The following is a 60,948-nucleotide window of genomic DNA, read 5'->3' as shown; positions in this document are numbered from 1 at the left end:
TATTTGTAATAAAATAAATCTGGACTAACTGTGTCACTGACACCAGAATTTGGCCCCAAAGTGATAAATCTGGAAGATATGTACTCAGACTGCTGCTACTTATTTTCTGCTCTGTTGGTCCCTTTCTCTTCTACCAATATACACTATAAACACACACTCTCTTTCTGGCTTGTTCTCCTCTCACTGCTGCTTCTGCAGCTGTCAGATCCTCTGTTTGCAAATTAACAGCAGGTCACCATTCCAGCTGGATCCTGTTTTTCCACATCCTCAGCCCACTTTGATGACCAAGCGAAGATCTGCTTATGTGAACATTCAAGGAGCAAAGATGGGCAAAGGTGAGCCCAGGCAGCTGGCTGAAGACAGGATCCCATTTCGTTACTTGCCCCGAGACCTTCCAACACCTTTGTGCAACTGAGCATACCAGCAGCTGCATCATCAAAAGAGGTTCCAGAAATTATAACAGAGCTCAACATGTAAAAAAAAAAATATCTTTATTTTGGTTAAAATATGTATATTTTCATAGAACATCTATAATACCACATCCAAAGAGTTAGGTGTTTGTTTTTTTTAAATCAACAATATTCTCTTCATAAGATATAACCATGACATATACTACAAACCCCTGATATAATAGGATTTCCTTCAGTTTCTTTGCTTATAGCTTGCTGCTTATACAAAAAAATCACTGATCACTTTTTGCCTATACTGGAGAAGCTTAGGCTGCTGAGCACATCTCACATCTCTGCCATTTTGGTCCCTTCGCCATCCCCTTGCCACCTGAGTTTCTGGTAGAGCAGTACAAGCAGGGATTCAGTAACCCTTGCCCCACACACTTTGAACATTAGAGATCCTGTACACAAATCACACACATCTTACTTGGCTGTCGTTAAGGTATGAACATAGGTCATAGAGGCTAAACTAATGCTGGGAGGAAGAGAGCTCTTCCTCTCTCAGCATCCATCTTGCTGTTTTGTGGGTGCTAGTGTCTTCTGGGGGTGGAAGCAGGGTGTGTGTTTATGCACATGTGTGTGTGGATCTGTGTGGATATGTGTAGGTGCATGTAGACATGAGCCGCAATGGGAAGAATAGGGAAGATGCCATTAAACACCAAAGGTTATTCCAGTTCTGCTCAGCCCTCGAGGAGGTTTGAAACAACAGAGGAGGTACACGGAACACCACTTACTTCTCTTATGCTCTTCTTAGGAGTGAGGGTGAATAGACAAGGGACAGTATACTGAGCAAAAGAGAGGCCCTGCACCTGTGTGAAAGCATGTTTGGGGTGTAGGAACTCAATGGCATCATTTGATGTGTAGTTTAAGCTTGCCATTGGGGTGGCTTTATTTCAAACAGGTCCTGGCCAAGTTTTTAACCTTTTCTCTCACTCTCTAGATAAAGGAGGCTCATTATTTCATTTTGATATGCCTTCATAATATTTTTCTTCTTTTTGATAAAGCAAGTTAGTCTAATTATACAGCAGACTTGTTGATAATGTAATGTGACTGTTCTGAGTATTGGGGATTCCTCTCCCAGCCCTGTCGAATTCGCGTGAGAGGTTTATCTAGACAAGGAAATATCAGCACAAATTTGACAACCAGCACCATGCATGGAATAATGAGGGAGAGCATATAGGCACTCGGAAGATACCATCTGTACGATGATGGGCTCAGGAACCGTTTTCCACCGTAAACCAGTGTGTGTGCAGTGCACAAAATCAGTGTCAGATATCCCAGTTTGGACTAGGAGAGAACAAAGGGAAAAAAAGAAAGAAGTGGAGGTTAAAAAAGTGAATTGATCCAGAACAAATGCAATTTACAGGGCACAGTAAGCTTTGTGAAATATGTGAGCTTTGGGACTAATTGGGGACTGCTGAAATGAAACTGTTTTATATAACATGAAGACTCTTTTTTTTAAATAATGATTTATTCAAATGGATTTAGGTGAAATACATTTCTTTGGGTTTTTTTTTTTCTGCATCAACAATCCTGATAATTTTTGCTACCTCATACATCCTGCCTGGTGGATGTCGTATTTGTGAAAATACAGACAGAACACTGCAATTCAGTGGAGAGATCCAAGCTTTTATATGCTCTAGTGCTAATCCATCCAGAAACACCATACTGTGCAAGTTTCTGGCCTTGATAAAACATTCATTGATAGCAATTTCTCTTTCCCTTGCCTCCCTTCCCCTGCCAGCCCAGCTCCTGCAGAGGCATGGCAGCTTGCACCGAGCTTCCTCCAAACGGGGGGCTGAGATTATAGTGTTATCAAGGGCAGCCTGTTTATAGGCACATCAGTTTTTAAAGTCTGCAGAAACTGCTTGGCATTGAGAGGATCTGACTTGTAAAGTAATTTTTCAGACCCATTTTATCTGAATTATCTTATGAACCAACAAAATTAGCCCAATAAATGGCTAAAATATTTTGCGACTTAGTATAATTGTGGAATTTGATAATTCCACCATGTCAGCTTTCTGTTTGTCATTTAGGAGCTCACGTCTTCCCAATTTTCTATTGTTAATGCAGTAATCCCAGTTGTACCGTAAACAGCCGTCAGAGCAGCTGTGGTTCCTTACAGGTGAGCCGTATAGCTGTGCAGACTTTTTTCCCACTGTGTGGTGGTGGATAGTGCACACATCACATTTGGAGATACTAATGGAGGAAAGCGTTAGGTCTCTAGTAAACCTGCCTGTGGTCATAGTTGAATAAGGAAGAAGGTGTTTTTAGAATAAGTCTTTTTCTTACCTGTACAAATCGAAATTCTCTCCAGTTGACATTGTTGCTGACTGAAGGCAAGGAAGTTATTCCCAGAAGAACAAACAAAAAAAATCCTAAAATCCCCAAAGCCACGTAGGAGTCACTAAGCCAGGCATTAGTGGTGTCGAGTGGTTCTGTTTTATTGTTCAGGACCTGAAGAAAAGACGAGCAGGTATATCTTAGTAACAGCAGTTTTAGGATCACTATGCAGAAAAAAATATCCTTTGAATTAACTAGGAAATAAATCTTATATATTAACTCCCTGAAAATCATCAGATATTTACTTTGAATGCCTTCTTAAAAAGCAAAAGGGGCATTATATTACATACAGGTTCCGTGTACCTGTAATTGTGGTGTGTGTTTTACACTTCTGTAGGCCTGCTTTTGAGGACGTTGTATGATCCTCTGTTGTTATATAAAGTCAGAAAGTCAAAAATATGTGCCATTTTCAGAGACAAAATATGAGCCCTTATTAAAGTTATATCAAGAAATGGGGAAGTGTGTTTCTTTAAATTACTCTTAATGTTTACATTTCCCCCACTTATTTTATTCATATGTAGACTGTTTTGAAGGAAGACTGAGACCAGAAATCCCCTCAACTCCTCATAATATCAACAAACGTTGGATATACCAGGGGTTAAAAGGAACATAGAAACTAGGAAAAGAAACCTATTGTAAAGAATACTGGATTGTCCACATGAATTTCTGATGCTCAAGATAGAAAGACAGTATTTGTAACAGGTCTGGAAAAAAAGAAGACACAGGGGAAGGAACAAACCTTACCTGGGAGATGATTCGGTTGCTCATTCTCCATCTTACAAAGTAGCGGATTGGGATAACGAGAGTGTACAAAACATGCAGGGAAGCAAATGCCAAGGCTACTAGTCCAAGTTGTTTCCTGCACAGCATCCATTTGTCCAGCCAGTCTGGGAAACGGTGGTATTTGGTACCTCTGTATAACTGAATAATTGCAGCCAGAACACCAGGAAGATAAACCAAGGCTAGAAGGATGAGTGCCAATATAGGGCAGATCCGATTTGGAATGGAAATTGCAATAAAGAATGAAAAGTCTTCATTTTCATAAACGTAAGGATAAATCACGTTGCGAATCAAACAGTAGAAGAAGAAGAATGCAGCTAGGCCAATGGACAAAAGGATGGGAAACTTCCACATTGGAAAGAGCCGCAGAGGGTAATTTTCTATTTCCTGAGCAGCCAAGAGGGATCCCTGATCTAATGGAGTGAGACCCAGTGCACGAACAATGTTCATCACCATTTGTTTAGCTTCCATGTCATCTCCACAGACAAATACCTGCAGCCAAAACCAAACAGAAGCTTTATTTAGACAGACCTTAATGACATTCTCCATTGCCATCTTGCCTAGATATGGATCATGAGCACAAGCTTCCTAAGTACTTGTTGGCTTCCCTGTTGGCTCTGATTGATTTATATAGGCAAAAAGTAGCATATAGATACTTTCTTGGCCAACAAGTCCAAGAACAAGGAATATGAAACTTTAAAATTGTTTCAAGTGTCAAAATTTTGTATTTGAAAAGGACAATGTGTAACACACTTAATACAAGTCTTTACCTAGAAGACTTGATACACTCTTCTGAAGACCTGCAAGCAGTTTGTAAGTACAAGATTTTACAGGACTAAATAGGAGCAAAATTTTCAATGGGAATGAGTAGGAACAATATTTTCAATTGCTGCTGTAGTGGTCCAAAAGTCCTCCAGGGAACTGGGGACAGAGAACTTTAAAACACGATTGTCCTATCAAAAACGTAAATATTACTTATCTTCAAGTCTAGTAAAATAGTGAACAAATCATCTTTTTGTGTGTGTGCAAGACAGTACTCTTTTGGAACTTTAGAAAGGGGGCAATTTCTGTTGTCACTGGTATGATGAAGTCTTGTAGAGCTGAGGCTTGGAAGTCCTTGGGTTTGTAATTTAGCCAAAACCATTTTTCTTACAGCGGAAAGTGGAGCTAGCAATGGTTGAGTAGCTGTCTGATTCTGTTTGCTATAAAAGAGCACTGTCCCTCGCAGTGCCAGAAAACAGAATAATAATAAATGGTTTGCTTTCAGGTAAGCTGCTGTATTGCTTTCAATGACCAGCTCTGTGCCTGCTGGCTTGTGGTTAGGGAGCTGGTTAAAAGCACACACTGTTGTTGTGGTAAAATTCTGTGGTGATGAATTCTCATTTTAAAAACTTTCTGAATTTATTCACCTTCCAGCTCACTTCTGTTGGCTGTATACATTCTATTGCTGCATTATATCCCTTGCCTCCTTGTTTTTTCTCTCCGAATTCTATTTTTGCTTTCATATATTCCTCCTGTCTCTTTTCCGTTTAACTTCACGATCCTGGTGAACAAATGATGTAACCCTCATTTCCTCCTGATTTTCTGTCTCTCTTTGTAGCTCTGCTATCTTTCTTTCCTTGCTTCTCTGGTGTCTCTGGTGTCTCTGGTGTCTCCAAACACCTTCCTGAGTTCAGAGGCAAGTTACTGATATTTCTTGTCATGCTGTATTACAAGCCAAAAGTAAATTTAAGCTTACATTTAATTTTAAATGGTTTATTATAGTGAAAATACCATCTCAATCCTGTCTGATTTGTCTATCCCGTGTGTGTTTTGTCTAGCTATGAAGAAGCTATACAATACTTAACTCTATGCCATAGGAAACCTTGGTTGCTCAGACTTACCTGCCGGCTTGCATCCAGTGTGCCTGACTGCAAGGCCCAGGCTGACACAGTGTTAAAGGCTTTCACAACCTTAGCTCCAGGCACCAGCTGAGCGAGGTACTCTGCATTGGATTCAGGATGCTCGTTTATTTTCAAGTTGTTGCTTACGTCCACCAGGACTTTTCCATGGAGGATTTCTGTTAGTGGTGTAAGGAAGTTGTAATGTTGCCTCTGGATTGCTATAATGATGATAGCGGCTTTCTGTGCTGCCTCTGCGTGGCTCAACACCTCTGCACCCTTGGGAATCAGGCTGGATGTCTGTGTGCTCCGGCTTCCAAACACAACAGGATAGCCAGATTGAATCATTTTATGCCCCAGGGCCCTTCCAAAATCTCCAGTTCCAAATATGCACACTGTCTCTCTTTTGTTAGAGGTGTTAGGAGCCAAAGCCATTATGTTGGAAGAATTTTTATTCATCTGTTTAAAAAAAAAGAAAAGAAAAATAAAAGAAGAAAGTAATAGGAACAAATAAAGCAAGACATCAATCTCTTGGCAATGAAAGTTTAGCGTCCATTCTGGTGATACACATTAGATACCTGAAGGTTTGTTTGCCTCTTAATACGCTTCCTGCACACTCTTTGAAACACACAATCTCAGAAGATTTCTGTACAGTTTTTAAAAAACAGTTCTGATTATTTACCTCTCTGTCTTTTACAGCACCCTCTTTTCCATCCAGTTTATGGATTTTAACATTGAGCTGAACTGTTGCAGTTTTCCTCTCTCAAAGGGAAAGAAAGAGGAAAAGATGCGGGAGCACAAACAGCAAGGGTTGTGCATGTTTTAGAGTGATTTCTGCTTGCTTATGCTATATAGAAGCATTGTAGAGGAGCGTGTTTCTAATCAGATTAGAATCTGGAAGGCCTTTTATAAAATACTTGAATAGGAGATACTATAAAAGGTAACTATAAACCTTTCTGTTGTCTTCAGTATTTCCTTAATATGACTAGTCAGTGCTAGTTTATTTTATTATTGTTCTTCAGTTTCCTGAAGAATGTCTTGTGAAGCATTTGGACAGTGGAATTGGAATATTTCATGTTGAACATAGATTTTTGATATTTATATATTACTCAATAAAATTCCGTTTGAGGTTTTTATCTATCCTCCTTTATCACTGTACCTGGAAGCTTCAAAGTCTTTAATGTATTATCTATGCCATAGCAGTACGTATGCTCTGTACTTGCAGAGTGAGACCCATGATACCAGTGCAGAATCAAAAAGGTCTGCTCCAAAGGTCTTGCAGTAGGTCCACATGCTGTGGTCCTCACTTTACAAAAGGTGAACTCACACTGGAAACCTTAGGCCCTGAGACAAACCTCCAGCAGGAGATCTTGAGACCCTCTTCTCTTGTCCTGGCCAGCAATTTAGTACTGAAAGCAGCCATTCAATTTGCAGGAGCCCTGATTCAAGACTCACTGCATCACAGGTAACTGTCTTAATTAAAGCTGTGGAAATAAGTGATTTCTCAATTTTGGGGGAAAAAAATGCATGAAATAAATAGTTCACTATTATTAGTTAGCTAGTGGCTTTGCTACTGCTGATTATTAACACTTTGCTTGCATTATTCTGTGAAGCACCATTCAGAATAAAAGTGCCATCTGAAAATACTGGGATGATGTTCTTAATTTTCTTTCATGTTTTTCTCTAGCCAGAACAGTTTCTGCTTTTTAAAAACCTGGCACAATTTTGAATTGTTTGGCCAAAAACTTGCATTTGCTTGGTTACTAAAAGAATCAAGCCTGAACTTTCCCTACACTACATTTCTGTGACCTAGAGTTAAGGACCATGAGTCAAGGATGCACACATCTTTTTTGGCCTGTGTTGTCAGGTGTTAGCTTCACCACCAAGGTAGTCAGAGAAATGCTTATCCTGAGACTCATATGTGAAGATTTTGGCTTGAGCAAGCTCTGTATACAGCTAGCCTAGCCCGCAGTTGGCATCAGTGTCTGCTTAGCACTGTTCTTGCAGTGAGCTGTGGGAGCCCTGGGATTTAGACAGCTGCCAACAGTTTGTTTCTGGTCAGTAGGCAAAGGCATCGGCTCAGGCAGAGAAGGGCGTGAGGATCTGTGTGCTCATAGCCTGTATGGCTCGTGCAGGTCCCATGGGAGGCTTTGCAGTGCATCAGTGTGTCAACCCCAGATCTCCTGAAATGCAGGCCTAGCTACCCAGCTGGACTCGGTGTACTTTGTCAAGTAACACACTGAGCCTGAAGGCAGAGCCTCAGAAGAACACATCTGAATGTCTCCTGCATATCTGTGTGCTCTGACAAATGCAAAGTACTTTGGCATATCTAAAAACCATTCCCTGAGGGCTTTATTAATGTCCTATGAGGCTCTAATATGACAGAAGCGATAAAATTCCTTTTTCTGGTATAGTCTGTATTTCAAAAAGAAGAGTTGCATATGTAATGTTAATGAATGGTCCAACTCAGTACCTAGTTAAGACCCAACCTTCCTTTTGTAATTTTTCCTTTTAACAAAGTGGGCTCCTGTCTAAAAGGAAAAATGAAATTTATTTGTAACATGGGATTGTCCAGTTGACAGGGAACTGCTTGAAAGAGCCCAGCGCAGAACCACAAAGACGATTAAGGGAGTGGAAAACCTCCCTTATGAGGAGAGGCTGAAGGAGCTGGGTCTCTTCAGCTTGGAGAAGAGGAGACTGAGGGGTGACCTCATCAGTGTTTACAAATATGTAACGGGTGGGTGTCAGGATGATGGAGCTAGGCTTTTTTCAGTGATGTCCAGTGATAGGACAAGGGGCAGTGGGTGTAAACTGGAGCATAGAAGGTTCCACGTTAACATCAGGAAGAACTTCTTTACTGTGAGAGTGACAGAGCACTGGAACAGGTTGCCCAGGGGGGTTGTGGAGTCTCCCACATTGGAGATATTCAAGGCCCGCGTGGACAAGTTCCTGTGTGATGTACTCTAGGTTACCCTGCTCTGGCAGGGGGGTGGACTAGATGATCTCTTGAGGTCCCTTCCAACCCTTGGGATTCTGTGATTCTGTGAAAATCATAGAATCATAGAATCATAGAATGGTTAGGGTTGGAAAGGACCTTAAGATCATGTCTCTGTTTGCCCTCAAAAAATCATTAAGTTATTGTTGAGTGAGCTATGCAGATCATTCTCCTTTCCAAAGTAAGACTGCAAAAACTCCAAAACTCAAATGGATGTTACCAGGTAATATATTTGGTAGATCAGTTAAAGTTATGTTTTATTTGAGCTCATGAAAGTATTTAATATAGACGTGAATCCAACAGCAAGAAATAAGTCTATAAAGTGCTTCTGTTTCTCACTGATACTGAACATCTCATTTGCTAGTGAGCATTGAACTCATCTTGCCAGAAAAAAGAGGGAGATAAAAAGAAATATTAATGTAAGGAACATTCTTTTTTTTTTTTTTTTTTCCAAAATACAGTTTCAACGAAAGAGAGTTGAAACTGCCTTTAATACTGGAGGTCTAATTTAGCTGAATGCCGCTTTTTAACTTTGCCTGAATGAGGTAAGCTGAATTTACCTTCTCTTTTCAAGAATTACTTCATAGGGATGCCCATGATCTGATACAATGGTACACTTCATATATTAGAAATAAAATGGTCACCAATGAATCTTTGAACAAATTAAATATGTTGTAAAACTGACATAAGTTCAACAGTGCATCTGCTACTTAATCACATGTAAGACAAGGCAAGTTTGCTTTTAAATCCCAGACCTTCTGGACCATGTCTCCTTCCAACAAAGACAGAAATTAACTTAGTTTTCTCCACTGAATCCTTTTTTTCTTTCTTCCAACATGCCTTTGTGCCAGCTGGCTGATGTCAAACTAATGGGAGGTTGTAGGCTTTGTAGCGAACTTCTGGAGGTCACTTCAGGTAGTAGGTTATGAGCACATAGACAGTGCATAGATAAATTCTGGCTTTGCTGTGTGAATTTGAAGAAAATGCAGCCTATGATGGCAGCTGGGTGGGTATAAAGTAAGAACAAGGAAAATGGCCTTGCAGAGACCATGACAGCGATAATGGCAATTCAAGAAGATAGCAATTTTCTATAAGACAAGGTGTTTTATCGTCCTACATCAGTGTGAGAAATGGAAAGCAGAAGTACATTGCAAAGGCCACAGGGCCACCCTGGTGTCTGGGAGCTCAGCCCAAACAGATGATGGCAGTGGGAGTCTGCTCTGTGCCTATGGGTTATGCTGAGCACTCCTAAAGCACTAGAGGAAAACAGAAATGCCAGGAAAGAAACATGTAATTATTATCTGTTTTTTTTGTATATGTAGCAATACACTATCTGATAAAAAGCCATAGAGATTTGTTTCCATGCATTGTATTTTTGCTTATATCCAGACCCCTAACATTAGAGCAACAGTGATGCCTTTTGTTATTTGAAAGATAATCCATTTAAGCTTCTGTAATGTTTAACTGTGTTTTTTCTCTTCTGCATTGTTGCTGTATTATTATACACTGAATTATCCTATTTTAAGGAAAATGGTGGTATTTTCTGAGTTTACTTGGTCAGTAATGCTAAAAAGAGGCACTGAAAATAAAAAGCTAACTGCAAAACTGTTGTTTCTATCCACTACATAAACTGCATACGGGAACTGAATAAAGGTACAGTTCAGCAGTTACATGTAAGTACTTTGGTATGTAGGAATTTGAATGAAGTCAGGCACATTGCATTGTATATGGGAAGAAGGAAGGATTTCCTATCAGAAGCAATCCACAGGTGAAGTATAGTGCCAAAAGTAGAAAGGCAGAGATGGAATTGAGACTTAGGCTGGGGTGGCTAATGACAAGATCAGAAAGGTATGACATGGAATGGCAGATGAGAGGTCAGTGGAGTGATTCCAAAGGCAGAGAGATAAGATGAAAGGAGCTGGAAAGAGCAATTTTATTGTTTACATTTTAAAAAGAAGGAAACCAAATAACTGTGGTAGTGATCTCAAGAGATTATCTAGTCCATCTCCCTCCCTAAGGCAGGATGAAATTTATTTAAATGGTGTGTGATGAATGCTTGTCTAACCTGTTTGTAAAGCCTTCCTATGTTGTGGATGCTGAAGTCTTCCTTACTTACTGCTTTCTCAACTATATTATTAGGCAGATTTTCCTACATGTAATCTGTATTGCATCCTCCACTCTGCTCACAGGTGTCAATTTGCTCCCCTTCTGTTTGCAGCAGCTTTTGTCAGACATGAAAGTGGTTCCTATTTCACCCTTTTCTTCTCTAAAGGAAACAACCCCGGATTTTTGCCTGGTACTCATGCTTCTGAGATTAGAGATATTTCTTATGGCTTTCTTCTGATCTTTCTAGGCTAAACTGGTCCAACTGTTAAAGTTGGGTCTAAAAGTGAATACAATACTCTTGCTGAGGTCATACCAGATAGAAAAGGATTGCTTCATTTGCCTCATAGACAACACATCATCCCACTGTCACATTTGCCTTATTCATAACAGCTGATTCATAGTCAGTTTGTGATGCATTAAAGCTATGAGTACTTTAACAAGTAGTGTGTAGCAACAGGAACCAAAATGTGGAGTGAACAGCATACAATGTTCACTCTTCTCATGTATCAGATATTTCCACCTTGAACTTTGTTCTAGTAGCACAGCCTGAATGCCCACTAGCAGCTGCAGTGCATTGGGATGCAAATAAGGCATGTCTTCTGGCTCAGCTTTCATTGTAAGAATCTAGTCTCATATTCTCCAAGAGGTTTGTGTGGTGTAAAGCAAAGCTTGAAAAGTGGTGATCTGCTTCTATATCTGATCAGAACTGAAATATTAGAGTAAATGCATCTTGTTACTCCCAATCTTTTAATTGGACTGCTCCCACACACTTGCTCCACCCTCAATTTCTCTGTTTCTTTCTGACTCAGAGATGTCTCATGCACTTGTCCCTGTTGAATAGCACCATATTTTTTTCAAACTGTAGCTTCAATCTGTCAAGACAATTTTGATTTCTAAGCCTGTCCTCTAATGTGCTTGCAGCCCTTTTCAACTTTGTCAGATTGTCAGCTTTCATAAGCATAGTGTCTATTCTAGTGTCTATGCCATTTAACAAAATTCTGAAACAGGATTTTTGCCAGGAGAGACCCTCTGTATATCTGCAATAAATGTAGCCTTCCATTTTGACAACGATTAACTGAAAGATTGAAAATGTTTCTTTTGCTAGTTCTGCAGAACCTTACCTTAATTTAGGCTGCATTTTCCTATTACTTTTGAAAATCTTCTCTAACATTTACCATACTACAAACTTCACTCATGTCAAATTGCATAGCATCTGTGATTCACAAGGCCTGTTATCCTGTCATAAAAGGAAATGAGGTTGGTTTGAAATGATTTGTTCTTGATTAATTCATTTGCTTATAACCCGTTTCTTTCTTATCTTCTATTTGCTTTCTCTGTTTGAGAATTGTATTAAATGGATTAGGCCATAATTCTGCACCTCCTCTTTCTTTTACTTTTCAAGATAGCTGTTGTTCTTGCATTTCCAGTCCTTCAAAACTCTACCTCTTCCACACAGTTCTTAAAGATAGTTATTAATGGCTGTGGAAATGCTTCAGTTATGCCCTGAAGAAAATGAAGTAAATTCCATTGCCCTTGCTGATCTCAGGTCATTTAACTCACCTGAACATGGCCCCATCAATTCTCTCCTTGATTTTCCTTTATGTTTTTACAGGAAGCCTCTTGTTATACTAGATGTACCTTACTAATTACATTTCTTGTTGTGCTGTGTCTTTTCAAATCGTATCAACATATTAGTACTATTCTTCCATGCTTGTCCATAGGTTTTGATTTATATATGTTGTTTGAATTTCAGTTCTTTGTTTCTGAAGAACTCACAGCTCCAGCCACATAGCTGCCTTACCGCAGTCCTTGCTCTGCATAGCAGTCTTTGTGTCTCTGCTTTTAACATTTTCTTTAAGCAGCTGCCAAATCTTCTAATTTTCTTATCAAATTGTACTTCTTATGGAACATCACCTTCCCACCTTTAGAATCTAATATACTCTGCTTATTATTCTGCTAGGTGGACAAACCAGTTTTTGAGGACTTTATCTCATCTGGTGGCCTGTGATGGCTCCCAGCTATGACAGAACCTCTGTGTTTTCCTGTCTATTATTTTCCAAAGATTTCTAGAGTCTGTGTTCTTTTATCTTTTGATTCAGACCAAAAGCTTAGAAGATGAAGCAGGATAGAAGGGACTATGAGAAGATAAATGGTCAGATCATTGACAGGAGTTTGTTCCACAGCCATGTAAAATAAAGGTTTATAAGTAGAGTAAGGAGAGAGTTAATGGACAACACAGCTCTGATCCAGGCAGGTTATGGCGTTACCTACTATAGGAACTAGTCTCAAGATTTATAACACTAGTCCATATATCTTTTTTTGTTTTAAGATGATTGATTGTAAAAATTATAATCCCAAAGGTGGTCAGTTATAAAGATGATATGCAGAACAATTATTAAGGGAGTGTACCTTTAAAAAGTGAAGTATCAAAGGCCTTCTTTCAATGTAAATTAAATATTTTGACTGCTATTTCCTTGTAAGTAACAGCAGGATGTTTTGTGTGTTCACTAACTTTTGGTGTTTAACCCTGCTGGTACAGTAGTGAAACTAGGACATCTGGGATAAGTGGTTTCTGTTCAGACCATGCCCTTCTGTAGATCTCATTTTAAGCTGCTGACATGACATCTTACATCTCACCTTAACTCCACTTTTAACACAGAGGATTTGTCTGATTATGTTTTTTTTTTCTTTTGTCCAAATCTCTCATTATCATTACAGCAAGGATTAGCATTTCTCACACAGCATCCACATATTTAAGTCCTTAAGCCTCTGTAAAAGGTCTTTTTCAGCCAAAGCTCTGTATCTCTGGTCAGGAAGTACCTGAAAACATGCAGTTCCTTATGTGGGTTCAAGACCTTGTTTACATAGTTTGAACATGGGACTGAGCACATTGCAACTCACTTCACTCATTTCACCAACACAGATTCAAAGCATGTCTCATACCAAACACTTTGAAAACATATTCTCACCACCACAGATTGAAACTCCAACATGCTGTTTGACGTGACATGATTACACGTCTTAATCCTGCTGGGCAACTGTGAGCTGATCTTGAATTGGCATTTAGGGCGGAACTGGTGAAAATAAACACTTCAGAGGTGTCCTGCAGACCTTCCTCATACTGCTTTGAACAGACTAAAGAGGTTTAATCAGGTTTGCTTCCCGAATGCCTCTATGTGCACCTGATCCTTCCTTACCTGGAAAATCATCCTTCTCAATCATGGGTGGGCTGCACTTGTGGTAACCATGCTGCTTTGACACCATGCTAATGATATGTACTCATGATGGTGGCAGAAAGAACAGTGCCTACAACCAAAAGTGTCAAAGACAGTGTCAAAGACAGTGGAAAAGACCTTTCCCTTTCCTTTTCTCTTTCCCTCTCCCTCTCCCTTTCTTTTTCCCTTTCCTTTTCTCTTTGCCTTTTTTCCCTTTCTGTCTCCCTTTCCCCTTTTGCGTTTTTCCCTTTTCTTTTTTCCTTTTCCCTTCACTTTCCCTTTCCCTTTTTTACATTAAGTCTCTTTTTACATGGTTTCTTTCAAATCCCTGGATACCTGCAGATGGGCATGGTGAGCTTTAACCACATAAATGAATAAAGAAATGAATATTTTTGTTTGGAATTGTACTTTTTTTCAATGGTGATTTTTAGTTTCTCATGCTGTCAAGTTCTCCAGAGTTAAACAGCTTTGTTCAGGAATAGACTTAATTCTCACAATTGTCCTAGCATGTACTGGCAAGTAGAAGTCATCCCCAAATGTCTTTATTTCTTTTTTTGTAAATGAGAATCCTGCTTTGTCTTGTCATCTATGATCAAAAGCTGTGTATTAGACAATACTAATTTTAGCTAATAAGCTAAAATTACATATAGTGCCCTATTAAATATAGCAGAAAAAGAGAACAATTAATACTTAATTTCTTGCACGTATAGTACTGCAGCTTTGGAAGTATTTTTATGAAGTATTTCACAACATGCATAATGTTCAGTAATCCTGGTGTAGCTTGGAAAATAGGTGAAATGTGATTTAAAAAGTCTCCTCAGAAAGACACATACACTACTCTGAGGCAATCTTATTTACTTAAAATTTCATTTTACCATTCCCACAGAGAAAGAATGCACTCTATAACAAATACTGTTTCTTATAAACTGACACTTTTAGAACCAAATCTGCCCTAAATTATAAACTGCATTTTCCATTGCTTGATACACCTAAAACTGAAAGGCATGTAGCTAAACTACTCTCCCATGATTAATCCAGTACTTAAAAAGCATAAAGGAAATAGCAGAATAGCTCCTAACAAATGTATTGCAACAAATTATTCATGAATTTTCTTTCAAGCAAATTAATATCTGCTGTTCTTCTCAGCAGAAAATCCTGGGCTCTGAGTTTTGACAAAGCTGATAAAAAATAATTGTTTGAGACAATAAATCCTCCTACAGAGGACATTGCATTTCCCACATCTTCACTTTTTATCAGGAGAACACTAAAGCTGCCTGGAGACTCTTCAAACAGATGAAGTATAGGGCTAAATAGATGTGCTTAATGTTGTCTAAATCATAGCAAAGTACTGAGAGGGCTGGAAACCTCACCACCTCCAGCTGCTCCCATAAACACATAAGACCCAGCTATAACTTGAGTAATTTCCTCAGTCTTCTCAGGGCTGTTGTACTGCTCTGAGGTATGTAGGTATTAAGTTTTAACCCACCCTAGTAAACTGCAAGGAAAATGAAAATATTTCGTAAAACTCTTGAAGGTGATCAAGGGTGAGAAGGAGCGACAGACCTGCCGACAGCACAGTGGCACTGGACTGGCCCCAGGTGACCCAGGAGATGTCCTGGGACCTTGAAAAACATGTTTTCACATGCCCCACGTGGAGAAGCACCTCCTGGATTCCTGCTGATTCTCCCTCACTGTGAAGCTATTCTTTTGAGCATCTTTTATCTGCCATTGAGAGACATTAACAAATAGCTCTGTCTCACAGAAAAATAACACTAGAAATAATGAAAGCCTGGCTTCCTATGGGTTTGTGTTTCTTGGCTGATTACAAGTGCTGATTGAAGCTTCTTTCCAATCACAGTAGACAACTTCTATAACATTTCTTCTCATGGATTTTCATGTCTTTTAAATATATATAGTCACAGTATAATCCTTCATTTTTCAGGACTCTTCTGGGGGGTCTTCAGCTGCACTTTTTCATGCAAAGGAAGGAAAAAGGAGCCCTCTCTCTTCCTAGTAAATTTGTTTGAAATCATCACTAAAAAAATGATTGAAGAACATATATAAACATACATACACTCATGTACCTCTGCATGATCAGAGGAATCTCACTTCCTACAGAAATCAGGCTAAGGTAATGGACACCCTAAAAAGTTCATGATGCACACACACCCACATGCGTGTCTACCACCAAAACAGAAGCAAACAAGTGAGAAATAGCTCTTCAGTTGTAACCCTGTATCATTGTGTCTACTGAAGGGCACAGAGGATGAGGTAGGGCATGCTATTTGGGATGCCTTTACTGAAAGCCCACCAGTAAGATATATGGAGACTGGAATTAGCTGGCATTACACTAGCAAAAAACCAAAATCAGCCCTTCAGGGTACTAAGAAATGTGAGAGTTCAAAGCCACGTATTTATTATGAGCTCTAGGAGCCTGACTGTTTTCCCATTTACACTAATGGAATTGTTGATTCTCAGTTAGCTTGCTTTCGGACTAGGCTGGCACAAGTGGGAAGAAAATGAAGCCCAGTTGCTTCTTAACACCTGTGATAAAATCAAAGGTGAAGTGGCTGCTGCAATGCAGTGACAATATTCTTGGCTGTGTTATGCTCTTAGAAATCTGAAGAGTGAGAGGGAAAGTATGATGAGAGATTTAAGAAAAACAAGCATGAATATGAAGGTTTCTTGCCAAAACAAATATATGTGAATTTGCAACATGTCTGGAATGGGGCCAAGCAGATTTTACAGATTTTACTCTGTATTCTTGGTTACACAAGCCTAAACACAAAAATGTGTTTAAAGATGTGATTTAACAGTGGATAACTTTATGAGCTCCCTTATTCACTTAATATAAAGTACATTAAATGTATCTACTTGCTTCTTTTGGTTTCCTTTCTTTCTTTTACACAAACTTGAACATTTTCCTCTCCTACTTGACTGCATTTGAGTGGCACCTGCAGAGACATGCCTGCCTTCAGGACAAAATGAATGCTGATAATATAATAAATAAAGAAATCATGCTCCTCACAAAAAAAAAAAAAAAAAAGAAAGAAAAAAAAAAGAAAAAGAGACAATTTTAAATGCTGTTGCATTTTTCAGCAAGAAAAAATTCTTATCAGGCAATTTTAAAAAACTAGTTTTTTCTCAAGATGGAAGAAATTCTCCTTATCACTGAGCCAGTAATTTCAGGGTAGCATCCTATACTGAGAAATGGAAAGACCTAGGGTTTTTTCTTGACACAACTCCTACTTGGTTCATCTCAGAATTTTCAGATGCCCGAGCTGAACATTGTAATGGTAATCCCTAGGCTGGCAAGCAAGACGAGTGTGCACAGCAGTGGGTTACTGCCTCGGCTCCTAGCCCAGGCATTGGTACAAAGGAAACCTCTCTGCCAGAGTACTGCCTGTGAGCTACGGCTCTTGGAGCACAGCACTGCCACCAAATTGCTCACAGTGCAGCACAGGGCAGCCAGCATTATCCTGTGCTATGGTCCACCATGCAGAGGCATAGGAAATTTTACACAAGACCTCTTACAAATCTCTGCTGCCTGAGCCCTCTTATGCAGAGCCTGCCACCTTCAGAGAGAAGTCACCCTGGTTCCTGCCTTCTGCTTTCTCCTGGGTCTTAGGCAAGGCCAGTGATTATCTCTTGTTCCTGCCTCTGTGAAATATGTGGGGTCAAGATATCAGTTACACTTTTTGTTCTGCATGTCAAGACCATGCAGTAGGCAAGAAAGGAGTACGACAGGCCCTATCTATGCAATTGGAAAGAAGGGAATGGTATCTGGGATGTGATATGGAACGGAGACAAATGAAAAGCTTCTGTGTTCTTACTAAACTTAGCTGAAGAGGAAAGAAGAGAATGCTAGGAGGTACGAAACAAAGTGTCATGCTGCTTTTGTAATTGCCTAATTGGACAAAATAACTGCCTCCTGCAGGGTGACCCTCTCTTGCAGCTCCAGCAAGGAAACGCAATACAAAATGAGGAACCGGATTTTCTGAATAAACCTATTGTCTTTATTGCATTACCATTTTATGCTATTGCGATTATTGCATAATTACCCACTTGTTGTGAGTACTCATATCTTTTTACATATTTCTTGCTCTCACAGTCCTTATAGCATAGGACCACCCAGAGAAATCCTTTGTCAAAATTCCTGTGCTCTAATGATGCCAGAAAGTGTTTTGTTCTTTGGCAATTAACTTCACTAAATTTCACAGCACTTAAGGCCTGTTTATCTAGAGGCCTACAGAAACTTGCTCACATAGTTGGTATCACTAATGGATTGACGACAGGCAGCAGTAAAACCCTTTGATCCCAGTCCTCAGGTGCTGTAACTTGTCTGAGGTGGATGGCTGAGCTGCTTCCTCCATTGATCAAGCAGTTTGTAGCAGATTATTATAATTAAGCACCTTTGAAGTGCCAAGTTATATGAAGCTCTGGTGCCATTCACATTGTAGAAGTCAAATGAAATTTATTAATATTCTCATTTTTATGGGGTATCATGCTGGTTATGGAAATGGTTTTTCTACACATTCAGATTTGTCCTGCTGAGGCTGCTCTGCTTGGGAAAATCACGTGGAGGGAAATCATCCAGAGCTGAGAACCTGTCCTCACTCCTGATTTAATCTTAACCTCATGTTTTCTTAAGCAAGTCATGGGATCTGCATCTCCCAGCGGAGCTTTAGACCCAGCCTTGTTGCTGAGCCAGGGTGATCTGTGGCACTTTGCCAGTGCGACACACAAAGCAGCTCAGCCAAGCACGAGAAGAACAGTCCTGAGCCATGTAGCCTGAAACTGTGCCTGAAACTGTGCCTCCACCACCAAAGTCAGAGCATTCCTCCAATAATACCTCCAGGAAAGGGTCATCTCAACAGTTTAGTAAAGAAAATCACTTTTGCCGTTGTGCCTCAGGGTTGTACTCAGTAGACACTATGAGGCTGGGAGGCAGCTTTGTCAACCTCTAATTAATGCTTTTGCTGGCAGCTATTCCCTCTCCTCGTCTGTTTCCAAGAATCATGGATATAACCACTGCTCACCCAGGCTGCCACCCACTGCCTGCCACAGCTCCGCTGGAACACCCTGCCCAAACTGCAGCAGCAGACAGGAGAGAGCCTAGTCATCAGCAGCCCAGAAAATGCTTCATGAGGACGTTTGAGAGCGCACTCATTTCTCACAACCCTGTCCACAACATCAAGTAAGTGAATTTACTATTTCATTGGCTGTGCTCTCACTAAGGGGAATTCATGTTGGAGAAACTTTAGAAATGAAGAAAGCATGTGGGTCTAAACAATGATGTCAAAAAAGGAAAAAACACACCAATTTTTATTCTAGAGCATGCAGGGACAAAACCTCACCGCATGTGAACTGCAATAAGCTTCTTTAAAGGTGATATTCAAATAACTGTCCCTACATTTTCCTTCCCTAGAAACACCTTTCAAAAGCCAAAGTCAATATATATTAAAATCTAAATAGAATAAAAAAGGAAGTAAAAATGCCAACTTCTATAAAATGTCCACAGAAGATGTTTAAAAAGTTTCAGTTCCACTCTGCTAGCACTGTCACTAACAATGGGAGAAATGGTGGGCGCAGATCTTGAGGTTACCAGATAAACAGGCTGTAATAAAACTAGATAGAAAGCAGCGAGGGAGGCCTTAAAATATGCAGTTTTTAACTGCTCTCCTTGCAAATCTCAGTTGCTGTCTGTGCTTTTGAAGGACTGGGTTGGTGGGGAGGAAAAGGTGGTGCTGAGCACCCCATGCCCATGACAGGCATATTGCTGGGGTTTTTGCTTTGGACGAGCTCTTGTCTGGTCCTGTGAGCTTAACTGCTGTTAGCAGTGGATTGTATTGTTTCACCCAAGAGCAGCCGAGACTGCATGTCACCTGCCTGCCCTGCGATGTGAAACATGGCACTGTACGTGATGGGAGACAGCTGAGTCAGCTGCCAAGTGAGCTCCTGCTCTGAAATAAAGCACTAGGGTAGGCAATGCACTTTGTTAGTTGTTTCTCACCTCAAAATAAACCTTTTCTCTGGTTATCATTTCTGCCTGTAACTAAGAGAAGTATTAAAAAAAAAGTGCCATCTGCCCAAAACTGTGCAAATATGAAAAATGCTTAATATGTTTTTATGAGAATATTCTAATATGGACAAAGAAAGTACAGGGATGCTTGATTTCTCAATGACTATTGGAATATTTTGGTATGTAGTTACAGAACTACTTCATGCTACTCTAAGTCATTGCTATGAAAATATTTAGGAGCTTCAGGAAGGCCACATCTAAAAAATAATTTCCAGTAATTGCATCATTTTATAAAGTCTCAACAGTGTTAGAAAAATTGGCTTATAGTCTGAATGACAGTTTGTGTGACAGATTTAGAGGGGATATGAAATTTTCCCATATCAAAGCTGAAAAAGAGTTCTGACAGCTGCAGATTCTCTCAGAATTAATAATGTGGAGCTGTTATAAGACAATATTTAAGAAAAATTAATTTCTTTTTGCAGCATTGAAGCCACTTGCTTATAAAATATTAAAAAGGATTAAAATTCGTGTGCTGCCTGAACAGGAAGAGAAAACATTATATCATAGAGTCATAAAAGAATCATTAATTCCAACTGTTATTAGTGCTAGCTTATAATTTGGGGTAAATCAAGCACCCTCAGAGTATCTGAGCACTTGCTTCTAAAATTCAAGACAGAATCTTGGCTGTGGCTTAGGAAAGAATATCTGCTTTCTAGCTTCATCATTTAAAATCCACTGACCAATCCTTATTTGCAGAAGCTTTCTCCACTTCTTTAACTATTGCAAGCACCTCTGGAAGATTAAATAAACTTGTTATCTGCTATGTAAGCTCTCTGAATACCAATTGACTTATCTGAAGTTCTGGTTTGTCCTAACTTAACAGATACAAATCTTTCCCTATGTCAGCTTTTAATGACTAATATGTTGTATGATGTAAACACAAAACCAGGAGACATGGCCTGGTTTTGTATTTTTCTGTCTAGCAGGGGAAAGGCTGGCATAAAATTTTAGCAGGAAACTTACAAATTTAAGTTCAAGCCCACCTAAACTCCCCCCCAGTTGACAGTTTAGCCATTCTGCTCCCCATTCCCACCTGCAGAGGAGAGACAAACTTGTGTCTTATCTATGTGAAACTCACCTGTGCACTTAACCTGCTGCAGCCACCTAGGCAAGGCAGTGATTTCACAGCTGGTGAGATGCTGCTTCTGCTGGAGCAAGAGACCTCAGGAGCTGCAGACAGGTCCTATCACTGGGAGCAGAGTGTAGGAACCCCAGCAGCCTGGCCAGCATTTATGCAGTGGAAGTCAGGATGAGTGCACAGGGGAGGGTGAAATGAGGAGATGTTGCAAGCCTTGTCTGGCTGTGTGGGTTGAAAAAACTTCCCGTCAAAGTCTCAGGGAAAGTCCCAGCCCTTGTATTTACAGCTGAAGTGAAGCTGTGGTTGCTTTTGTCATGCTGGCACTGACTTGCCCCTTGGCTATTGGCCAGAACTAAGGTTTGGCTGCCTTCGCCCACTCTTGGAAGACTAACCTGAGAATCCCAGAAGTAAAAAATGTAGCAACTATTTGCCTGGAAGGGGAGTTGCTTTTTTTTGTGTTCCTGTGCCATTACAGCTGCGGGTAGGGACAGTAAGAATGTCACATTGAAAGGAATTTGGCATTCGGGTGGCTGAAAGCACCTGCTCTATGAGGTTCTCTAGATATTCTTGGCAGCTGCAATGATCCTGTAGAGCCAGAGCCTGTGATGGATACATATTGAGAAATGAGCTTTTAAGAGGTAACCCCCTGGGAGGATGCAAAGCTCTTCATGTTACACATCCGTTTAGAATAGAAGATAATTCAAGACAGATGCCTTGAACATCAAGAGATCACTGAACTGCATCGTAGTCCAGATAGGAGAAAGGGGATAAGAGAGTCCCACTAGTGCTGAGATTTTAAAAGAAGTTTGGAAAATAAATTGAAAGCTATTTAAATAGTATTGCACTCTAGATTTGCAAGCAATGTCTGCCAGTAAAAAGAAAGAAAGCAGAAGAAAAAGATTTTTAACGTCAGCTTGCCTTTGGGAGACTTACTGGAAAAAGTAGGAAAACACACTAAAAGGGGAAAAGAGAACTTAAAACTTAGAGCTGATCTCTAAAAAAGAAAAAAGAAATGACAGGAATTCCATTCAGAACAATATGTGACTGTGCTGAGGCTGAAGAAACTATTTCTGAGAGCTTGAGTTCTAGAGAAGAGATCAGATTGAGTTTGATATTTAGGACAGTAACGGACTTGTGCACTGTTACAAAAAGCAAAGCCAATGTGATGCTTGAACCACTGGAAAAGATCCAGGAGTTGAAAGAGGTGACATCAATTAGGAAGACCGTGCAATACAGCAAGGTGCACATGGCATTTGCAAAGTGAATGACTTGGCTCAAAATGTCTTACAGGTGGAGCAAAGGGCACCAAGGCAGTGGACGTATCTGGGGCTAAACAGTGCAGTATTCATTTTCATCTGAGCCATCAACTAACATGCTACCAAAAATAGTGTTATAACACTTAAATTAAAACCTACAGAGAGTGGAAAGGAAGGCAGTTGACTCTCAGAGTTTAAAATAGTAAGGCTAAAGCTACAGAAGATGTGCGAGAAATAAATGTACAAATTTATAATGGAAAAAAGAGTCAAGAGCTACACCCTTGAGAGCATCAACGTGATCTAAGCAAGGTGATCCTGTGTAAGAACATGAGCAAAAATCTGAGAAATAATTTGAAGCCATTTCCCAGTGGCTTAGTACTTTATGAATATTAAAAAAAAAAAAAAAGGCAGGAAAAGGTTGAATTGTCCAATTCTCAAACCTATGTGATCTCTTCACACTGTAAGGCCATGCTTTAAGGAGTAGCTGTGTATAGTTATTGCTTTGGGATGACTGGAGGAACTGACAGAGTAGTTCTTGTATTGTACTTGTAGAAAAGATGGATGAAACCCTTATTTTTGTCCATAGATAGACCTGAAGGGACAAAAAAGGTCTGTTACTCTACTAAGGGGAGATATAGTCAATGGCAAATACTTCCCTGTCCCTAGTACATCATTGGGCTCCTGGTGGAGGCTCATGTTAGGAAAAAGAAAAGAGATTTTTTGAACTTACATGAAACTTTTCTATGATTCTATGAAACCTCTGTGAGTTGCAGTCTTTTCTCAGATGTCTATTTGGGCTGCGTTTGTTACCTGAGGAAAAAAGTGATAAATTTTTCATGCCTTTCAGGTTAGTAAGATTTACACAGATGACATTTAGAACTGATGAAAAACACTGGCTCGGAGCAGGCATGGAAAGAAACTGTGCTTCTGGGCTGAAGCTGGACAAACAACACTGTAAATGCCATGTAGCACAAATAATAACATACTCGAAGAAAAGTGAGCACAACCCCCAAGTAAATCCCCAGAAAATATCCAATTTGTGTTCTCTGACAATATTTGGGTGCTGAATTGCAAAAAGAAACACGTACCTAATGTAGCTTCTAGAGAGTGCCATCACAATGATCTCAATGTAACTTGAAAAAATTAAGAAACAAAAGGAATTAATAAAACATTTCAAACCTGAGAGTAAAAGATCTGTGGGGGCTTTTGGGGTGTATGTTGATGTAGCCTTTTAAACAGTGTGGAAAAAGAATGATCACAGTAGTTTATGAGTTGAAAAAACTTAGGTGATCTCAAGAAAAGATTCAGTCATGGAAATAAACAAAACCATACATTTTTATTTACTGAAGGCCAGGGCTATTTGAAACTGATTATAAATCATAAGAAATTACCAAACAGACCTTGGCCAGTGGTTATTTTTCATTATTTTTCAGTTATGAACTGTGACTTGCAGCTTCACTATAACCTTGAAATTGCAAGCAAGATTTCCAGAGCATTAGACAATGGAGCCAAATCCAGAGAGATATTTGTACATCACTCTTATTGCAACAATAGCTACTGAGGCTGAGGTGCTTCAGAAAACAATTCATATAATGAATGAAAAATCAAATTTAGCCTGAAACATGAGAGTGGTAAGCTTGACAGTACTACTGGGAAAGATCTTCCAGAGCATATGTGTGGGTAATTTCAGGATTCATATGTATATGCAAAAGTCCAGAGACATCTTGTACTTGAATCTCAGCTGAGCAGTTGTGCTTAGAAAGAAAATAAGGCACATTATATGTAGTGTGGCCATGGTGAAGGGCACATCTAGTGGAAGAGTTTACAGAAAAGCAGGAAAAACCTGAATTCTGAGACGATGTGCTTATTTGTGCTTCCTTCGTGTTTGTATTCCAAAGCATTATTCTCCTTTCCCTTAGATAGCCCTCCTGTCTATTACTATTTTCCCTGAGAAGATGACTCCAGAAGTCCATATTGTGTGTCAATTTCTGTTGACCTAACATACCTGGGAATAGGTAACCATTCAGCAAACACAAGCTTAAGTAGGAAATGAGGCTTTTAGAGAGGTTTTGTCCAGTACCTCTTGTTCAGCCCAATAAAACAATGGAAAAAGGAATCAAAATACCATGCAGAAATGCAAAGACAGGTGAACTGCACCCATAGTCCTCTGGAGCCCTGGGTGCTTCACAGGCTGTGTGAAGCTGAGGCAGGAAAACCGGCCTCGGCACAGGATGAGCCCCAGGCCAGGGTGTTAAGAGCAGTCACAGGGCTGCTCCATCTTTGCCCTTCAGGCAAGGCACTTGTAATCATCCTGTTAGTCCTGTCCTTGCTGTGTTCCTGCTGCAGTAGCAGCAGCACTCTGCTGTGACCCCGGCCAGGCTTGGGAGATGAGTATGGAGCTGCTTATGGTTGGGTGGCATAGGTCCAGGTCTGGCATCCAGGTCCTTCTGGCCGTGGAAGAAGGGCCAAGCCGGGGGTCTACACACACAGCAAAGTCCAAACCTCCCTCTTCCAAACACTCCCTCCTGCAGACACTCCCCCTAGAGCAGCAGTCTGTTGTGGGGAGTGACAACATGCTTTTCCTCCATCACCAGGAAGGTCTTTGCTGTGAATTTAACTCTTTACTGCCCTCTGCAATAATCTGCCTCAGGGAGACTTCGCTGGGCTACTGGTCTTCTCCCAGAACCTCCTCCAGACCTAGGATAGGAATCAGCCAGGACGCCATCTGCCACCGAAAGGCAGAAGCTCCTTACCATCACTCCTGCACAGCCTCTACCTCCATGTGCAGGTGGCAACTCCCTGTGATCCCTCCTCTGGCTCCCCCTGTACTTCTCACAGCTTCTGCTCCCCTCCTCCTCTCACCTCTCCATTTTTTCCTCACTCATCTAAAGGTCGAATAAATCACAGAACCTGCTTGCTGACATAGTCCTGGCTCTGACCATTCTGCCCATCTGTCACCAGAAAGGGGTTGCTGTTATCACGGGGCTTGCCTACCAGCCCTAGATGGTCAGCAATCCTCACAACCCCCAGCACCCTGCTGGGAATGGTGTGCTCTGCTCTGTGTCCCTCTTTGGGGTCCTTGTCATTCAGTTTTGAGCTTTCATCTCTCAGACGTCATCTTTCTTTCTCTTTTTTTTTTGTCCCCATTTGTTGTCTCCTATCATCACTTGCTTGTACTCCTTTTCTTAGTAAGACAAAAAAGAGCAGTGGTGTTACAAAGCTACATGTTGCTTGTAGGAGGTGGTTTCCCCAGGCTCAGATAATTGTGGAAGAAGAGATGAAAACACTAAATAAAGCCAACCCAGAAGGGAAAGAGAAGAGGCACAGAGCCTGTCACTTTGTGCTGCAAACTCTCCATCTGACAGCAAACACAAACTAAGAACACAGTGTCCCAGAACACAGGAAGAGGGTTGCTGCCCCTGGAAGAAGCAGTTCTGGTGCCTTAGAGGGAGCCAGCATGCCCACAGGGAAACCATGGGGCCTGTCAAAGGCTGATGGGATAAATGCAATCTCAAGGCTGGTAATAAACATTTATAACTCTCTGTAATATCATTGTTTGAAATATACTTGTTTTTATCTTTTCTTTGGCAGGGAAGGTACAGTCTTGGGATAGTGCCTTAGAGGTTTAGCATCTGAAACAAAAGTTCTGTCTATAGCATTGTCAAGACTTTCTGTGTTATATACAGCCTTCACAGACTACAGAACATAATAAACCAGATTTTCTGCTAGCTGCTTGTTCTGAGGTCCATACTTCCAAAGGTATTCAAGATGGAAATAATCTTTCAGGATTTATAAATCAGAGATCACAAAACACCATCAAGCATACTAGTTTGTGTGTAACCCAAACCTCAGTGATGCCAGAATAGAATGGATTTCTACCTGAAAAAGGGCATGCATTAGAATCATTTAAAAATAAGCTTTGTCCTGTATTCTGTAATGACTGAAGGATTTTTCCATTTTCTGTTCCTGGCTAGGCCAAGGAATTCTTGCCTATAAAGTTATCTATTTGCAAAGGAACTGCGTTCAGAAACCTATGCATGAGATGTCTCAGGTTTTCATTGTGTCTCATTAGTCTTCAACACGCATAAGAAGATAAGTAAAGATGATCCTAAAGGGACCTCTTATAATAGTGTCATTATTTTTTGACTACATGTAATTTTGGTTTTTAAGTGGAGGTTAAAGTCACCAAAGACACACGCAGCTAAAATATGTTTTCTATGCTAAATAAAGGTGAATTTGTTGAGGTGGTGTTTGTCATCTATTCACAGAATGACACTTCCATTTCTGAGATGATAATGCCATTTAGTATTACCCTTCCTTGCTCTTTCAGTAGATAAAGATACCCTGTGACCAGAGATAGCTCTTGTGCATGCATTTGTAAAGGCTACTCTGGGTTCCTGCTGTATTCGAGATTGTTGGATCATTTCCGATTAGTCTTTCCTTACATTATGACACTACTGCTCACTTAATTTCTTGGAACATACCCTGCTCATAACAGTGCCTACTAGGAGGATGAAACACCCTCTGACAGATATAGTTACTGTCTCCTGTGGAGCAATATGCAGGACTTTAATTTCCAAGAATTTCACAGATAAACTGTACTGTGATTTTGTGTGACATGGAAAGAAAAATACTCGCAACTGAAATATTCTGGAAAGACCATCCTGGTACAGCAGGGGAAAAAAAAAAAGACTTCAGAACACATTGAAACATTTCAGTCAATGTCCCAAAGCAAAGCCTAGATTCTGAAATTCTGACTGATCCTTCCTGGGGTTGGAAGGGTGTATTTTTTCATGTTTCCATGTCCATATGTTGTCATATGGGGAGTGTTTTATTTCTGTAGAGTGTCCTCCTCAACAACTGGAGATACCGTACTTTGAAATTCATAGGAATGAATGCCATATTTTAGGTTGTGTGTTGATGTCCAACACAATTTCAAAATGGGGAAAAGAAAGGCTGATTTAAGAAATGTTTATATGTAGACTGTAATGCCTTTGGCCTGAAATATAGGTTGCTTTGAATAGATCCTAATGCTCTACAAGCCATGTGTGTCTGAGAAGTCATTCCAGTATACCTAGTACTTGCTCTTAAAAATGTATTTGTGAACATCTAGAAGTCAGGGATGATGATTTTTTTCCCTGCTTAGTACTTATAATTGGACTTGCTTTCATTCTGTGAAGCTGAACTGTCACAGTTATGGAAGGTTAATGAGAGGTGTTTGATGTGTTCTGGAAAGCTGAGTATCTCATCTGGATGTTTATATACCTGCAAAATACTGTAGATCTTTCTACTGAAACTATTTAAAAATTTTCACTCTTGAAAAAACATTTTTTTCTTTTTCCACATTCAGGATGCAACCATGTCCTGAAATTTAAAATTGCTTGTGAGAGAAAAATTAAGCTTTTGAACTTCTGCACAAAGCTGTATCAGATTATTGCATCCTATTTATGAGGTATCTTTACAGCTATGGTCTAGCTAATTAAAAAAATGAGCTCCAAGAAAAAATATTAACCCTGATTTTAACAACAGCATAGAAAATGTAGAGAGGTCAAGCAGTCAATTTTCTGGGCTTGAAAAGAATAAAAAAGCCTCATATGTGTTTTGAGCACCTCACTCCAGCAGCTATGCAACCACTCCCTGGCATAACCAGACTTTCTGCTGATAAAATCACCCTACTGCCAAAATACTGTAGCATTGACCAAGTCATAACAGCTGAAGGGATTAGTGCATAGAGGTTGAACCACACTATCTCTTCATGTCCATGCTCTTCACTTATTCCAATGAATACTACCGCATTAGTTTAAATCTCTACTTCAGAGCTCTGTATGACCTAAGTCCTCTGTCAAGCTAGCTCTGACTGCATGTGCATGGTATTTGGGTTCTGCTTTAATCCTTCCTGGCAACTTGTACAAATAAATTTTCCAGACACAGACTTAATAGATATTTCTCAGTATCAGCCAGCACAAGAAGGACTTGAAAAGCATGATTTTTTCTTCTAGGCCAATTAGACATACAGAATGCATTTTTGTTTCCCTGCTTTTCTGTTTTCCTTTTGAAAAAAGGAACTTCATTATCATGTGAGCAATAACCAGCAGACACGGACAGAAATAAAAGTTAATATTTAGCCTAGGAGAAATTACTTCGATATCTTTGTAGCTGTGCTACCTTAAGAAGCATAGGACTTCTTGTCCAGTGATACATTTATGATATTACAATTAAGCAGAGAAAAATGATTTGTACTGCATTATGGTGGAGAGCAATAAGAATGGGACATGAAGATCAATAGGCTACTTAAGTGAGTAAATGACTGCTGGTGCCGCCAGCCTGACAGTGACACAGAGGATTTAAATGTCTGTAGTGCTATCAGGTCTCTGAGACTCCTCAGTATTATTCAGGGCTTTTGAGAGCTTATGGTATCACTGGCCATCATTGCTATGATTAGCCATCAAGCAGAAGAGGAAGAAATTTAAACAATGCAAGGTGCAGTTTTCTCTGGGTTAGATACTTGTTTGCATGAGTACTCTCAGTTACTTAGCAGGATTTGAGTGGTGTGGCTCAGATTAGGGAAAGGTCATAAACCAGCTCTTTAACAAAACCAGGCTACACTTGCTAATGCTATGTGGAGAGTGGGTTTTGTACACAGCAGTTTTAGCTACTGCTAATTCTGTCACCTGGGGAGCTATTGCAAAGCTGGGATTGATCCAAGAGTGACCAGACCCAGGTAAATATCCTACCATCCCTCTCCTTTCTCAAAGCCCAGAGCTAGGACCTTGGCTGGCTTCAAGACTGGTACTCAGCTACCTTTACCTGCATTGAGAACATGAAACCTTTTGACCTGTCTTCAGTTTTTTTTTTTTGTAGAGTGAAAGTAGTAACACCTAACCCACTTGAAAGAATGAGTTTAAGTTCTTCAGAAATGATTGCAAGCTATCATTAAACTACATAATTCTTCCAAAAGGCCTTGGTTTTGGTCTTAGCAGAACAATCAAGGTTCTATATTCAAAGTCTCTTCCCTTTGCACTTCCTTTTATTGGCCTCACAACACTGACCATGCTCTCTCTGCTCCTCTTCTCATTCTTCTAGGTTCTATGTTTGTTCTTTCAATATTTTTTAAAGTAATGTTATTACTGGCTATGAGCTTTTCTCTGGTTCCTTTCTCAGATAATATCCCAGGGACATTAAAATTATTTTTTGGTGAATGTTGTGCTTACAGCTAACTCAAGAGGGAATCAGAGGTCTCTCAGAAAAAGTAAAGATGCAGACTTTCAGGTTTTACAAGCAGTACTTCACAGACAGGTGTGCTCTGAAAATGTGCTGCCAGCAGCCCTGAGACTGCATATAAAAAAGAGAACTATTTCTACCTAGTTCTGTTGGTCCTTCTGCCCTCCATTCCGTTTCCCAGTCCACTTTGTTATTTAGAAAAATCAAAAAGCAAACACGTGGAAGGTTCAGGTAGACTGTACGAGATGCTGGTAATGTAACTGGAAATACACTGGCATGTATTACACTAAAGCTACTGTCATCTTGACCATTTTCATGTACCTCCCGCTATTTTTATGAGAAGTTATTTAATGTGTGCATATACCTCAGAGGAGTATTCTGCATTTCACATTTTTTTAAGAATGTCAGGAGGTTACAATAAATATCTCTATGAAATTTGCTTAATAAGAAATTATAGAAGCATTTGTCATATTTCTGCTAGCAAAGTCAACTGGAAGACTAATTTTAGCAATGTGAAAAGCTGCTTCTATTGTGACAAAAATTATGGCCTAAGGGACAGAGCTACCCCCTCTAGAAATTAATACTTACAAAACCACATTTCTGTCAACAATCTGATGGCAATGCCATGGGAAGCTACTAATGGAAAAATAGAGCTGTCAGAATAAAAAGTGTTCATCTTCTCTAAACCAAGAAGGCTTTATTTATTCTTCATAGCAATAGGCACAACTGAACTGTCTCCCTGAAATCTCTGTCTCCTCTAGATAATATGCTTCGCTTAGTACTAACTCATGCTTCTGTTTCATGCTGTTGGCATTTTTGTCATCATGTGGACCATATGCTTCTGGGAATGGCAACTTTCTTAATGCATTTTCGTGTTGCCTCTACAATTAAAACTAAGCCTAAGAGGTACAAAATACTCCAAACAGAATGCGCCATGCAAATTATGTGGGCTAAAAACCTCAAATCTTACTTATAAATTCAAGAATTAATTATTAGTCTACTTAAAGAGTTGTTATTATTAATTTCATATTGATAAAAATAACACTCAAAATTTTCCAATTATTATTGTTTACTCCCAGTCATAATGCAAATCATACTTTTACACATTGATTTGCTCATCTCTACTCCTTTCTCTGGTGCTATGCTCACCCTGCTGTCAGTCCTCAAGAAGTAGGAGAGAGGGTTACGGTGAGTTGTTAGTGTCCGAGTTCTTCACTGGAAGAAGTATGGTGCTGCTGAGGATTTCTTCCATATTACTCCAGGATCTGCCTGGGACTATTTTTATATGTTTCTTAGCACGTACTGCACGTTCCTCTTTCTTCATTGGTCCACAATTCCACTTTATATCTACATATACTATGTATAGTATGTTTTAATTGCGTACGTTAAATATTTGTTCTTTGTTCCTTTTGTTATCTCTAAAGCCAGTTTTACTGGCCTCCCAAGAGATTAATGAGCAGTAATTGATCATCTGTGATTTTTTTATAGCCCAGGAGCCTTTGATTTTATACTTAACAAAGCATCTACTATAATCCGTTACTTGTTACAATCCTCTATGGTAGTTTAATTCAGGTCATAGGTGCCTGTACGCAAAATAGCTACTGCTCCTCTACTATCTATTATATACAGAAATCTCAAAAATGTTGTAACAATAGGTTTTATAATACACAACCTTACAAAGCTCAATTGAAACTTAAATTAGGTAATTTATTAATGGCAGGTAAATAATTGCTGTTACAGCTCAACAAGCTGAAACAAAGCTTCAGGCAGGCCAAGGCAATCCAAACAAAGCCATCCTGACATGGCCTAGCTCCACGGCTTTGCAGACATCATGCAAGTGTTGTGGGCTCTTACTAGCAATGGCAATGCCATGCTTGCTAGGCTGTAGGGCTCTGCCCTGTGGAGCCAAGCAAAGAAGTCTTGGACACAGGTCTCATCAACTTTATGAGGTGAGACCCAAAGGAGAGGAGTCCTGGTGTGAGGAGATGGGTTCCTGTGTTCTGGATTAGTTTGTATTGTCTAAGAACTGATAGCTCCAGTTCCTCAGTTGTATAGCACACTGCAGTCAACCAAGCCATGTTCAATATAAAACCTTTCAGGTGGAAAGGAAATGTTAAAAAAGAACTTGCATCGTTGCAGCTTCATAAACATAGCTTTGTGCTTAAGTCCTACTAAGATTTGCAGCTTATCTCTTCTGAGGAGCCTGATTTGACACATAAAAAGAGTGAATACAGATATCATAGAAATCAGGGCATAAGGAGGGTTTCTAACCTTTCTGGGAGAGCATTCTTTCCAGTCTGGAGTTTTGTGTCCAGGTTTGGCCTTGGGCTGGTTCATTGCCTGCCCTGAGAGGAAGAAGGTCAGATTTCAAATGGGGAAGAGGGAGCACTCTGTGGTGGACCACAAACCATTCTCTTCTGTTGACACCGACTTTTCCCTGGCTCCTGTCCAGAAGTGTTTGAATCGAGCACAAAAGAAAGCAGAGTGAAGTATAGTGGTGGGATTTTTTTTAATCGTTTTCAAAAGTTCCTTCACAGGGTTTGTGTGGTCTTGAATGCAGCTACCTTTTCAGGGGATTGGGTGAGAGCAGGGGCAGACTAGACAGAGGCAGGGGTGTTGCCTGGACACAAGGTACATTTGTGCATCCCCTGGTTATCTGGATGTGTGCTAGTGGGGGAGCAGACTGCCAAGCTTTCCTCATGGCAGTGAAAACCCTGCTCTTTGCTGTCAGGGAATTCTCAGGCAGATTTCTTCCCTCCAAATGCATTTTGTGGCCTTTTCTGCAGCGTGTAATAGCACTGCACAGTAAAACTCTGGTGTAATAAATGACATGAATCACAAAACATCTGCCAGTAAGGAAAGTAACTGTCCCAGCTAAATGTTGCAGGTATAGTGGAAAATCCTACTAGTTTATTATAGCCAGTTTATAGGATTTATTTCTGTTTGACAACTAGTAAAAAATAATTCTCAAAACAACACTAAACCAGAAGAAATTCATTAAATGTTAAATTGCTTCTGCTGTGATGGTTAATGTAAGCTTCTCACATCCAGAAGAAAGGTTGGATTTAATCTTAAATTCCATATCAAATCGTCAGAACTGCATATACTGAATATTTTCTTTTGTACTAAATAGAAGATACACAGTTCCTGTGAAGATTTTTATGTTCTGTTTCTCATATAAAATTAGCTTTGTATGTGAGATCCAGGACTATAAAATTGTCAGGGAAAAAGGAATTAAATGGTTAGGACACTGTACATGCTTCTTTAAAAACAGACAAAGGGCTTGGTACTCTAATCCTTTACGTGCCATGTGGTCACTTACCTCGTAACTTCCTGATAACTACAAAAAAAAAAAAAATAAAAAAAAGCTGTTTTAGTCTTGTAGAATGTAATTTTCAATCCTGTATTGACAAATCTGTGGTAGTTTGAAATTAAATCCATACCAGTTTCTTGGAAAAACCTGATTTATTACTACATTTTAGCCCTATACTCAGGTGTACACTGATGCCCACTTATGTCATGCTGATATGGATTTGTGTTATTTGGATTTGTTTCACAAATGCCACTAGGAAATAATGTTGAAATATCTTTTTCCCTAAAGGATTTTTTCTGCCTTCTTTAGCAGTAATTGGGAAAAACAAGAATGGAAAGTTAAATAACCTAAGCATACATTATGCAGCTGCAATAGCAAAAGTTCAATAGGGAGTTGGTTGTTGAATGCATGATATTCACAAAAAAATTGTTAACATTGATCATCACGAAAAATATTCATTTGAAGTATGCTCAGATATAGGGCACAGAAGAGACATACCTTTTATGTGACAGTGACTGAATTGGAGATAAAAACCCATTGTATTATACATTATTAAATAATTAATTTTGCAATGATCTGCAAAAAGTCAGAAGTATGTGTGTGAATAATTGCAAATGGATGCACAAAAGGGAAATGAATGATATGTTGGTAATTTTATTATAACTGTGGCATCTGAAGCCTATCTTATGATATATATTTAGATCAATATAACTAGCCATCACAGATCAGAAATTTCAGCCATCGACCTAAAGATCTTATAAATGCCTCATAAAACCCTACTTACTTGGAGTGGGACTTTGCATCATCCAAAAATCACTTAAACTGGGAAAAAGCACGCCAGATTGAATTAGTCTCTCACTCTCTCCAGAATTATTGTTCTATTGTAAGCAAGGAGGAAGCAAATATAGAAATATAGGCCAGCAGTGCAATTGTGCAATTGCAGGTGTGCAAGACAGCAGTGCTTCTGAAGTAAAAAAAGTACTTTCTTCAAAAGAAAACACATTGTGAACTTAAATGCAAATGTGAAAACAAAGGAGGCAATGTGGACAGTCCATAAAACTAGTATATGGTCCTACAGACCCAGTAAAATACATATGAAATACACCCACACAGATTTTCTCAAGATGTAAGTAACACTATGCTAGATTTATAGTAGGAAACCCAAGAACTGTCAGAAGACATATTTTCTGTAAAGATGGAAAAAATACACCATACAGCAGATTTTCTTCACCTGCAGAGGTTTTGTGCTAATACATCTTTCATGTTGTAGATATCTCTGCTATCATACACTGCCTGGAAAGCTCTTTGAAAGGGAGTCATCAGTGCTGGATCACCTGGCAAAACACTACAAAGAAGTACTTTGAAAATCACGTGAATTTCAACACATGACTGTTGAACAGAACAGTTGAAAGATCACCTGGCCTTAAGTCTTCTTTAGCTGAAAGACAATGTAAAGGCTGCTATGGCCTAAGGAGCATAACACAATGTTGTAAGAGCTTATTCTTTTCCCAGGAAGCAAGACAGACCAGCTCAGCACAGTGGAAATATCTAAACCAACAGCAATGGTGCTTATAAAGCCTTATGCCAGTTTTTTCAGCCTGACAAACATTCCTATCAAGCCAAACAGTTCAACTTCGTATCAATAAATGTTTTTTGTATCTCTTTCATAGTTGAAGCAAAGTGCTGATAATAATTTTCCTTGCATCAGCTTTGCAATTTATTGTAAAAAGTGTTTAAGCACTGATATTTTGGTACCACTTAGCAAAATATTTTCCATCCAGCCTTATATTGCTCTGGGAGCCTAATGGCACTTACTAGCATGGGAGGTGGAAAGACCTGGTTTTCTTCTTAGAAAAAGGCCTTGTGAGAGGTCAGATGTGCAATCCAACACGATATGCTTTTAAGGATCAAGAAACACTCTAAATGAGAAAATAATTTACATTTTCCATGACAAATAAAAAGCTAAACATTTTGGCTCACAGTGTTTTAATTGTACCTGTTAACTCTGATGACTTAGTATCACTAGTACTTAAAACTTTGATATATGTTGGTATAGTTAAAATTGCATGAATTAGTAACCTGTCAGTGAAAATTGCTTCTTCCTTTTGTCTGTGCCTTGTAATATTTTAACAATTACTCTGCAAGAGTTGTCTTTAGTTTTAGTTACATGGATATGATATATGAAGATTAATATTGTGCTAGTAGAGTATTCACCTTTTAATTTTGGTTATGATGCAAATTGTCTAGAGGCCTAATTATGCTCCCATGAAAGTTCCCATTGACTTCAGTGTGTAAATTTCAAACAGTAATTTATGATCCCCTCATCACACTGACTGGATTTTTCTTTTCCCTGTGATTCACTCAGCTCTTCCTGAGTTTTTTTAATGTGCTCATGGGTGTAAGTAGGGCTGCAGGAGCTAGCTCTAGGTAATTGTATTATCCTAGCTTTAAACTGGCAGGTTAATATTACTCAGGAGGTGGTTTCACACAAACAGATAAAATCCTACAGGATTTTACTGGGCCTCTGTTAGCAATCTAAATAAGGATAAAGGATATATTCTTAAGTCATACAGCTGTGTGAACAATTGAAATCGATTGGAGCTGTTGTTGAGCTCACTTGGATCCCTAGTCACACAGATATTTTTGGAAACGATTACATAGCTAAAGTATCAAAGAAAGCATTAAGAAGGATTATGCTGATATTCTAGTTTCACTGTCTAGGGGTAAAACCACATCTCTTATCTACTCAAGAGCAATAAATCCTACCCTTTCAGCAAAAAAAGAAGAAGTGATCAATATAGAAAAAAAATCATTGTGTAATATATTTAGGTATAACACAAAGATTTGGCATGAAAAAATTCAGTAGAAGGCCTCATGACTAATTCATTAGAATAAAAAGCTGTTTATTTATTTGAGTAAGGTTGGCCAATTGTTCACTCGGTTTTAAAATGTGTATGATTTCCTATTTGCTTATGCTATCCACTATCCCTCGTGAAGCTCTTTGCTTGAAGGATGCTGTTCATTCTCCCGTTTGCTCACTCCCACAACATGCTGTACTTGACACTGCTATTAAGCCTTCTGTTTACTAGTGACTTCAGCAGCATTGCTCGTGTTGATAGTAAGCAGGTTTGGCAGCAGTTTTACAGGTGCAAATATTTGAGACTTCCTCATGTCAAAAGATAAAGCCCACATCAACTAGAGACTATTTCAGGTTTCAGTGATCTATTGAAAATGCCACTTCGATGGCTTAAGAGACTCGTTACCTACAGCTTAATTGATCTAATAGGAAAGCGTTTGATTCCTGTTTATGGCACTGTTATAGCTGGGTATGACTTGAGCTGACATTATTGGTTATCAGCGCTGATGTTACTAATCCAGCTATTTGCAGAGAACACCCAGGTGCTCCAAAGAGCAGTTTGCAGCCAGTGGGCCTGCCAGGGGAGCCAGGGGCAGGAGGGTGGCCCGACTGCCAGCTCTGCCGGCGCTGTGACCGGGCACTGGGACGTAGGGCAATGGCTGGCTGTGCACATGGGCACAGCAGCACAGGGGCTGCTCCAGAGACATGTGGTGCCTTTGGTTGCACCCGAGGTCTGCTCGCAGAGTGGCACGTCCACACTGTTAACCTTTCTCCATGGAGGAGCGCTGTGCAGGGGAGGCACAACCTCAAGGATGAAGGTAGCACCAAGGTGCTATTTCAGCAGGATATTTAGCAATGCTGTCACAGTTGGCAGTACTTCACAAAATCACTTTGTAAACTGCAGTCTGTCTCCATCTCCACCTGGCTTTAGATATCTGTCTGCAATTCTCCCTCTAAGGAAGCTAATAGAGTTCCTTAATTTCTGATGTCTGGGAAATCTGTCTCTGATTTCTGGCTTATACAGGCCAGAGTGGTTTCTAATACTTAGTATTACCAGTTCCTGTATGTGAGAAGCAGTATCGAAAGAGAGAATAATAAAGAACATATGCATACCTGTTTTCTCTGGAGAAGAAAAGTGTTAATACTTCTGCTGTGATTGATAGCAATACGTAATACATAAATATCTGTGGTTCCAAAAGCTGTTGCTAGCCATGACAACCTTGCCTGGACTGATGAATGTTCAATTTCTGTAAAGATAATATAACAACATATTAGAAACATCTTTTAAAATAATAATAATGGGCACCATTTGAATGATCTGAAAGCCTTAAAGAGGGAACAAATGTATACTAAAAACCCTACAATGCTGCTGTGCTTGACAGTTACAAATGTTTTTTAAAGAACTCCACTAGTTTCTTGGCTGACAATTCAATTATTCAGGCTTGTGCAGGAGAATATCATAACAAAATTTGTCTCTGTAGTGACACTGTAGTAAATCTGAAATAAAAGATGTCTTTGGAATGAACAAAGAATCTACTTATTAATTTTATTTATGAGATATCAAAGAAAAGAAACAGCCACTTCACCTACTTGCGTGGTACCTCTTTTCAAGCAGTCTAGCACACAAAATGTAGGAATTTCATCCTTCCATGTTAATGACTGCCTCTTTTCTGGCTACACAAAAGTTTTTTGTGTAAAGTTTGCACTCGGTAAGTGTTGTGAAATTAGCCCTTAAAAAATCAGGTGCCCCAAGGAGAAGCTGCTGGTGGATGTACAAAATGGAGATGAATGATATGTTGGTCATTTTATTGTAACAGAGAGGTTCCTGTGGTGCTGTGGGGCTCTGAACCGGTGCCTGCCCAACCCAGGCGGGAGCTGTGTGGCTGCAGCACCATGGATGTGATCAGGAGCATGTTGTTCCTGCCTGGGCTTCCCACTATAGACAAATCCCCATGCCTCCTCCACACACAGCACTGTAGGCCACTGACAAGGCAAATGCTTTTAACTGTTTTCCTGCACTGACCAGCTTCATGAGAAGACAAGGTCATTATAGCCACGTAGGGTAGGAGACATCCTGTTGCTGAGGACACATTCCTATGAGCACCAAAGCCCAGGAGGTTTGTCAGGAGGTGACCCATGTATCCTGATCAGATTTGTTTTACAGCAGACTCTGAGCAGTTGACCCCGAGGACGTGACTGCCACAGGAGTAGGTGTGGCCCAGCCTGGAGGAGAGGTTGAGGTATGGACAGCCTCAGGTGTATGTGCACAGCAGGCACTACAGGTCTGATGGAAGGTGGGAATTCTTCTGACCACACCTATCTGATAAATCCAAGCCTGACCCGGGCACGTATATCAAATCCCATGTTTATGAAGTCCTGTACATTATGATACAGCTCCCATGCCCTTTACAGTCCAGCCCTGCTACCTGTTAACTCTCCACTAATTCAATATGCACCAGAAATTACACTGAGTCATATACCTTGAAAGACCTTCTGGGAGGCTGAGACCCATTCCTGTCAGCATAATGTGAAGGCATCAGTTTGGGACCTTTGTTAGTCTGAAAGTGTCTTTGGTTTTCCTTTGGGAAACTCATCCGAATGTAGAGATAAGGGGGATTTTCTAGGAAGCTGTGTCTGTTGACTTTCTATGCAGATACTCAGACCTTATATTTAGCACACCTAACACACAAAGCTGCTCTGTCTGTGTCTCAGTAGTGGGTCAGGGTTGCAGAAAGTGATAGACCTGACATATTACAGGGGTAACAACCCATGGGTTTAGTTGCTACTAGCATGAAAATATGGCAACATTTCTTGAGCACTTGCATTACTTCACATTCTCTGGTATTACTGATTCACTTGTGTCATTCTGCAAAGAGGTTTTGTTGTTTTTATGGATATAACTCTTATAGAAAACATTGTGTTAGCAAAGATTAAAGGATTACAATGCAGATAGGACAGGCGAAAGGAGTTCAAGGTGTATTTCCAGAAAAAGGCAATAGTTCAGTGCAGCACATCTTCAGTGGCTACTCGTACTTAGAGTTTATATTTCTCGCATGCATAGCAACAGACAACAGAAAACTAAGCTAAGAATAGTGCTCTCAAGAAATAAAAGTTGGACTTTAATATTCTACTGTATCAGCAATAAATGGAGAAGCCAAACACTGTATTTATATTGATTCCTTTCTGAAAGCTGGTGAGAGGGCTCCCAGCAGTTAACTTTACACACACTATCGACTCTCCAGCAGAGCTGGGGATGGAGCTCCTGATAAAGGCTGTGGAGGAGGAGGGCAGTATGCAGAAAATCAGGAGTGAGTCAAAGAAAATGCTCACGTCTTAACAGATGATGTTTTGACGAGCACGTAGGTCTCAGTTTACCCTTGTAAGTGCAGGTCAGCTTTGCGAATGTGGTAACCTGAGGTGAAGTGAGGGACTGAGCACCTTGGTGCCTTTGTCCTGCCCTTGTCCTGGGGACATTTTCATTCTCAGCAGCAGTATCATGGGGTGCCAGTGGTTCAGGATAAGGATTCACTTCACTTCAGCAGAAGTACATAGGTGCCGAGGGCCTTATTACTGCGTTTTTCTTTTTTTTTTGCTTTGTGAGGAATAGCAGACCCTGCCTTTAATCAGTGCTGCACAAGAGTGCCCTCCTGTGCAGGACGGCAGCTCAGGACTGGACAAGCAGCAGGGAGGAGGGGTCAAGGACCTGGGAGTATCCGGGCTGTATTTCCACTGGACCTCTGCGCTTACAAGTTTCTTTGAGTGATGGTTAATGTGAATGACATGATCGGGGAGATGGATCACAAAGAATAAAAGATTAACATGTTAGCTGGAAAGAGAGTTTGGAGGTGCATGTGGAAACTCTCTGGGTTTCTCACTGGCTTCCTTGCTCTGTGTATGCAAATTATTCTTTATAAATCATTTGCTGCACAATGTAAGGGCTGGTGTAATTGTTTTTTTCATTCAACTGATTGCTCATCATTATATCAAAAAAGTGGGGGATTGCTAAAAAGGAAATCCAGTCCTGTTAATCCGTTCCTTGGTTGTATTAGTACATTCTTCATTTAGGCTTTTGTCAGAAATACAGTTTTATTACTGTAAATCCTACTGCCACCCTCTGAATGTTCCTGTTTGATTGAGCTATATGAAGTATCTTTTTTTTGACGGTAGTTATCATTATTTATCAATTCAAATGGGTCCTCAAGGAATGCTGTCCTCAGGTTGTTTTCTCTCATCACAGTGGGCAGCTGTTTTTCTATTTTCTGTTAAGGTGCCATTTCTTTCAGTCACAAGGGTGTACTTTTGCTGGTGTAGATAATGAGTGCAAGATTAACTTGCAAGGCAGGCACTTGCTGGGAAGCTTTGTATTAGCTCATGATATAAGGAACTGAGCACTGTAACTGCCTATCCTGTAAAAAGTGAAATTAAATGAGCTTCCATTGTTATGAGCCAAAAGGACCATGAATTGTCTTGAGAAGTATGCATTCACGTTCTAATAAATGTATCATTTATCTAAGAAATATATAGTGATTTATATACACTTAAATAATCTCCCCCACTCACCCAGTAAATGTCAGAACCCTTTCCATCTTTACTGAGGATTTTGAGGTCTCAGCACTTGTGACTTCTCAGTGTTCCTCAAAAGAAGCAGCTGATTTTCAGGAAACAAAACGAAGTCAGCAGTTGTGTGCCTATATTTGAGGAAAATTCTCCTCCATACTAGAAGCCAAGCTTCTGATAACCTTGAAAGGGAGTAAGTTAGTTGTTCTGAAATACATAAATATATACAGATTAAAGCCTGAATGTTTTTTTTAAAGGAGATAGACTCAACCTAAAATATTTAACAGCAGGTTTTTAGAAACATTTATGAATAAGAATTATGTATTTAGTTATATGAATAGAGATAAAATTATTATTGCTATTATTCCTCTGAAGTGCCTGGTTTTGCAGTTCTAAAAGGGTAGACATTTCAGAGATTGGAAGAAGGCAGATCTGTTCTGTCATCAGATCTAGTGCTGTTTTTACCTTTTTATTTTCCTAAAGAGAAAGAAAAAAGGTGAAAGGAGCTTTTATATTCTCCTTACTAGTTGAAACTAACTTGATGCTAGCTCAGAGACAAGCACACATGCCCGTAGAGGAAAAACATTATGGGATATGAATGCTAAGGCAAAGCCTACCCACCTCTTGAGACTAAGAGGAGCATGGCATGTGGAAGGGCAGCTGAGGCCATGGTGACTCTGCCCTGCTGACAGATACCCTCCCACTACCGCAGGAATGACTGATCTCCATGTTCCAGTTAAACCCAAATCAAAGTCCATCTACCCTTGCTGTGCCAGGATTCAAACTATGATGCTATAGCCATTGATTCCCATCACGCACTTGTCTGCTGGGAGAGACCAATGCAACTCAAAATTGTTGAGCCACAGCTGCAGATAGTAGCTTCAGAGATTCAGTTTTCAACTGCCACAGCATGTTGGTCATGATGTCATGGCATGGGTAGAGAACATCCTCAGTGGGGCCTGTGGTGGCTGTGCAACCACCCTGTTTCCCACTGTAGTGGAATGTTTAGTGCTCCAAGAATACTGAATGCACAGTGGAAATGACAGATTTTTTCAGTGAGAAATGGCTGGCAGGAGTAACTCCTGCTTCCAAAACAGCTTATGAATTTTACACTGGAGGAATTGTTCGATAGCGTACACATACCGTGTTGGGAGCTTGATGAAAACATCAGTGTCCCATGCAGTGCTGTCCAAGTAGAAGCAGATGTAGTTAGCATGGTATTTTTCTGAGTTTTGGTTGGCTCTTCCAATCTCATATATGTATGTAAGTGTCAACTAAAGTCATGCTGACCTGTTTTCTTGGGGCTTAAATGCTTATGTAAGACAGATGCCAAGCCTGTAGGGTAATTACAGTACTAATTACTACTTTTGACATATATTTCTAGTGATAAGGGCTGTTTCCAGAATGTCTTTGATGCTATTTTGCAAGGGCTTTGAGCTGAGACTTTTGTTTCCATATTATTTTCAAATGCTGATGTTTGCTTGTTCTGTCCTTTTAGATGCAGAAATACAACAGGAGACAGTAAAGCAAATCCAGCCATAGGTTTTATAAGTAATAGGAGCCATAAAGTAAACCAAGCAATAGATTTTTGCTATGGTGAAAAGATATTTCTGGTTTTCTCAGTAGTGTTGTTATGCAATGCCCTTATTTAATTTACTCCTCTTGTATCCTTAAAAAGAAGACAAGAATTACCTGAAGGCAAGAGAAGTTGGGAATCATAACTAAACATAATCATGGTTCAGTTGCCAGTTTCCAATAGCAGCTTCCTTGTCAGCAGTCCTTGCCTTTCTTCCTTATTTTCTCTCTCTGTATTAAGGAGAGTTTGCACACAAGTATGAAACATGTATCTCCTGTTTTTAAGTTAAACAGAAATTGTCAGATAATAAAAGCAGATAGTGTAAAAAATGCCAGCAAACGTAATACATTTATAACAAATTCTCAGATTTGCTAATGAGCTAAACTTTTTAGACCTCATCTGGATTACTACAGCCAGTTTTGGGCCTTGATATAAGAAAGACAACAGTGAATAGGAACACATTCAGTAGAGGGCCTTCAGTGTGATCAGGGCTGGAGCACCCATTCTGTGGGAAGAGACTGAAGGACCAGTGCTTGTTCAGCCTGGTAATGAGATGATCTCAGGAGGGATCAAAGCCTCCCACTACAGTCAAGGAGTTTATACACGGAGCCATTCTTTTGATAGAGGTGCGTGGTGGAAGGGTGAGAGACAAAGAGAGTAAACTGAACAATGGTAATCCAGATTGGACACAAGGACAGACATGTTCCCCATGGGGACAGTTCAGCAGTTTGAGCATAGAGGTTGTGCTGTCTTTGTCCTTGGCAAGTTTTCAAGACCTGTCTACATAATGTTGTGAGAAAGCTATTCTGATCACACCCTTATCCTTGCTTGAGCAGGAGGTTGGACCTGAGACCTTCTGGAGCTCATTCAATCCTGAATTACCCAGTGGTCCTTGAATTCTGTGAGAAATACCTGATTCCATTCAGGGACATGTTACTTCAGGTAAGTAGGAAATGTATTAGGAAATCAAGGGGCCAAGACATATGGGGAGCATGTGGTAAATGCGAGGCTGGCTGTTTCTTTCAATTTCTCCTTTTGAAATGGACCTGACTCATCTTACTCTTTCAAGCAGTGCTTGTTCTGTAGGACTTCATAGGCAGGTGAATAAGGAGTGCCAAAATTTCTAGTGGAGCTGGGTAGAAAAGTAACAGGTTGTCCAGCACTTATTTTTCTTGAATGAGTGAATGAGTGATGGGATTTTTAATGCCTAACATTTTCTAGCGAGTCTCATGTAATAGTATTTCCTGACCTTTACTAATCATGCTGGAACTCATGGCCTTGTTGCAACTAAATCTGGTAGAGCAGCCTCAAATATTAAGTTTCCATGTGTTTAATGAGTTGAAGAAGCTAATGGAAGAAGACCCTGTTAGTGTCTCTGACATCAGCGCAGACACTAACTAGGATGAAGGTCTGTGTGTGGGAGATCAAAGGTAAGTACAGGATGATATGAGCCCCACAAGTGAGCTCAGGCAGATTTCATTCATCTCTTGTTATCAGTCACAAAACTGTAGGGAATAGGTCTGCAGTACATCTACAGCTGGTGAGGTGGGCTATTTGAATGTAGAAGGTCCTTGTCCCATGTCCCAGATGGACAGTTCCTTGGAAACTACACCTTTTATGTTGCTGAGCTTTCCATCCCTCCTGGCCTCTCTCTGTAATAGGGGCTGTAACTGAAGAGATGTGAGTTAGGTCACTGAAATTAGGGAGTTTCTCCATAATTGCAAGCATATTTGCCATTCTTGTTATGTGTCTTGGCACTGAGGCTCCCAGAACAGACTTCCCTTTCCTCTCCTTCACCCTATATGAGGTGTATGTGCATCCCAGGGCTGGCTGCTAGGTGTCCCTCATTCCCAATCAAGTACAGCTGGGCATCCTGATTTCTGGTCAGCTGAGTGGCTTCATATGGGATATGAAGAGTGAGAAAGAAGTCAGTATTATTGGGTTGGGATCAGAAGTTACACAGAAGCAGAACCAACAAAGGTCCACCTTTGTTAGGAGGGTTACTTCCCACTGCTACCCCTTTACAGGATCTGAATCACCAGATATACTCCCCAGCAGGGGACATATGCTATATGGAGCAATCTCCACCTTAGTGAAAGGCTATCTTTAAGGACCTCCGTCTCAACTATACCTATATGTTGGTTTTTCTCTGGCACAAAGATAAATGGGAGCCTCAGTGATATCCCACCTCTAGATGGCATGATGATACTATAAAATGTTCAAGATACATTTTATATATCAAGCAATCATTGTACCATTGTCATGGTATGCACATGCTCCAAAGACCAACACCCAGGACCCATATTGGATGATACTGATTCCTAGCATGTCTGGAGTGATCATGATGCTAATACTGGAATATGGACTTAAAAAATCAAATGAAAACTACTGGACATGTACAGTAGCTACATTTTCAAATATTAGACATTTATTCATTCATTTTTCAAATACTAAGAAGTCATAGATCACAGTTTATGAAAGCATCAGTTCATGATTCAGTTTTAATAATAGTTGTGTTTGTGTTGCAGGAATGAAAAATAAGGCTGCTGTTACTGAACCTCTGTGGCCATTTTCATTCTCTAAATCAACTTGCATTTGAAGGGAAACAAAAAGCGATAATGTCTGCACATATTGGTCATATAGATTCTAGCAAATCTGCAAATAAAACATTCAGAGTCTCATGGAAAATTATTTACCCTTCACTAAGCATATGAAAGTCTTAGTAACATCAATGAGAGCTATGCACGTGTTTGCATTCCTAAATTTTCCTTGTGGGCATGGAAGAAGTCCAAATAATAATCTTCAAGAGAATAAAAAAAACCACACAAAACCCAAACAGCACCCTTGTTTTTGTCTTTCTTTTCTTTTTTTTTCTTTGTTCAATTTATTTAGCAATTTTATGGTTGGTGCTTTCTCTGAGCTCTTCAGTTTGCAAATGTCAAAGAACGCCCCAAATGCCAAATCCCAAGTAGTCTTCACTTTCCAAACATCAATGAAATGAGTTCCATAATGAAATAAGAATTTACGCTAGCTCAGGAGATCCCCTGTGGTATTTTGCTCTGGAAAACAACAAAAATGGGACCTAGATAGGTAGACATAGTATATTATCTGACATATCAAACCCTGTGCTGGTGAGAAATTGCTTGCGAAAATAGTTGAAGAAATGAAAAATACTTATTTGCTGCACAAAAAGGAATAGCTCCAAAAATAGCTTTCTGCTCTGTCATCTCCTGTGACACTAGACAGCCTCTTTGGGTCCTATCATGTTTTGCAGCAGCCAGTCTATGTTTGCTCTGGCATTTAGATTGGCACTTTTTAAACCAGACCTGCCAGGCTGGAGATGCCTGGTTTTGCGGACCACTCAGTTCCTGTGCCTCACTAGTGACTGCTCCTTGCACCCTATCATGACTTTGCAGAAGGGAAGCATTTCCCAGTGGTGCTTAAAACTGCATACTGATTCTGAAAATGAACTCATAACTTCACCCTGCAGCAGTTAAATGTCCCAGGCCACTTTCGTAAGAGAGGTGATGCGATGACGCCAGTGCCATAACTAACTAAACCAAAAAAACCCACAAACCTAAAGAGACAGAAATTCAGTCATACAGTACTGTATGGACCCATTCCCGAAGTCTGCCAATGTAAATGCATCCTCATTTGTGCCCTAGCTCTTGTAAAATCCATTAATGTTCTGAGTGTCTCGGTGATTGCAGACCTGGATAAGGCAGAACCATGCCTGCCTCACCACTCCTCCCAGCTTCTTTCCCTGTTATTCCCTATACTCATGCAGATTATTTTGTGCCCCGTGGTTTTGATTTTCTTTTCTCTGAAGTGATGGTATGTGTTTCAGGGACCACAGGAAGCAGCCTGTAACTCAACACCCTGAGTCCTCAGTGCTTCCTTCCCCAGATGGATCCTTACTGAGATTGCCTTCACTCTTTACCAGGGACTTCATAATTGTATGATAAATAAGATTTACTCTGCTGCCTTGCAGCTTTGGTTAAACTTTGAGTTCTTACAGGAACAGTGTAATTTTTAACACCCCAGTGCCCATCCCCCCCCGCTAATTTTCAAGCACTTCAGTCAGAATTTCAGGGGCATTAAATTTCAGGGGCATTAACAACAAAACCGCTGAGAATATTGGCTAAAGCATTATAGTTTTTCCTTATGCTCACTGCACTGGTGGAAATACTCCTGTGGTCAGATCTGTGCAGCTGAAGGTTTTATTGCCTTGTTGTGCCTGTGTGAGCCTTCCCAGCAGTAGCTGATGGTAAGAGAGCTCTTTGACTGTTGCAGTAGTAATTGAAACCTATTTGAGTGGTGCCTTCTCAGACCACCTGAAGCCAATTGCACTCACCCCACTGGCAATGTCCTTGTTCTGAGAACAGCAGAAAAAAACCTGATCTGAAACTTTGAGTTGGCGTCAGGCGTCCAGGACAGAAAACCTCCAACTAACCAGCTACATTAAAATTATAAACAACTGAACCCACAGCCTGAAAAAAGACCTTGACTGCAGGCATTGCTCCTGGCTTAGCTTATAACACCTTACTTTATATTTTGCATCCCTGAATCCCCCTGCAGCTTCACTGGATATATTCTTCGGTGTTTGGTGCTTATAACTGCTGTTTTAGTGCTGCTGTCAGATGTGAAAAGCTGCTCCGCTGAGCTGCAATGGCTGTGGAAATTTCTATAGTACTCTGTGTGAAGGTGTGTGGGTGCAAATAAAGAGTCTGTTGCAATTTGAAAGCACTTTACATCCCTGAGCCTGGACAGAGCAAAAGGTACGATTGTAAGACATTAACAGAATCTGTTGCATGTCTCTGTTGTATTATTAAGTTATTTAAAAATATGGCATATACAGCAATGTGAATTTAAAAAAATACTAATGTGTTTACTTCATTTTTTATTGCAACAAAATCTCTAAAGCTCTAAAACCATAAAGAATAATAACAAAACTCTCCAGTAAAGGACATCGAAATTCAAGATTTTTAATAACACCGAAGAAATGGTGAATCATTCATACTGCCTAACTAATGCATCCTGTTCTGCTTCTGCTGGGAATAAAAAATTACAAAAGCAGCCAAAGCAATAACAATACAGTGTTTCTTCCTATGAATAGCACAGATTGAAGTAGTGATTTTCTTGTTCAGGAAGTCAAACCTTAACATGTTGTCAATAGTAATATATTGGTCTGCGTGATACTCGAAGCATATTCAGCACTAATATTAGTGTGGGGAGAAAAGTGTGTGTAGGAAGTTTGTAACTCTGTTGTTTCCTTCCCCCTCATTTCTAAGGGAATGTAATATGATTCGCTTTATGTATCTGAGAATGCTACCACTGCTTTATCTTTCTAGTGTAACTGTAAACTGATACCTAAACGCCATTGCTGTACATATTTTCCCCTGATTTATATTAAAAAACCTTGTTTTTTGAAGAAGTCTCAAAAGTTTTGGTATCTTTCATACTTAGTAAGAAGGGTTTGCAACCACTACTGTCTTCTGAAAGCGTGCACCTGCTAATGAGAGGCTTTGTGCACTAGAGAGAGTGCAAGGGTACAAAGCTGGTGATGGCTGTCCAGCTGCTGACACTGTCCAGACTAGAAGTTGAGAATTTCTTTGCTTACAGACATTTCTTCATTATCTAGTCTCTCAGAGAATTATAAGGTCACAGTCTTGTGATATCTAATTCTGTTATATTACATTTTTTCAGGCATGAGAAAAAATTATAGGCTCTGGAATAGATTCTAACCCCAATTCAGAATAATTAGTTAAAACAAATTACTGGCTTCAACAAGGATTTTTTACCATTGTAAATTAGGTCTGATTATGGCTATATTTCTTTTATGCAGAGGTTGCTAGAGTCTGAAAATAATGGTATCTCTGTGCTGAGGTTGTATTTCTGTGATGATATCTCCCTGTGATTTTCTTTAGCTGAGGGACATCTGGTTATCTCTGCAGTGCATTAGTGATTTTTGTAGCAATGTTTAAATCAAGAGGAGTTTGAGTGGAGAATTTTGAGTGTTTCCACCACCTTCTTAATTCCTTAAAAAATCCTGTATCCTCATCCGTAGTTACTACTAAGGTCCTTAATATGGCAAAAATAAAGCTCTTTATCTCCATTATTTATTTTCACTAAAAAGAGAAGCAAAGGGGCACATGATCTTTTTCTTCACCAGTTCCCTCACTAAACCCTGAAGGCAGCTATTTCAACCACTTGGACAGCACCAAACTGTCCTGATCTTTCAAACAATCCTGCTCCAGAATCATAATCTTAGAGCTGTCTCTTCCTCACCTTCAACTGGAAATGGCTGAATAGACTGGGGTTTTCTTTATTTGGATGTGGCTTTTATGTCTTATGCTAATTTTACCCCACTGGAGGTCAAAGCATTAACTGGACACTCAACAATCAATGCCATCTCATAAAACGTTAGAAAACTCACTGCAGCCAGTGGGAGTTGTGAAGTGTGTTTGCATTATGCCTGTATGGCTTTCTCTAGTCCTTGTAGTCTTTCCTCAGATTGACTCTTATTCTGCAGAACAGCCTGCAAATGTCACCCATGACTTTCTTTTTTTTGCCTCTTATTCCATGTAGGGTGTTGAGGAAATTACTTAACCTACCTGGGGTTCAGTGTCCTCTGTCAAGAAGCTACGCATATGGATACTGTGTTCACTAAGAAAAGCACCACCCTTGCTATTTATTATTCGTGCTTTATAAAAAAAGATCTGATATACTCAGTAATAACTCAAGAACTCTGTTTTTTCTTGATGAATGATAACCAAAAGTGGTAAAAACTGAAATGAAGAAAAAGTTGAAAAATGTACAGCTTCAGATTCAGCTTTTGATTTTCTTTCTATGGTAATAAAACTGCACTACTTTTGCCCCTGTAGTGTTGATTGTTGTCTAGGACTTTAAATTTCTGTCATTAGGAAAATGCAGGAGGCAGCATACTTGTGCATTTATGAGAAATATAAAAAGAAGGGATCCAACTGTGAGTGCATCTCCCACTGAGCCAAAAATCACTGTGTTCTTCTTTCTTTTCAAATTGGTCTTTTTGCAACATCAAGGAAAAGTGGCAAAGGAAATGAAAGTAGCTATATTTAATACAGTCCTCATTGAAATCCAAAGAACAAAAACCGTTCTTGCTTAAATTAATGCAGGATAGATAAATAATGCCAACAAAGCAATTAACGCAAACAAAACAGCTTGCAATTTAGTTACTGTGTAGCACACACAGCATCAGTGTTAATTAGTTGGGACAAAACTGCACCTTTTTCGCAGGAGAGATGAGCTTAAACTTTTCGTATTTCTAAAATGCTGTCCTTGCCCTGTTAATTACAGGATTCTCTAGGTCAGCAAGTTGATGGATGGCAGGCTACTAAAGGATTTCAAATAATGTAGTGAAGATTGGAGAGCTGCAAAGTATGGAACATCACTTGGGTGGAAAACTAGGAAGAGCAAGTGCAAGTGACCCTGAGGTTCTCACGGATTTTGGATTGCAGAAAATGCTTCACGCTAGGACATTTGACATTCTGCTGGATCTAACTAGATTTTTGGTTCTCAGAGAAGCTGGAATTTCCTGCAGTGAGTACATGCACCCTGTGACATCATCGGTTTTGCGTTGGTTTGAAAGACTCTTCAACAGGAATGAACATATTTCACACTGTTTGCCAAGGAGAAGTAAGAGGTTACAAGTTTCTTTCCTAAAAGAGAATTGATCTGGGGACTAGAACCAGTTCAGGAGGGACCATTATTTAAAAAATGTGCAGAGTTCTTGTTGCTTGATTAAAATGACTGAACAAATTACTTGTGATTGAAGTAATCCGTTGGGACTTCACATAACATAATGTTTTCCTTGCGGTACTGCCTCCTCCTTCTCTCTTTCCCCCCTTTAAAAATAGAAGCTTTTCCTTATACTGAGGAAGCAAAGCCAAATGTAAAGTATGTGGTGAGAGCAGGATGCGAAGGAACCTGAAACAGAGGGAGGAAAAGCAGCATTAGCAAGAGTCAACTGTTACATTTCAGTGGGTGGTTTGAGTAAGGCAATTTAACTCAACTATCCTGTAGCACAAAGTACTGTTTATCCTTGATTGGCCACCAAATAAGTAACCACATATTTAAGCGATTTGGCAAGAGCACACAGCTGCGTGTTAAAAACAATTAGAGGTAAAAAGTTAATGCACCTTAAAAAGAGTTTGTTAGTCTGGTGTATGTCATACAAGCAATGTACTCAGTCCTTTTAAAATATATATCAAAGTTAAAACTTGTCTTTTTGTGTAGCATTGGGAATAACAAAAAAAAAAAAAAGAGCTGATGGTTAGAATTTAAAAAAAACATAAGTTCAGATCTTGCTTAACATCCTAACACATGGTCCAGTTTTGCAAAAGATTTACAGCGTAGTCCTGTAATGTCTGATGTGCAATTTGATTCCTGGCAAAGATGGAATCACAAGCTTGTGATAAATCCTGAAATAACTAATTATTGTGTGTCATTTCACCACTGTAGATCACAAGAAATGAAATGGCTTGGCCATATCTGGTACCTGTCACCTAGAAATACTGCACAGTCATCTTTGCTGACATTGTGTCAAAGTTGTGAAGTCGATTGGGTTACTGCAGATTTAGCCCTGTATTTCTTTACAGGTCCTTCTCAAACCAACCTTGATTTCTCCAGCTATACCTATACCAGTTATTTCTAGCCATTTATTTACCAGGTAGTTTGAACACTTCTTGCGAACTCTTTGTTTTGTCTATTTTGTTTTTGCTAATCATAGAATCTATATGCTCATCTAAGTCACCTGTAAAAATAGATCTGATTTTCTTTTTCCAATTAGACAGCTTATTTACTGCACAGTGAGCTTCAGTAGATGAATAAACATTGAATAAAGGTGTTCAAGTACAATAAAGTTTATGAATGTTATGATATGTTGTGATCAAAAAAAACTTTAAAACCGCAAAGATACACAGTAATGGTGCCTCATGGACTAAATTGTGATCCTTATTTAAATTCTACAACTTTTTGCCTGTGCCAGCTGGCTGTAGGAAATGGTCCATCCTGAGCAGTATCAGCCCTGTGGGTTCTACCTTTCTGACTTTGTCCACCGTTGAAAGGTAGTTTCTTATTTTAAATCAGTTTCAGGAGGAGATTTCTATTTACCAAGCCTAGGACTGCTGCATTAAGCAACATGTTCTCTAATTTTATGGCATTGCATTTTCAAGCTTTGTCTTATATTTCACAGAAGTGATTTCCTGGTTGCATAAACACTCTCCTAAAATAATTTGGTCACATTTCTATTGTCTTTTCCATGACATGTATGTGAAGCGACATTGCCTTTTCAGCAGCTGTGTGACTTCCCCTTCCATGCTTCCTTCTGCTTTAATTTTCTCTGCTGCATTCATTCTTCCTTGCCTAACATTACCCTTTCCAAAGCTGCAAAGTTAAACAAATTACATTTCCAGTGGTTGAATTCTACTGGTAGGATCAAATTCATCACCCCAGAAAATCATATTTACCGACCTTATGTGTTCAGGTGATAGGGGAGACAAGGAATGATGTCTGTGATCTGTGTTTCATGTCGCTGCTGCAGTTCAGAGTTAGTGTCTGCTTTGTCCTCCAAGCAGTAGTAAGCTCCTTGTGCCAATCTATCCTTCTACAGCAAAAGCAGTCATAACACTGAACTCCATGTAGAGGAGGATTGAATCATCCTAAAGAAGGACTAGAAGACTGTGGTGAGATGTGTTAGGTTCTGTGATGTATTGATATCTGACAGAAGCTGCTGTGGTTGCATTTGGTGATTGTTTTCTAATCAGGCTTTGCTGCAGGCTTTTCCATCAGGAAGTGAGTGTTGTCTGGGTCTATTGTCACCAGTTGCAACTTGATTTGTGTCACTCACAGAGGTCCTCATACTTCTCCCCTTTTGGAAAAGTCTGCTAGAGGAATGCTGTGAACAATCCAGAACACTGGTAAGCAGAGTCTGAAAGCCTCAGTGGGAAGGAGTGAGAGGAGAATGCTGCTGGAGGAAACATGCTGGTTGGTTTGGTTGAGTAGGACTCGATGGACAGCAGGAGTATGCAGACTGGGAACTCCTGCATCCAGGGGTAGCTACAGAGAAACACACAGGCCTCAGGAGAAAATATTCGTCAATGATACACGTACGTTTCTTTACACGTGGATTTTATTGCATGATTCACCACCTAAAAAGCAAGGATTGCTTTTGTAAGGCTTAAGGTATCGTATATAGAGAGCACTGATGTACCACACAGTTAGTACAGCAGGCCTTTCCTAAACTGGAGCACAGAAATTATTTACAAACTGCAGTTGTAAAAACTGCTAAGAAGTTTACACAATGCCAGCTTTTGCTAGAAGGTTAGGTAATTTCTATTTGTCGTGTGATTTCGTGATCACCGGATTCACAACTCATTCTGCAGCAAAACTTCCTGAGAGCATGCAAATTACAATAATAAAATCAGTATCATAAAGATAAGATGCTAATGGTATGTATTTGTAGAATAATGAAGTGGGAAGGGATCTCTGGAGGCCATCTAGTCCAAGCTCCTGCTCAATGCAAGGCTACCCTTAAGTTGAGATCAGGCTGCTGGTGGACCTATGCAATTGACTTTTGAATACATCCAGGGATGGAGATTTACTACACTTCCATTACTAAGAGATGCAAGAGTATTTCTTTGTGTTGCATAATGAGAAGAATTCCTTTCTGCGAATGTTTGGTTATAAATTAATAAATGTTAAGATTAGTATATTTTGATCCAAACTACAGGTCTGAATGAATATAAATGTGAAAAAAACTGAAACCAAGTTACAAATAAAAGAGTAATTCACTACAGTTTGAATCTTATGGAGGCTGAAGACTATTTTGCTGTTGCATGTATGATAGAGAATCAAAATCATAAAAAAGATCTAGAACAGGAAGGTAGACTCATTTTTAAAGGTTGAGATCCCAAAAACTCAGCACATCTATCGAACCATGCAACCCCAGGCAGTGACTAGGATTTGTAGCAAACATGCAAGGACTAAATTGTGTTGATTTGCTTTGCTAGGGTTTTCATGCACAGGCTGCTCAGATGATAACAGCAACATTATTACCTTAGAAAATACATCATAAGAATCATTGTCAGTATAGCAGCAAAAGCTTAGAGAACTGCCAGCATGAAAGGAAATGGGATATTTATTAATTTCAAGCTGGATATGGATATATTGCCAGTAGCTGAGACATTACTTTTGAAAGAAAATCCACAAATGGTAGAAGGTGAAGAGGTAAGATTCTTGTTTGCTGAGGTGACTTAACCTCCATAAGGGTATATACGAATGAAATTAACTGGTAAATCAGCTGGAACAGCTGCATTTTTTATTATTTTATTATTAGTTTAAGATCATACAAAATCCTTGCTTTCATTTGAGAGTATGTTCACTGGAGAGGGAGCTAAATAGGAGATGAGAAAATTTTGATGCATCTTTCTTTGGATACTAAAGCTCTCAACAGAACACAGAAGAATACACAGGAAATGTGATACCTTTCTGATGTTGTTAGAAAGTTCACCTTAAGGTTAAGACAGAAAGAGCTTAATAAGTTGCTTTCTCTTGAAATCACAGAGCCAGAGGAAAATAATAATAAAAATATGGTAGTGCTCTCATTGATCTCTATAGCAGCAAAAGTTGATCTCTTAATTTGGAAGTATACCTCAACTCAAAAATAAATGCACATGGTCAGAAATTTGTCCATAGAAGCCAAAAGCTTTTTATCTTTTTTTATCATTTTCTTTTCCTGCACTGAAGAATCAGAAGACAGGCATCTGATAGAGTCCATTAGTGCAACCAAATATACTTTAATGCACTGTCAGTACTTGTTTGGGGGTGGTGTGTGTACATTTTCTGCAGGTACTGTTTTGTATGTGTGTGGTGCCTGAGATGTACCACAAGAAGATGCTGGATGCATAGACAGCAGACTTTAAAATTCTGCTTCAGAAGATACTGGATAATTTGGTACAAAGTGGAGAAATTCCTAAAGGAGAAATGAAAATGTAATCTAACAATCAGGTAATGGATTTATACTTAACCAGGGGACATTTAGGTTAGATATAAGGAAGAAGTTCCTTACTGTGAGGGTGGTGATGCACTGGAACAGGCTGCTCAAGAAAGCTGTGAATGCTCCATCTCTGGCAGTGTTCAGGGCGAGGTCAGACAGGGCCTTGACCAACCTGGTCTTGTGGCATGTGTTTCTGCCCACGGCAGAAGGGTTGAAACTAGATGATTTTCAGGTCCTTTCCAACCCAAACCATTCTATGATTCTGTGATTCTATAATGTTCTTGCTGTAAATCTGCATTCATACTAATATTTCTTGTAAGGTGTAGCAGGAGAAAGGATTTGGATCTGGTACTTTTACATCAATGTTAAACAAGACAGTAAGCACCAGCCTGTGTGGTGGGCATGAGGGGGACATTACCCTGCCATGTTTGTTTGGATTTTTTTTAATGAAGCCTGAGGTGGCTGATACTTTCTGAGAGTCTGATGGGCTTATTTTCATAGGACCAGCACATGGGAGGGGTGGGAAAGGCAGATATCAGGTATAGGGCATATGCTTGTGGCATGCACGAGCACCCTGAGACTATATTCAAGCCCTAGCAAGGAAGCATAGATGATGCATTTTTAGCTGATAGTTTGATTTGGAGACAAAAAGTTTGCATGAACTGCCTCAGCCTTTTTTCTGGGTCTGAGTCAGGATATCACAAAACTGAGGTAGGTTAGACAAGGAGTAAGTGTGTGTACTTCCTATTAGTATTGCAGGTTCACAGGAGGTTTTTCAGAATGTTCAAACCTAATTTAAGCTCAGGATGAAATACTGCCACCTCTTGTATTTATAGACCAGGCTTGTCAGGTTCAAGATTTGAGCTATAGGGAAATTCCTCTTTCAGCCTACAAATGGAAGCCACAAGCTGTGTCCACAGTTGCTCACAAGCTTCAGGAACTGAGAGGAACTGGGGCTGAGAAAAACAAAACTGGTGAAGCCATGAAAAATACCCATGTCTTACTCAATTCAAACTACAGCTTTTGCCAGGCTGCTTGCTTTGGTTAGGCTGCCTCGTGTAAGGCAATTAGAACAATTAGCTTCAGTGCAGCTCAGCTGCGCGACGAGGTGGATATGTCTGAAACCCCATGTCCACACTGTACGAAGTCAGTCTGCAGCTGGACAGTAAGTCTGATGGGCTCTGAATTGTCAGACATCCGTGTGTACACATGGAGCACCTCTGTGCAGCTGTGCAGTGTATGCAGAGGAAGGCAGAGGTGTTTGGTGCCACTCTTATAGTGATGGCTAGTATAAACTGTGTAGAGCAAGATACGAAATGAGCCATATAATAATTCTCATTAAACCATGAGTTAGTTCTGCTAACTTCCTTGGAGTTAGTCTTGTAGGTAAGGCTCAGAGTGAGACAGGATTCATTTATTGGGTATCATTTAGCTCCACAGTACAAAAGATTCAGAGATGATGACAAAGGTGGAATTTAGGCACTTAACAGGCTTTCAGAGTCTAAAATTTCCCTACATTCCCCAACAGTGTCAGTGGCTGCCCACCTGCCACAGTGATTTCTACTTCAGTTCTTTGTCAAGGCCCGTCTTCAGGAGGTTACAGTTTTAGAGGATATGCACAACAAAGAGATACGCACTTTGAGATATTAGACTCCGTGCTCCTTATGGAGAAGGCTTGGACAGCTGGTGTCTCCAGTTTAGTGGTTTGTTTTCCTTGCTATAGAGTTAATTTATCACCCTTCCTTGCTTCTTCACCTGCCCCCAGTAATGAATTCATCCACTGTGCAGAGCAGATTACAGTTTCTATTTGCTCAAAGAATCAGACTTAAATGATGGCTCATTTAAATACTTGAATTATTTAATGCATGGTGTAGGGGGAGTTGCTATCCAGTTCTGTGAACTTCAGTGTTTCATCAGGAAACCTGAGCTTTGGAACTGCCAGTCAGATCTTAAAAACAAAATAAACATTTGGGTTTTTTTTAAAGCTTTAAAGAGGAAATCCATTTAAGCATTGTACACATCTTTTTATTTGTTGTACATTATCAGTAGTAGAATAGCTTTTGTTGATATCTGCAACTTCAACCTGTCAATAAGTAAATAAAATAGAATAAAAATATCCTTAATACTTTCAGTGACTCATGATGAAAAATTTATTAACTTATGAAAGAAGGAGTTTTTATGCTCAAGATTTCAGAAGCAGCCAAGAGTTAACCTCTGGGGCTTTTCATAAGGGAAATGCTGAAGTTGGGCAACACATATTGAGCCAGTCTGGCATTGATCCACATATCTTGTGACAGTAATGGCTGAAGGTCCTCAATGTCTTCCATACTTCTTTTTGAATGATCTTGTGACAGTACAACTGCATATTTGGTGTGCCTGCAACTTGGTGTGAAAGAGTAAAGGTAATACTGTTATTTTACCCTTTGATTCCTTTGCGATGTTAACTCCTTAAAAGCCTGCCTTCCTGGAAAAGAAAGGAAACTTGCCTCCTTCCTCATTTTGTAATGAAGGATGCATGTTGTTAGAAACAAGATTTGCATCCCTGCATGTGCAGTCAGTACTCAGATAAAGACTGCCATTAACTCTTGCCTCCTTTTAAAGCTGTAAAATTTCTGCTTCTGGTAGGTGGTTTGTGAATGAATAGGTAAGTTGAGTTTAAAATAAGTTCTTGCTTTGAGTAAGGCAACCTGTGAGATTGTTGCATTGTTATTTGTTAATGGAGCTTAGAGAGGAACACTGGGAAACAAATGAGAAACAGGGAAAACTAAGACAAAATTTGTTGGTATTGCAATTGTCTGTCTTATTCAGGACTGCCATGAGATCTGGCATTCATTTATGAAAAGGCTGAGGGGTCTGCTGTCAAATACAGCTCCGTCTCAGTCATCAGTTGACTTCTTTTATGATATTAATAAACAGTAACCTTGCTATGGAAACACTGATCAATCTAGCTCAGTATTTTGCCTCCAGTAACAGGAGGTGCCAGATGTGTTGCAGAAATGTAAAGCTGGCCATTATTTAATCTGAGTATACTGAAAGTTTCTTTTTTTATCTCCCTGAGGGAGAAGCTGGTTTGTACCTTGAAGGAAGAGTGAAGAGACACATTCTCACCAAAGGTCTCTGGCAGTTATTTAATCTGAGTATACTGAAAGTTTCTTTTTTATCTCCCTGAGGGAGAAGCTGGTTTGTACCTTGAAGGAAGAGTGAGGAGACACATTCTAACCAAAGGTCTTGGCATTATGGTACCTCTGGGTATTTTTCCTTATCAGTATGAATGCATAATCTTTTGGGTGATCTAGGAAAGATGTTGATACTGTGGAATACTGTGAAAGAAGCTGGCCACAGGCTAATTGTGTTTTGCCTGGGGAAAGTGTTCCTTATCTGCTTTTCAGTATTAGGGTATTCCCTTTTCTCTTCTATTAGGGAAGGGGACAACAGAAACATGAGGAATCATTTCAGATTTTGTGTAGGAGAGAAACTGAAATGGTAATCAGTGGAAAACATCAGAATGGCTCATATTCAACACCGAAGCCATACTGTTGTGAACCCCAGGCTCAAGCTTTTTTGTGAGGCATCACAATATTCAGGGGGAAAACAAAGATGTTTTGTGAGTGGGGGTGGAAAGCAGAAGGCACAGCTATGCCACTGGCAACAACACATAAGGTATCTCAGCTGTGTGATTCGTATTCTGTGCCAAGCACCATTCTGGCCTTTCTAATCTCCCTTAGTTTTCCTTTGCATAAATGCTGACTTCTACAGCATAGTACTGACAAAAACCAAGAACTGTGTGAAACAGACAGCATGCAGCAAGTATGTCATCACTGAAACCCTGGAGGAATATAATAATTCAGGCCATAAATCAGGCCAATGACTTTTAGGACTACACTAATGCTATTTGCTTGGATCTGAATACCAATGTGCTTGACTTTTTCTCTGTTCTAATCACCACCACTATGACAAAAACACCTTTAAGAAATTATCTGTGGGCTTTGTTGAGAACCTGGCTATGGTTTATAAACAAACACTGGATGGGTGGAGTACTTCAGTATATCCCAATATTGACATGAGAAGTGGGATTTGAATTCAGTGAGAAGTGAGTCAAAACGTCACCTAATTAGTCCCATTAGCCTGCATGGTCTCAGGCATAGTTACTATCCTCTGTAACGCTGTTTATGAGACAGAACTTTATTTCTGATGCAGACATACACAACAGCAAGGATGATGGAGACCATTTCTGCAGTTACTTCCTGATAACCTCTTTGTAACGGGTGGATTGTTGCTCCCAGGTCCTATGTGACATGACCACATTGGTGCAGCAGTCTTGAGCCCCAGCTGAGCAGCTTTCACAGCCTCTTGGATCCCAGCACCAATCTCCAAAACACTCTGAATACATAGAAACAACTGACCCAGCTTCTACATTACTGTGGTAGCACATTGAAAAAGATGTGTGGCAATGAAAACGGTTGAGAAAGAGATTCCCCTCATAAAATGGTGAGGGGGATACAGCAGAAAGAGGCAGGGTAGCAATTATAATTGCTATACAGAATTGCTCTAGGGATACTTACCTTCTGAAGAAAGGATGAGCTTCTTGGATACATATGGGAGGGTGCTGAGAGCTTGCAGCAGCCCTGAACCTTACAGTTCAGGGTAGGTGGGATTTGAAAAACATCAGGCATTTCAAATTTAATAGCTGTGATGCTGATTAGCTGAATTCAGGAAAAAAAGGAAAATCTTGAACAAAATTATCTGATTCAAAATACATTTAATGTACTTTAATTACGGAAGAAAATAGTCCAGAAGATAAAACAGTAGGTCAGCCAAAACTTAGACAGTCTCTAGCATCTGAAAGGGACACTGGAACAGAAATGGTGCCAAAACTATAAATAAGAGCCTCATAGCAAATAGTTTTGTCCCAAACTGCATATTGCTTACATCCCCAAATTGCTAATTATATTCCCCCTCTCAATCTGCTACTAGTCTGGCTGTGCAGATAAAATTGCACTGAACCCACTATATACCTGTATCTCCAGCAAGCTTTTCTGTGAGCTGTCTTGAGTGTGTGTTTTTTCTCCCCGTGCTTTCTTGGCATGGGGAGGTAAGTAGCTGGAGAGGTATTTCAAATGCTGTTCATTTTTTTTTTTTTCATTGGTGCTTTTTGAGACTGACTTAGAGCTTAAAAAAATACTGAATTCAGGTCACCATGCTGCCCTGGAAGGCAGTCCATGCCTCACAGGAGTCCCCATAAGAACCACTAAGTCTGCGTGCTATCAGAAACCCTACTCACGCTTTGTATTGTGAAGAGGAAAGGAGAAAACAGTTGAAGAACAGCATTTCTTGCTCTAATCATGTTGATGATCTCCCACTGTGGTCAGTTTAGAAGGAGCAATTCATTGAAGCCATAATGGTGGAAATTTTGGAGATTTTGCATGCATCCCTTACTGCCTCTGGCTGGAAAAATGTCAGGTCCATGTGGCAGCATGGAGCAGATGATTTCTCTTTCAGTCTTGCCTTGAAGGAGTGGTTTTGATCATACACAGCACACACAGGGAGGTATGTGTGTGCATATGAAGAAACCAGGACCACAGAGGGGGCACTGTTGGAGGGAAGCTGATCCCAGGAATCTTGCTTCCCCCTCCTTATCAGTTATAAAGTTCTGGCTGAAGCTTCTCAAAGCTTTGAGTGGTTTCTGCAGTGTCCCATCAATAATAAATGTGAGAGCTCTGGTCTTTGGTATAGTCTCTATTTTATCCTGCTCCTTCGGGGGGTTTATGCCTATGTTCTTAAATTATTGCTTCTCCTCCTGACTCGTGTCCCAGTCTTTTACACTCAACGGCCCTTAACCTGGTACTTTTACAAAGCAAATAGCCTCTCAGTCCTTACAAGGGTGTTTTGCAGTCTTCTTTAACAGATATTCAGAGGATCTTGAAGGAGCTGGGGTTGGATAGGGTTGGCTGTGTTTAATTTTACTTGTGTGAATTTTGGACTAAAAATATATAGTCCCACTATGGCATCACAACAACTTTAAATATGAAGAAAGCAAGTTAATGGAGGGAAAGAAAACTAAATATAAGCTTTGTATTAAGGCTCATTAAATTACAAATAATTGAGTGACTTGAAATAAGATTAAAATGTGAGTTCTCTAGTCTATTTTTAAGCTGTTCTACTATTATGGTTTTTTATTATATGAAAGTTAAGCTAGTCATTTATAAAATCATCTAAATGCACCTTTTTCACCTTCTGTTCTCAGATTTGACAGTGAAAAATTGTTCTGATTGCGGTTTCTTGAAGTGTAATTACTTTGTCAAAGGAAAATATAATTAGAACTGATATTTAAAATGCACTATAATTGTATTTAAGCCATTTGATAATTTGGTCACGTACTGGATATTTTGCTAATTTAGCAACAGCTAACAATACTGAAGTTGGAAAATCATCTGATGGTTTCTTTTCCCCCTTTTAAAGAAAACATATCTTGCTCCAGCTTTCCATCTTTTCACAGGGAGAACTTCTGGATACCCACTTTCTGCAAGCAGCTTCATTGACTGCATAATGAATTGTCCCCAGAAGTGATACTTCTGTTGATATGCTGACTGGATCGGGTTCTGTTTGAACAACTTGAACTTAATATTTGACTCTAAGATTTTCTCTCTTTGGAGAGAAGTGTGAGATAAGCAACAGGTTGGGGGCTTGAAGCTGCGTTTTAGTTCTAGCTTTGGCACTGAAGCAAATTGGTACTTTCCAGCTTTACTTTCTTGTAACAGAAGGTTGTTAGATGCTTATCAGCTTCTCTGTGTGGTGGTAAGAATTCAACAGATGGTAGCTTTGGAACTGAAAATAGCTGTTCTTACATTTGTTATTTTCCCCATTTGGAATGGACTCCTGATACTGCAAAATAAGGAATTCCCATGACTCATTTCTGATTTGTCAAAATACTCCAAGCTGCACTTGCCTTTTGTTGCTAACAAAGGGCAAAATCTATCATTCATCACAGGTTCATGCAGATCTGTTTAATCTTCCTAACCTGTTGAGGAGCTACCTTCTTATGTGAAGTTGGTAACATGTCCTTTGCAGTGACAGCAGCCCTGGTTCAGGGAGATGGTAGCCACTGCAGCTGTGGCAGTGGACATGTAGGGATTCTGTATGTTTGATGTGGGAGATCCAGACTTGATCAAGTCAAGCATATCTTGATGCTTGTACTCTGACCAGATA

At 39.8% G+C, this 60,948-nt stretch overlaps 1 protein-coding gene across 1 annotated transcript; it reads right to left on the bottom strand.

The window, feature by feature from the left end:
- Window positions 1-567: 567 nt before the first annotated feature.
- STEAP4 (STEAP4 metalloreductase) lies at window positions 568-21,090 on the bottom strand. Its single transcript, XM_061346066.1, has 5 exons — window positions 20,929-21,090; window positions 5,456-5,911; window positions 3,537-4,064; window positions 2,742-2,906; window positions 568-1,736 (listed from the first exon to the last, which is right to left on the bottom strand). The coding sequence occupies exons 2-5, from the start codon at window positions 5,909-5,911 to the stop codon at window positions 1,467-1,469; spliced, it is 1,419 nt and encodes a 472-aa protein (XP_061202050.1). The 5' UTR covers window positions 20,929-21,090; the 3' UTR covers window positions 568-1,466.
- Window positions 21,091-60,948: the final 39,858 nt, after the last annotated feature.

The sequence above is a fragment of the Neopsephotus bourkii genome, unplaced genomic scaffold, assembly GCF_033783945.1.
Source record: "Neopsephotus bourkii isolate Nb327-2 ecotype Australia unplaced genomic scaffold, CSIRO-AGI_Nbou_v1 NB_257, whole genome shotgun sequence".
NCBI lineage: Eukaryota > Metazoa > Chordata > Aves > Psittaciformes > Psittacidae > Neopsephotus > Neopsephotus bourkii.
Note: the sequence above shows the minus strand (reverse complement) of the source record. Positions and strands in the feature narration are given on the sequence as shown.

Excerpts from the sequence above, each read along its gene's own strand:
- STEAP4 (XM_061346066.1), bottom strand. The coding sequence starts at position 5,911 with ATGAATAAAAATTCTTCCAACATAATGGCTTTGGCTCCTAACACCTCT. Across the intron at positions 4,065-5,455 it reads CACTGGATGCAAGCCGGCAG|GTATTTGTCTGTGGAGATGA; the intron begins GTAAGTCTGAGC and ends TTTTGGCTGCAG. Across the intron at positions 1,737-2,741 it reads GAGAATTTCGATTTGTACAG|TCCAAACTGGGATATCTGAC; the intron begins GTAAGAAAAAGA and ends GTTCTCTCCTAG.